At 42.3% G+C, this 72,089-nt stretch overlaps 1 protein-coding gene across 1 annotated transcript; it reads left to right on the top strand.

Moving 5' to 3' along the window:
• The first annotated feature begins 13,805 nt into the window (after window positions 1–13,805).
• Window positions 13,806–68,715, top strand: LOC110489235 (uncharacterized). Its single transcript, XM_036943548.2, has 11 exons — window positions 13,806–14,112; window positions 15,741–16,019; window positions 20,055–20,241; window positions 20,759–20,971; window positions 24,261–24,864; window positions 34,235–34,424; window positions 48,006–48,242; window positions 48,710–48,955; window positions 66,123–67,695; window positions 67,980–68,055; window positions 68,248–68,715. The coding sequence occupies exons 1-11, from the start codon at window positions 13,966–13,968 to the stop codon at window positions 68,342–68,344; spliced, it is 3,849 nt and encodes a 1,282-aa protein (XP_036799443.2). The 5' UTR covers window positions 13,806–13,965; the 3' UTR covers window positions 68,345–68,715.
• The last annotated feature ends 3,374 nt before the right edge of the window (window positions 68,716–72,089 follow it).

Raw genomic sequence — 72,089 nt, 5'->3', positions numbered from 1 at the left:
CATAGAGACCATAGAGAATATAGAGACCATAGAGATTATTGAGACCATAGAGAATATAGAGAATATAGACACCATAGAGAATATAGACACCATAGAGAATATAGACACCATAGAGAATATAGAGACCATAGAGACCATAGAGAATATAGAGACCATAGAGAATATAGAGACCATAGAGAATATAGAGACCATAGAGAATATAGAGACCATAGAGAACATAGACACCATAGAGAATATAGACACCATAGAGAATATAGAGACCATAGAGAATATGGAGAATATAGAGACCATAGAGAATATAGAGACCATAGAGAATATAGAGACCATAGAGACCATAGAGAATATAGAGACCATATAGAATATAGAGACCATGAACTATAGGGACTATGGATGAAATAACTATAGGGACCATAGATGATATAACTACAGGGGACTATAGATGTTTTAGGGACTATAGATGATATAACTACAGGGGACTATAGAAGCTGTAGGGAGGGACTATAGATGATATAACTACAGGGACTATATATGTTTTAGGGACAATAGATGATATGACTATAGGGACTATAGATGATATAACTACAGGGACTATAGATGATATAACTATAGGGACTATAGATGCTGTAGGGGACTATAGATGATATAACTACAGGGACTATAGATGATATAACTACAGGGGACTATAGATGACATAGCTACAGGGAATGTAGATGTTTTAGGGACCATAGATTATATAACTATAGGGACTATAGATGATATAACTATAGGGACTATAGATGCTGTAGGGACTATAGATGATATAACTACAGGAACTATAGATGATATAACTATAGGGACTATAGATGACAACTATAGGGACTATAGATGATATAACTATAGGGACTATAGATGATATAACTACAGGGACTATAGATGATATAACTATAGGGACTATAGATGATATAACTATAGGGACTATAGATGATATAACTACAGGGACTATAGATGATATAACTACAGGGACTATAGATGACATAGCTACAGGGAATGTAGATGTTTTAGGGACCATAGATGATATGACTATAGGGACTATAGATGATATAACTATAGGGACTATAGATGATATAACTACAGGGACTATAGATGACAACTATAGGGACTATAGATGATATAACTACAGGGACTATAGATGCTTTAGGGACTATAGATGATAAAACTACAGGGACTATAGATGATATAACTATAGGGACTATAGATGATATAACTATAGGGACTATAGATTATATATCTATAGGGACTATAGATGATATAACTATAGGGACTATAGATGATATAACTATAGGGACTATAGATTATATAACTATAGGGACTATAGATGCTGTAGGGACTATAGATTATATAACTGTAGGGACTATAGATGATATAACTATAGGGACTATAGATGATATAACTATAGGGACTATAGATGATATAACTATAGGGACTATAGATGATATAACTATAGGGACTATAGATGATATAACTACAGGGACTATAGATGATATATCTATAGGGACTATAGATGCTGTAGGGACTATAGATTATATAACTGTAGGGACTATAGATGATATAACTAAAGGGACTACAGATGCTATAGATTATATAACAATAGGGACTATAGATGATAAAACTACAGGGACTACAGATGATACAACTATAGGGACTATAGATTATATAACTGTAGGGACTATAGATGATATAACTATAGGGACTATAGATGCTGTAGGGACTATAGATGATATAACTATAGGGACTATAGATGATATAACTATAGGGACTATAGATGATATAACTACAGGGACTATAGATGCTTTAGGGACTATAGATGATAAAACTACAGGGACTATAGATGATATAACTATAGGGACTATAGATGATATAACTATAGGGACTATAGATGTTATAACTATACGGACTATAGATGATATAACTGTAGGGACTATAGATGATATAACTATAGGGACTATAGATGATATAACTATGGGGACTATAGATGATATAACTATAGGGACTATAGATGCTTTAGGGACTATAGATGATAAAACTACAGGGACTATAGATGTTATAACTATACGGACTATAGATGATATAACTACAGGGACTATAGATGCTTTAGGGACTATAGATGATAAAACTACAGGGACTATAGATGTTATAACTATACGGACTATAGATGATATAACTGTAGGGACTATAGATGATATAACTATAGGGACTATAGATGATATAACTATGGGGACTATAGATGATATAACTATAGGGACTATAGATGATATAACTACAGGGACTATAGATGATATAACTACAGGGACTATAGATGCTTTAGGGACTATAGATGATAAAACTACAGGGACTATAGATGATATAACTACAGGGACTATAGATGATATAACTACAGGGACTATAGATGCTTTAGGGACTATAGATGATAAAACTACAGGGACTATAGATGTTATAACTATACGGACTATAGATGATATAACTACAGGGACTATAGATGCTGTAGGGACTATAGATTATATAACTACAGGGACTATAGATGATATGACTGTAGGGACTATAGATGATATAACTATAGGGACTATAGATGCTGTAGGGACTATAGATGATATAACTACAGGGACTATAGATTATATAACTATAGGGACTATAGATGATATAACTATAGGGACTATAGATGATATAACTACAGGGACTATAGATGATATAACTACAGGGACTATAGATGCTTTAGGGACTATAGATGATAAAACTACAGGGACTATAGATGATATAACTATAGGGACTATAGATGATATAACTACAGGGACTATAGATGCTGTAGGGACTATAGATTATATAACTACAGGGACTATAGATGATATGACTGTAGGGACTATAGATGATATAACTATAGGGACTATAGATGCTGTAGGGACTATAGATGATATAACTACAGGGACTATAGATGATATAACTATAGGGACTATAGATGATATAACTATAGGGACTATAGATGATATAACTACAGGGACTATAGATGATATAACTACAGGGACTATAGATGCTTTAGGGACTATAGATGATAAAACTACAGGGACTATAGATGATATAACTGTAGGGACTATAGATGATATAACTATAGGGACTATAGATGATATAACTATAGGGACTATAGATGATATAACTATAGGGACTATAGATGATATAACTATAGGGACTATAGATGATATAACTACAGGGACTATAGATGATATAACTACAGGGACTATAGATGCTTTAGGGACTATAGATGATAAAACTACAGGGACTATAGATGATATAACTATAGGGACTATAGATGATATAACTATAGGGACTATAGATGATATAACTGTAGGGACTATAGATGATATAACTATAGGGACTATAGATGATATAACTATAGGGACTATAGATGCTGTAGGGACTATAGATGATATAACTACAGGGACTATAGATGATATAACTATAGGGACTATAGATGATATAACTACAGGGACTATAGATGATATAACTATAGGGACTATAGATGCTGTAGGGACAATAGATGATATAACTATAGGGACCATAGATGATATAACTATAGGGACTATAGATGATATAACTATAGGGACTATAGATGATATAACTACAGGGACTATAGATGCTGTAGGGACTATAGATGATATAACTACAGGGACTATAGATGTTTTAGGGACTATAGATGATATAACTATAGGGACTATAGATGATATAACTATAGGGACTATAGATGCTGTAGGGGACTATAGATGATATAACTACAGGGACTATAGATGATATAACTACAGGGACTATAGATGACATAGCTACAGGGAATGTAGATGTTTTAGGGACCATAGATGATATAACTATAGGGACTATAGATGATATAACTACAGGGACTATAGATGACAACTATAGGGACTATAGATGCTTTAGGGACTATAGATGATAAAACTACAGGGACTATAGATGATATAACTATAGGGACTATAGATGATATAACTATAGGGACTATAGATGATATAACTACAGGGACTATAGATGATATAACTACAGGGACTATAGATGATATAACTATAGGGACTATAGATGATATAACTATAGGGACTATAGATGATATAACTACAGGAACTATAGATGATATAACTGTAGGGACTATAGATGACAACTATAGGGACTATAGATGATATAACTATAGGGACTATAGATGCTGTAGGGGACTATAGATGATATAACTACAGGGACTATAGATGATATAACTACAGGGACTATAGATGACATAGCTACAGGGAATGTAGATGTTTTAGGGACCATAGATGATATGACTATAGGGACTATAGATGATATAACTATAGGGACTATAGATGATATAACTACAGGGACTATAGATGACAACTATAGGGACTATAGATGCTTTAGGGACTATAGATGATAAAACTACAGGGACTATAGATGATATAACTATAGGGACTATAGATGATATAACTATAGGGACTATAGATTATATAACTATAGGGACTATAGATGCTGTAGGGACTATAGATTATATAACTGTAGGGACTATAGATGATATAACTATAGGGACTATAGATGATATAACTATAGGGACTATAGATGATATAACTACAGGGACTATAGATGATATATCTATAGGGACTATAGATGCTGTAGGGACTATAGATTATATAACTGTAGGGACTATAGATGATATAACTAAAGGGACTACAGATGCTATAGATTATATAACAATAGGGACTATAGATGATAAAACTACAGGGACTACAGATGATACAACTATAGGGACTATAGATTATATAACTGTAGGGACTATAGATGATATAACTATAGGGACCATAGATGATATAACTATAGGGACTATAGATGATATAACTATAGGGACTATAGATGATATAACTATAGGGACTATAGATGATATAACTACAGGGACTATAGATGATATAACTACAGGGACTATAGATGATATAACTACAGGGACTATAGATGATATAACTATAGGGACTATAGATGATATAACTATAGGGACTATAGATGATATAACTACAGGGACTATAGATGATATATCTATAGGGACTATAGATGCTGTAGGGACTATAGATTATATAACTGTAGGGACTATAGATGATATAACTAAAGGGACTACAGATGCTATAGATTATATAACAATAGGGACTATAGATGATAAAACTACAGGGACTACAGATGATACAACTATAGGGACTATAGATTATATAACTGTAGGGACTATAGATGATATAACTATAGGGACTATAGATGCTGTAGGGACAATAGATGATATAACTATAGGGACTATAGATGATATAACTATAGGGACTATAGATGATATAACTATAGGGACTATAGATGATATAACTATAGGGACTATAGATGATATAACTATAGGGACTATAGATGATATAACTACAGGGACTATAGATGCTGTAGGGACTATAGATGATATAACTATAGGGACTATAGATGATATAACTATAGGGACTTTATATGCTTTAGGGACTATAGATGATATAGCTACAGGGACTAAAGATAATATAACTATAGGGACTATTGCTGATGTTGGTAATGGATGGTAGTTTCCCTCACCTCGAGGTATATATAAAGAGATGTTGGTAATGGATGGTAGTTTCCCTCACCTCGAGTGATATACAGTATAAAGAGATGTTGGTAATGAATGGTAGTTATAAACTGCATCCAGTTTGCTGAGTAGAGTATTGGAAGCTATTTTGTAGATGACATCGCCGAAGTCGAAGGATCGGTAGGATAGTCAGTTTTACTAGGGTAAGTTTGGCGGCGTGAGTGAAGGAGGCTTTGTTGCGGAATAGAAAGCCGACTCTAGATTTGATTTTAGATTGGAGATGTTTGATATGAGTCGGGAAGGAGAGTTTACAGTCTAGCCAGACACCTAGGTACTTATAGATGTCCACATATTCTAGGTCGGAACCATCCAGGGTGGTGATGCTAGTCGGGCGTGCGGGTGCGGGCAGCGAACGGTTGAAAAGCATGCATTTGGTTTTACTAGCGTTTAAGAGCAGTTGGAGGCCACGGATGGAGTGTTGTATGGCATTGAAGCTCGTTTGGAGGTTAGATAGCACAGTGTCCAAGGAAGGGCCGGAAGTATATAGAATGGTGTCGTCTGCGTAGAGATGGATCAGGGAATCGCCCGCAGCAAGAGCAACATCATTGATATATACAGAGAAAAGAGTCGGCCCGAGAATTTAACCCTGTGCCACCCCCATAGAGACTGCATGCCCTCCGATTTGACACACTGAACTCTGTCTGCAAAGTAGTTGGTGAACCAGGCAAGGCAGTCATTAGAAAAACCGAGGCTACTGAGTCTGCCGATAAGAATATGGTGATTGACAGAGTCGAAAGCCTTGGCCAGGTCGATGAAGACGGCTACACAGTACTGTCTTTTATCGATGGCGGTTATGATATCGTTTAGTACCTTGAGCGTGGTACAACAAGTGTGGTACAACAATACAATACAACAACACAACAACACAATACAATACAACAACACAACACAACAACACAATACAATACAACCACACAACACAACAACACAACACAACAATACAATACAATACAACAACACAACACAACAACACAATACAATACAACAACACAACACAACAACACAATACAATACAACCACACAACACAACAACACAACAATACAATACAACAACAACATACAATACAACACAACAACACAATACAATACAACACAACAACACAATACAATACAACCACACAACACAAAAACACAACAATACAATACAACAACAACATACAATACAACACAACAACACAATACAATACAACAACACAACAACACAATACAATACAACCACACAACAATACAACAACACAACAATACAATACAACCACACAACACAAAAACACAACAATACAACACAACAACACAATAAAATACAACAACACAATACAACAACACAACAACACAATACAATCACACAACACAACAACACAATACAATACAACACAACAACACAATACAATACAATACAACCACACAACAATACAATACAACCACACAACACAACAACACAATACAATACAACCACACAACAATACAATACAACAACACAACAACACAACACAATACAACAACACAACAACACAATACAATACAACCACACAACACAACAACACAATACAATACAACAACACAACAACACAATACAATACAACAACACAACACAACAACACAATACAATACAATACAACAACACAATACAATACAACACAACAACACAATACAATACAACACAACAACACAATACAATACAATACAACCACACAACACAACAACACAACACAATACAACAACACAACAACACAATACAATACAACCACACAACAATACAATACAACAACACAACAATACAATACAACCACACAACACAACAACACAATACAATACAACAAAACAACAACACAATACAATACAACCACACAACAATACAATACAACAACACAACAATACAATACAACCACACAACACAACAACACAATACAATACAACCACACAACAATACAATACAACCACACAATACAATACAACACAACAACACAATACAATACAATACAACAACACAATACAATACAATACAACCACACAACACAACAACACAATACAATCACACAACACAACAACACAATACAATACAACACAACAACACAATACAATACAATACAACCACACAACAACACAATACAATACAACCACACAACAATACAATACAACAACACAACAACACAACACAATACAACAACACAACAACACAATACAATACAACCACACAACACAATACAATACAACAACACAACAACACAACACAATACAACCACACAACACAATACAATACAACAACACAATACAATACAATACAACAACACAACATAACAACACAATACAATACAACCACACAACACAATACAATACAACCACACAACAATACAATACAACAATACAACCACACAACACAATACAATACAACCACACAACACAAAAACACAATACAACACAACAACACAACACAATACAATACAACCACACAACATAACAACACAATACAATACAACCACACAACAACACAATACAATACAATACAACAACACAACAATACAATACAACAACACAACACAACAACACAATACAATACAACAACACAACACAACAACACAATACAATACAACCACACAACACAACAACACAATACAATACAACCACACAACAACACAATACAATCCAACAACACAACACAACAACACAATACAATACAACCACACAACAATACAATACAACACAATACAACAACACAATACAACAACACCACAACACAACACAATACAATACAACAACACAACACAACAACACAATACAACAACACCACAACACAACAACACAATACAACAATGTCTCAACTGAGCACGTCTGTTACAACACAACACAACAATGTCTCAACTGAGCATGTCTGTTACAACACAACACAAAAACAAAATACAACACAATACAATACAACAACACAATACAACACAATAACACTGAGCACGTTTGTTACAATAATACAACTATTTGTAAACTAGAACCTGCCATAGACGAGTGTCTTATCCAGGAGGTGTACTGTACATTAAGCTGCCTCACACCATAGAAACAGGAGATGGACTGCTGCCCTACGGGCCGTTCTGGTTCACTCTACAGAAACAGGAGATGGACTCCTGCCCTACGGGCCGTTCTGGTTCACTCTATAGAAACAGAAGATGGACTCCTGCCCTACGGGCCGTTCTGGTTCACTCTATAGAAACAGAAGATGGACTCCTGCCCTACGGGCCGTTCTGGTTCACTCTACAGAAACAGGAGATGGACTCCTGCCCTATGGGCCGTTCTGGTTCACTCTATAGAAACAGAAGATGGACGCCTGCCCTACGGGCCGTTCTGGTTCACTCTACAGAAACAGGAGATGGACTCCTGCCCTACGGGCCGTTCTGGTTCACTCTATAGAAACAGAAGATGGACTCCTGCCCTACGGGCCGTTCTGACTCACACAAGGCTTTTTTTTTAAGGCTACTTACTTTACTAAATAAAATAAAAGTCCAGTTGCAATAATCTCTATTAAATGAATTAAGACCTTAAAAAGCGACTGCCTTTAAAAAGCAACAAATCCCTTTGACAACAGGCTGTGGCATCGATATGATTCACAAACAATTGTTTTAGGGTCAACCTTGACTACAAAGTGTAAATAGGATCAAGTCAGTCTGTCTAAAACAGAGTTTGGAAGAGCCGTGAGTCACAACGAGTAAATGACAGTTGGGTTTTGATTTTGACGATGTCCATTTGCTCACTAACATAAGGTGAACAGCTGCAGTGACTGCTCTCTATCCACTAGCACAGACAGTGAGACAGACCTGTCCAGCAGCTCTGACTTTGTTTACAGAAGACACTTTGCACATTATTTTTAACTAGAGAAATACTGCACCAAAACAACTTAGTTAGATGTAAAATTGCACAAATAAAACATCCTTGGCAAAAAAAAATCTAAAAATGTATAGATTTCTTGAATCATCTTAGATTGTGAAATAGGCTATCACGTGTACAGTGGCTCATGGGGGATAATCATCAATAACCAAATCTGCCAGGGATCACACCTCCAGGACTGAAATCTGGGCTGCGTTTCAAAGTCGTAAAACCCCCTCCTCTACTTAACCTCGCCTTGTGCCCTTCGGGGAATCCCCGCTACCATATTTACCGTTGGTCCAAATGATTAGTCAAGCAAGGGAAGTTGGCAACGTAAGCCTCTCAGCCTTCGTTATGATTGGGGTTCATATTTAGGTAGCTATTTCCCCACCTGTGTTTTGTGGGATATTGATTGTTTGTTAGTGTGTTTGGGCACTACGTCCTCACGATCTTTGTTATTTTGGTGTTGTTAGTTTCACTTAAATAAATATGTGGAACTATACTCACACTGCGCCTTGGTCCGCTCCTTTCCAAGACCGTGACATAAACGTATGTTTTCATAGACTATTGCCTTGGGAAATCAATGACAGGCCAAATGAGCAAATCAACGTGATTGTAAACACAAAGTTTAATTTTAGGCGTTTGACTGACGCATAGCCATGTTCTGCCTCTGGATAGAAAAGAGCGAAAGGACTCGTTTTAATTGACACTCACAGAGCCTTCAGAAAGTATTGATACCCTAGACTTTGTCCACATCTTGTTGTGTTACAGCCTGAACTTAAAATGTATTAAATGTAGATGTTTGGGTCACTGACGTAAACACAATATGCCATAATGTCAAAGCGGATTTATGTTTTTGGTCTCTAAATAATAACATTAAACCATTCTACTATTTATTTTACAATGCAGTGGCACATATGTTTTATGTAACTATGAAACTAACACACTCACCTCTCTGTCATGGTTTAGCCAGGCATTTAACCCCAATTGCTCCTATAAATCACGTTGGAAAATGGCTAAATGACTAAAATGTAAACGTTTAAATCATTTATTTCTATGGGGCTGCACAAACCGTCTCCTTGACTACGAACAGTAGTGCTGAATTTGGGCCAATGCTGAGATCCTTTACAATACTATATGGCAGTTTGAAATTCCTCATTTTCGCCATTTGTTTGCCATGCGTCCTTGATAAAAAAAATAGCCTCTGCCTTTATTCCAATGCATTAGATGTATCTGTTGAGGTATCCATGGTTTGCTTTTGTCAGTCAGCTGTTTCAGAGCGCTCATTGTTTTTTCAGGTGCATCGTGGGTACTGGTCTGCTCCGTGCCATCCGTGACCAGAAGTAGTAGACCTTTTATTTAGCTGATTATTTTATATCAATAGTTGTTATATTTCCTGAATCAGCTGAAGATGGACAACAATATCACTAGACACCAATATCACTAGACACCAATATCACTAGACACCAATATCAATAGACAAATAGTCTACAGCTAGACACCAATATCACTAGACACCAATATGACTAGACACCAATATCACTAGACAACTAGCCGACAGCTAGACACCAATATCACTAGACACCAATATCACTAGACAACTAGCCGACAGCTAGACACCAATATCACTAGACAACTAGCCGACAGCTAGACACCAATATCACTAGACAACTAGCCTACAGCTAGACACCAATATCACTAGACAACTAGCCAACAGCTCAGTCTTCTGTCACTCATGGGGACTTTATGTCACAGCCAAGTAGATTAGACATTCATCGAACATTCAAGCCCTTTGGCTCCTGCCATAGAATTACATTAGTAGTGCCCTTCAAAGAAGGCTCAAGGTCATTGGCTAACGGATAAAATTATGTCAAATCACGTTAAACGTACAGTAGCTTTGATTGGACGGATCAGGTCAACATCTTACTTTCAAAATCTTAGCTAGCAGTCATCATCATACGTTTTGAACAGTCATTCAAATCCAACTTGGAATTGTAAATCCGGCCTCAATGTCTTTCTTTGATGATACAATTTGCCCACGAAGGACCGCCGTGCCTCCTTCCTGTTCAAGTAAGCACATCGCAACAAGGTGAGTCCAAAAATGTATTGTATGCTGCTGCATAAATGATGTAATATGCCAGGGAGATATGTAGACTGTAGCTAAGAAAATAATACTAAGTGTATGTTGTGTAGTAAGCTGTTAGTAGCCCATGTGCCTCACCCTAATAACTTGGTCTATTTTCACCTCTTAATTTCACCTGACGTTACTGTTCTGACTCGGTGGTGCACATGTAGCCTATAATCTGTTTTGAGAAATGTAATCATTGAATATTGTAAGAGTTTTGATGTCTGCTTATATACCCCCTTTATTTATCCTACGGTTCTGACTTGGTGTACGGGGAAAACACTGTAAGAACAGCCCATGTTCTGAATTCTGTCGCTGTACATTTCAAAAGTGCTGAACAAATAGTTATATGAACTATGTCAATCCTGGCTCACTCATTAATGTCTTAATCAAAATTACGGATGGCCTCTTATACCTTACGCCATAGTTTGTACATCTCAATGGTCAGTAGAAACCACATTTATTTAAGCAAGTCAGACATATCAGCTATGTTTTTTTTAAAGGCAGTAAATGAGGCTCAATGAACTGTTTCGCTGCCAGTCAAGCCTCTGCTGATAGCCAGGTGTAGGGGGTGTTGTGACTCCGCTGTTGGGATAGCGTTATGTACTGTAGGCCCTAACAGTTTGTGGGCATCGTTTGTCACCGTTATAGTGCAATTAATGTATTGTTTAGTGTTCTTTTGTGTAGTGACTTTGCTGGCATGCATCCCACTTTCCTTTTTATTTGCCCCACCAAGACTTACATGCTATAATCGCCACTGGTTGAACTATAGGTAAATATACCAAGCAAGATGTATCTCAACGACAGAGTGCTGCAAGACGATGTGCTACGTCTTCTGCACTTCAGCAAAGAAATCACCTTCTTCCGCTACGTAATGACGTCATCCGCTACCGTACTCCTCGACAAGCGCTCTCTTGTTTTCCATCGGCCTCAGTCGGAGCGGGCGTGATTTTGACTTTGAATTATGAGCAGCCTATTAATAGAACAGAACTGATCGACTGATATTCTCGAAATACGACCTTGAACGATAACGTGGTTGTATTGACATCCAAAACGTTTTGTTCTTTATAATGAGACGTACCTACAGTTTTTATGCATATTGAAACTGAAAACATTTCAAGAGAGAAATTGTTATGCCCAGTCAGTCGTTTGGTCTTCTGATTTGAATTGTGTTTTCATATCAATAATTGTTCCACAAGTCTAGGGCAGGGATCATCAACTAGTTTCAGCTGCTGGACGATTTGTTTCTTGAGCAGGTCGGGGGCCAGAAAATAATTACAAATCATTTCTACACTGCAAATTGACCACAAGAAACACATATAATGTTTGACTAAAACATAATCATTTCAAACCTTGCTTACATTTGTATGCATCCCGTGTCTATTATGCGTGGGAATACTTGGGAAAGGATTTCTTAAATGAAAATCACTTGGAGATTTTTTTTATATTTTTGTTACAGTCTTTTATGTCCAACAATGAAAATATTTTTTTTTCTCCAAACACTTTGGGGTCCAAATAAAACCACGAGTTGGGGGAACCCTCATCTCTGGCTGCCATCGTCATCCAAAGGACCGAACCAATCTGAGCATTATTGCGAAGAAGATAGAAAGTATTTAATTGTACACTGACATCAATAGCTTGCTACAAAATGTTCTCCTAATGCAAAATTGAATGACCTTTAGGTACGGTACACCCCTATGTTCCCTCAGCCACCGGGAACATATAAGGCCCAGGGAACATAGACATGACATGGCCCCAACTCTATGGTTTGAACACTTGAGCAACATTTTACAAGATTACACTGGCATATTGAAACACATACGCAAATGTATGGCTGCATAAAATCTGAATAGTTATTTTCTAGTTTACATTTAGATCTTAGACAACATTTAGATATCTTAGACATATAATGCAATTCATATAATACGTGTGTAATAACATGACGTTGAATGATGTGGTAGCCAATCGTTGATAGATTCATTATGCCAATAAATGCACTAATTTGTGGCCTGTAACCAGAGATTTTGTACAACATGCTATATACTGTGTGAGACTAACCTGGAACGGTTGCCCTCATTCAACATGGCGACTGCTTTTAGCGTCATCACGGTGAAGCCATTTTGCCAGCACTATCTTTGACCTATGAACCCCCAGAGTGTGGCAGCGCTCCGCCATATTGACTGTTGTCTTGACTGGAGAAGATAGGGAAACATTTGTGATCCTAGAACAAATAGAAACCGTGCTTTTAAACATCTCTAAACTAGTGCAACCGTGACCAAAGGCTATATCCGATATCTGCGTGATGGCGAGGAAGAAAAGCAAACAACAAGGAGTCGCGAGCAAGGAGTTAGTGTCCGGACAACAGAGCATATCGAAGAGCCCCGTCTCTCCCGGAGATGCAGCTGGCGGTGATGCAGGGCTGGATAGACTGGCGGCCAGGGCGAATCAGGTAACTAGCCTAGCAAGCAGAGAAAACTACTAGCGGGCTAGTTAAAAGGTTAGCTAACCTACCGATCAGTTAGAGCCATCCTGTAGTTCTGCTTATTTCTTTAGAGAGGGGGTTTGGATGGTTGATTCTAGCTCAGTTGTATAACTAGCTTGTGCTCCAGGTTTTGTATTTTCGTTCATTTACTATTTGTGATCGGGGCGGAATTATAGCTAGCTCCACTAGCATAATACATCATTAAAACTTAGCCAGCAAGTCGACAATACAGACCCATTCGCATCAGTTTTAACCAACTAGTCTAGCTACAGTAACCAACTACATCCAGTCTGCATTTAGCCAACTAGTCTAGCTACAGAAACTAACTACATCCAGTCTGCATTTAGCCAACTAGTCTAGCTACAGTAACTAACTACATCCAGTCTGCATTTAGCCAAATAGACTAGCTACAGTAACCAACTACATCCAGTCTGCATTTAGCCAACTGGTCTAGCTACAGTAACTAACTACATCCAGTCTGCATTTAGCCAACTAGTCTAGCTACAGAAACTAACTACATCCAGTCTGCATTTAGCCAAATAGACTAGCTACAGTAACTAACTACATCCAGTCTGCATTTAGCCAACTAGTCTAGCTACAGTAACTAGCTACATCCAGTCTGCATTTAGCCAACTAGTCTAGCTACAGTAACTAGCTACATCCAGTCTGCATTTGCTGGTAGTAGTTCGTGTCATCCACAAGATTGACATTGTTGCAATCGCCTGCCACGGATAAGTTGTAAAATGTTGCCATCTAATTTGTATCTAGCTTGTTAGCTCCTAGCTCGCCGTGGTATTGCAAGTTTGCTTACATTTTAACCGCACTTGGCAGTTGGTACACCATATACTGAGCATCGGTGCTGTTACTACATGTTGTAGCTAGTTGGCCAACACACTACATCCCGGGGGTATTCATCTGGCCAGCTGTAAATGGTTTTAACGTTTGGCTAGCACCATGCATGGCTTGCGTTGTTATGTTTGCACTTTGCATGCGAGATCAGCGTCTGTAGTATTTTCATACAGTTTCTCTGCGCGCATTTATTTCTACTCTGAAGTGTCATATGCATGAGTCGAAGTTGTTACCTAAACATTACATGGACGCCCTTGTAGGTGTATGGGGTTTTGTGGTCAACAAAGCTTACTTTACCAGCAGACCACTAGCTAGTGTGGACCTGGGCCACATTAAATCACTACAAACTTGCCTCTGTGCATGTGCCAAGCCTTCTCCATGGCCAACCTTTACTTCCTCTTTGCTATATAGATGTTGTGATCGTGGTCAACATAGTCAGATCTTACTCGTGAAATTCTTGTCTGTTAAAAACCTGACCTCAGATCAGTGTCCAGAGGGCAACTTCATCATGCTCCATGTCTATCTCACTGACATCCACCTCTCCTCAGATCCCATCCTTTCCCCCCCACACCTAATCTTATTGACCAAATCCATTCTCCTCTCCCCCGTCCTCCTCTCCAACCCTCTCTTCTCCTCCCCTTCTCTCTTCCTCTCCTGCCCTTCACCTAGATGATTGACCTTTCTCTCTCCTCCTCTCCACTGCATTCCTAATGTCACTGGCTCACCTCTCTGTCGCTCTCCCCCAGCCGAGGCACACCTGCTGCCTCCTGTGTCACCGTGAGTTTAAGGACTGGGGGGCGAGCTCTGCCAACGGTCTCCCTGGGGGTCACGGGGCGAAGCTAGCTGACACTGTCCCAGCCCTGTCCCAGGCCCTGCTCCGAGAGGTGCCGGGCCAGAAGCTGTCCGACACCGTGCCTTCGCTGAGCCAGTCTCTACTGGGAGAGGTTCCGCTCTGGATCTGCCAGAGCTGCCGGAAGAGTGTTGAGGAAGAGGAGAGACAGAGCACCCAGGAAACGCCTGCACCGGTAAGAAGGGGAGGGGGGAGGGAGGGAGGAGGTAGAGAGGGGAGAGTGTGGAAGATGAGGAGAGACAGAGCGCCCAGGAAACGCCTGCACCGGTAAGAAGAGGAGGGAGGGAGGAGGTAGAGAGGGGAGAGTGTGGAAGATGAGGAGAGACAGAGCGCCCAGGAAACGGCTGCACCGGTAAGAAGGGGAGGGAGGGAGGAGGTAGAGAGGGGAGAGTGTGGAAGATGAGGAGAGACAGAGCGCCCAGGAAACGCCTGCACCGGTAAGAAGGGGAGGGAGGGAGGAGGGGGAAGGGGATAGAAGGTGGTATGCGGAGAGGAAGAGGAGGAAGATGAGAAGAGACTGAGCACCCAGGAAACGCCTGCACCGGTAAGAAGGGGAGGGGGGGGAGGGGAGAGGAGGAGGAGGAGGAGGAGGTAGGGAGGGGAGAGGTGGTATGGGGAGAGACTGAGCGCCCAGGAAACGCCTGCACCAGTAAGAAGGGAAGTAGGGAGGAGGAGGAGGTAGGGAGGAGGAGAGACAGAGCACCCAGGAAACGCCTGCACCAGTAAGAAGGGAGGTAGGGAGGAGGAGGTAGGGAGGGGAGGTAGGGAGAGGAGAGGAGGAGGAGGGGGGGGAGAGGTGGTATGGGGAGAGACTGAGCGCCCAGGAAACACCTGCACCAGTAAGAAGGGGAGGGAGGGAGGAGGTAGGGAGGGGTGGAAGATGAGGAGAGACAGAGCACCCAGGAAACGCCTGCACCAGTAAGGGAGGTAGGGAGGAGGAGTTAGGGAGGGGAGGTAGGTAGGTAGGGAGAGGAGAGGAGGAGGTAGGGAGGGGTGGAAGATGAGGAGAGACTGAGCGCCCAGGAGACACCTGCACAGGTAAGGGGGGGGGGGGGGGGGGGGTGAGGAGGTAGGAAGGAAAGGAGGAGGTGGGGAGGGGAGAGGGTGGAAGATGAGGAGAGACAGAGTGCCCAGGAGACACCTGCGCCGTAAGGAGAAGAATGAGTGAGGCGGGGGAGAGACTGAGCTGGTAAGAGGTGGGGAACGTAGGGGAGTAGAAGAGTTAGGCGAGTGAGAGGAGAGAAGGGAGGTGAGGAGACGTCTGCACTGCTGCATATGACAAGACCATGCATGCACCTCAAGCCTAGTATTAGTACTATCTACAGTTATGTTCCACAACACCCATGTTCCAGCCTGCTAGCTATGGGTTGTGTTTATGGAAATGGCTGTTTTCTGAAGGTCTTTAAATTAAAAAAAAAAATGTTTTTACAATAGTGTGTGTGTGTTTGGTCAGCTTATACGCCAACAAGCTGAAAGGCACTGGATTTGGTGGTGATGGAGACAGGCAGCTTTGGGACTGTTATGCCGTGACTCTTTATGGTGTTACAGTGCTTCATTCTGCACGGCTAAATGAATACCACATCTAAACATCCTGACATAAGATTAGTCTCTTCTAAAGCTGTTTGTTCTCTGTCAGACTGGGCCTTCTCTCGTCACAAGCAGAGGTAGTCTTATTCATGTGGATTCTGGAGAAAATATACTTTTCGTCTTAAGAGGCGTTTTTATATTTAAAAAAAAATATCTGTATTTAAATGCAATACAAATCTAAGAGATTGCTCTGTGCTCAAGGTAAGGTAAATAACTAGTGTTGTCAGAGACAGAACGTCCCATAATGTTATGAACTGTGGGGCTCATTAATGTTATGAACTGTGGGGCTCATTAATGTTATGAACTGTGGGGCTCATTAATGTTATGAACTGTGGGGCTCATTAATGTTATGAACTGTGGGGCTCATTAATGTTATGAACTGTGGGGCTCATTAATGTTATGAACTGTGGGTCTCGTTAATGTTAACCTGTGGGGCTCATTACTGTTATGAACTGTGGGGCTCATTACTGTTATGAACTGTGGGGCTCATTAATGTTATGAACTGTGGGGCTCATTAATGTTATGAACTGTGGGGCTCGTTAATGTTATAAACTGTGGGGCTCATTAATGTTATGAACTGTGGGGCTCATTAATGTTAACCTGTGGGGCTTATTAATGTTATGAACTGTGGGGCTCATTAATGTTATGAACTGTGGGGCTCATTAATGTTATGAACTGTGGGGCTCATTAATGTTATGAACTGTGGGGCTCATTAATGTTATGAACTGTGGGGCTCGTTAATGTTATAAACTGTGGGGCTCATTAATGTTATGAACTGTGGGGCTCATTAATGTTAACCTGTGGGGCTTATTAATGTTAACCTGTGGGGCTTATTAATGTTATGAACTGTGGGGCTCATTAATGTTATGAACTGTGGGGCTCATTAATGTTATGAACTGTGGGGCTCATTAATGTTATGAACTGTGGGGCTCATTAATGTTATGAACTGTGGGGCTCGTTAATGTTATAAACTGTGGGGCTCATTAATGTTATGAACTGTGGGGCTCATTAATGTTAACCTGTGGGGCTTATTAATGTTATGAACTGTGGGGCTCATTAATGTTATGAACTGTGGGGCTCATTAATGTTAACCTGTGGGGCTCATTAATATTATGAACTGTGGGGCTCATTAATGTTATGAACTGTGGGGCTCATTAATGTTATGAACTGTGGGGCTCATTAATGTTATGAACTGTGGGGCTCGTTAATGTTATGAACTGTGGGGCTTATTAATGTTATGAACTGTGGGGCTCATTAATGTTATGAACTGTGGGGCTCATTAATGTTATGAACTGTGGGGCTCATTAATGTTATGAACTGTGGGGCTCGTTAATGTTATGAACTGTGGGGCTCATTAATGTTATGAACTGTGGGGCTCATTAATGTTATGAACTGTGGGGCTCGTTAATGTTATGAACTGTGGGGCTCGTTAATGTTATGAACTGTAGGGCTCATTAATGTTATGAACTGTGGGGCTCATTAATGTTATGAACTGTGGTGCAGCTTCATTAAATAGTACCCACAAAACACCAGTCTCAACTTCAACAGTGAAGAGGCGACTCCGCGATGCTGGCCTTCTAGGCAGAGATCCTCTGTCCAGTGTCTGTGTTCTTTTGCCCAGTTTAATCTTTTCTTTTTATTGGCCAGTCTGAGATGTGGCTTTTTCTTTGCAACTCTGCCTAGAAAACCAGCATCCCGGAGTCACCTCTCCACTGTTGACTTTGAGACTGGTGTTTTGAGCATACTATTTAATGAAGCTGCCAGTTGAGGACTTGGAAGGTGTCTGTCAAACTAAACACACTGATGTACTTGTCCTCTTGCTCAGTTGTGCACTGGGGCCTCCCACTCCTCTTTCTATTCTGGTTAGAGCCAGTTTGTGCTGTTCTGTGAAGGGAGTAGTTCACAGCGTTGTACGAGATCTTCAGTTTCTTGGCAATTTCTCACATGGAATAGCCTTCATTTCTCAGAACAAGAATAGACTGACGAGTTTCAGAAGAAAGTTCTTCTGACCAGTTTGAGCCTGTAATCGAACGCACAAATGCTGATGCTCCAGATACTCAATGAGTCTAAAGAAGGTCAGTTTTATTGCTTCTTTAATCAGGACAACAGTTTTCAACTGTGCTAACATAATTACAAAAGGGTTTTCTAATGATCAGTTAGCCTTTTAAAATGATAAACTTGGATTAGCTAACACAATGTGCCATTGGAACACAGGAGTGATGGTTGCTGATAATGGGACTCTGTACACCTATGTAGATATTCCATAAAAAATCTGCCATTTCCAGCTACAATAGTCATTTACAACATTAACAATGTCTACACTGTATTTCTGATCAATTTGATGTTATTTTAATGGACCAAAAAATGTTTTTCTTCAAAATAAAAAAAGGACATTCCTGAGTGTGAACACAGACATAAATAATGCAATTGAACTAACATATCTTGTTTCTCCTGCTTCCTCCGCTCCCAGGTACCAGTCAGAGAGCTCCAATTAATAGCATTGTATCTTCCTCCATTTCTGCTCTGTCTACAGCATCAAATGTTAGTGGGGGGGGGGGGAGGCTATACCTAATCAACCATGTCCTGAACTAGCATCTTCTCTCTTCCCCCCCCCTCCCCCCAGGTTCCGTTGTCCCACTCATCGTTGTGTAAGGCTCAGAGTTGTGGGAATGGTTACCCAGAGCAGAGCTCGGTAGACTGGGACCCATCCTCCTTCCTCTCAGCCCACAAGCTTTCTGGTCTCTGGAACTCGGCTCACAGCAACGGAGGGATCCACTGCAACCACAGCACTGCCTCGCACCCACAGCAAGGTAAAACGCACCTTGACCCCACACCTCTCTGCTCGGGTCTCTCAAGGTTAAGTCCTACACGGATGCAAACTACTGTAGATATTTCATTATTTGCAGAATTGTAACATTTGCAGCCATTTCCACTGACAGAATGGAGGGAGCTGTACTCCAGTGTGTGTCTACTGAAACAGAACCTGTTGCTCCTCTGAGTAAAACTTTCTTCAATCAAATCAAATTTATTTTATATAGCCCTTCTTACATCAGCCGATGTCTCAAAGTGCTGTACAGAAAACCCAGCCTAAAACCCCCAAACAGTAAGCAATGCAGGTGTAGAAGCACGGTGGCTAGGAAAAACTCCCTAGAAAGGCCAAAACCTAGGAAGAAACCTAGAGAGGAACCAGGCTCTGAGGGGTGGCCAGTCCTCTTCTGGCTGTGCCGGGTGGAGATTATAACAGAACATGGCCAAGATGTTCAAACGTTCATCTTCCTCCTCTTCATTATCCCCCCCCCCCCCCCCCCCCCCCCCCCGGTCCAATAGGAACAGGGGGACCAGCGTGTCACGAGAAGCGAGGCTCTCATGAGGCTCCTGGGAAATCTGCTAAAACGCCTGGGGCCAAAGTGTGCCCCTACAGTCACCCTTCCCAGAATTCCAGTGGTTCTTCCCCCGGGAACCCGCTCTCTACCTCCGGGGACCTCTGTAAGACCACCCCAAAGCACTTCAAGACCATGTGCCGACGACCAACACCGCCTGGTGAGATCTCTCTCTTTCTCTCCACCCTTTTTAGGACACTGAGAATTCAAGACATACCGGCATCTAACCTGAATTACAGTTCACGTGTCCTGTTGACAATAGCGCATTATTAATGCATACACACACAGATCTCAGGGAAGGATTGTGCCCATAGATTACACCTCTAGAGAGAAGCAGAGATATGGCCCATGGATTACACTTCTAGAGAGAAGCAGAGATATGGCCCATGGATTACACTTCTAGAGAGAAGCAGAGATATGGCCCATAGATTATTCATCTAGAGAGAAGCAGTGATATGGCCCATAGATTACAACTCTAGAGAGAAGCAGAGATATGGCCCATGGATTACACCTCTACAGAGAAGCAGAGATATGGCCCATAGATTATTCATCTAGAGAGAAGCAGTGATATGGCCCATAGATTACAACTCTAGAGAGAAGCAGAGATATGGCCCATAGAGTATTAATCTAGAGAGAAGCAGAGATATGGCCCATAGATTATTAATCTAGGGAGAACCAGAAATATGACCCATATATTATTAATCTAGAGAGAGGCAGAGATATGGCCCGTGGATTATTAATCTAGAGAGAAGCAGAGATATGGCCCGTGGATTATTAATCTAGAGAGAAGCAGAGATATGGCCCACAGATTATTAATCTAGAGAGAAGCAGAGATATGGCCCATAGATTATTAATCTAGAGAGCAGCAGATATATGGCCCATAGCTTGTTAATCTAGAGAGAAGCAGAGATATGGCCTATAGATTACACCTCTAGAGAGAAGCAGAGATATGGCCCATAGATTACACCTCTAGAGAGAAGCAGAGAGATGGTCCATAGATTACAGCTCTAGAGAGAAGCAGAGATATGGCCCATAGATTATTAATCTAGAGAGAAGCAGTGATATGGGCCATAGATTACACCTCTAGAGAGAAGCAGAGATATAGCCCATGGATTATTAATCTAGAGAGAAGCAGATATATGGCCCATCGATTTTTAATCTAGAGAGAAGCAGAGATATGGCCCATAGATTACACCTCTAGAGAGAAGCAGAGATGTGGCCCATAGAGTATTAATCTAGAGAGAAGCAGATATATGGCCCATAGATTATACCTCTAGAGAGAAGCAGAGATATGGCCCATAGATTACACCTCTAGAGAGAAGCAGAGATATGGCCCATAGATTATTAATCTAGAGAGAAGCAGTGATATGGGCCATAGATTACACCTCTAGAGAGAAGCAGAGATATGGCCCATAGATTATTAATCTAGAGAGAAGCAGAGATATGGCCCATGGGTTACACCTCTAGAGAGAAGCAGAGATATGGCCCATAGGTTACACCTCTAGAGAGAAGCAGAGATATGGCCCATAGATTATTAATCTAGAGAGAAGCAGAGATATGGCCCATAGATTATTAATATAGAGAGAAGCAGAGATAAGGCCCATGGATTACACCTCTAGAGAGAAGCAGAGATATGGCCCATAGATTATTAATCTAGAGAGAAGCAGAGATATGGCCCATAGAGTATTAATCTAGAGACAAGCAGAGATATGGCCCATAGATTATTAATCTAGAGAGAAGCAGAGATATGGCCCATAGAGTATTAATCTAGAGACAAGCAGAGATATGGCCCATAGATTATTAATATAGAGAGAAGCAGAGATAAGGCCCATGGATCACACCTCTAGAGACAAGCAGAGATATGGCCCATAGATTACACCTCTAGAGAGAAGCAGAGATATGGCCCATAGATTACACCTCTAGAGAGAAGCAGAGATATGGCCCATAGATGATTAATATAGAGAGAAGCAGAGATAAGGCCCATGGATCACACCTCTAGAGACAAGCAGAGATATGGCCCATAGATTACACCTCTAGAGAGAAGCAGAGATATGGCCCATAGATGATTAATATAGAGAGAAGCAGAGATAAGGCCCATGGATTACACCTCTAGAGAGAAGCAGAGATATGGCCCATAGATTATTAATCTAGAGAGAAGCAGAGATATGGCCCATGGATTACACCTCTAGAGAGAAGCAGAGATATGGCCCATAGAGTATTAATCTAGAGAGAAGCAGATATATGGCCCATAGATTATTAATATAGAGAGAAGCAGAGAAATGGCCCATGGATTACACCTCTAGAGAGAAGCAGAGATATGGCCCATAGATTACACCTCTAGAGAAAAGCAGATATATGGCCCATAGATTATTAATATAGAGAGAAGCAGTGATATGGCCCATGGATTACACCTCTAGAGAGAAGCAGAGATATGTCCCATAGAGTATTAATCTAGAGAGAAGCAGATATATGGCCCATAGATTATTAATATAGAGAGAAGCAGAGATATGGCCCATGGATTACACCTCTAGAGAGGAGCAGAGATATGGCCCATAGATTATTAATCTAGAGAGAAGCAGAGATATGGCCCATAGATTACACCTCTAGAGAGAAGCAGATATATGGCCCATAGATTATTCATCTAGAGAGAAGCAGAGATATGGCCCATGGATTACACCTCTAGAGAGAAGCAGAGATATGGCCCATAGATTACACCTCTAGAGAGAAGCAGAGATATGGCCCATAGATTATTCATCTAGAGAGAAGCAGAGATATGGCCCATGGATTACACCTCTAGAGAGAAGCAGAGATATGGCCCATAGATTATTCATCTAGAGAGAAGCAGAGATATGGCCCATGGATTACACCTCTAGAGAGAAGCAGAGATATGGCCCATAGATTACACCTCTAGAGAGAAGCAGAGATATGGCCCATAGATTTTTCATCTAGAGAGAAGCAGAGATATGGCCCATGGATTACACCTCTAGAGAGAAGCAGAGATATGGCCCATAGATTACACCTCTAGAGAGAAGCAGAGATATGGCCCATAGATTACACCTCTAGAGAGAAGCAGAGATATGGCCCATAGAGTATTAATCTAGAGAGAAGCAGAGATATGGCCCATAGATTACACCTCTAGAGAGAAGCAGATATATGGTCCATAGATTATTAATATATAGAGAAGCAGTGATATGGCCCATGGATTACACCTCTAGAGAGAAGCAGAGATATGGCCCATAGAGTATTAATCTAGAGAGAAGCAGAGATATGGCCCATGGATTACACCTCTAGAGAGAAGCAGAGATATGGCCCATAGATTACACCTCTAGAGAGAAGCAGAGATATGGCCCATAGATTATTCATCTAGAGAGAAGCAGACATCTGTATCCACCGGGAATCACAAATATGTTTGTCCAATATTCCACTCAACACTTTTGTCTCTCCTCCAGGCGAAGCATTCCACCCCAGCGACCACCACCAACACTCAGACCTGTCTGTCCCCCCCAACAGTCCCACTGGCCTCTCCTCCTCCTCTCAGCATTCCTCTCTCCTGCCCCTCAAGCAGAGCTCCGGAGGGCAGCAGCACGGCCATGTCACATCCTCCTCCTCTCCCGGTCTAGCTGCTCACGCCCCCTTCTCCCCGCTGGTACCAAACCTCCATGTCCCCGCGGCAGGGGCCAAGCTGGGGGCCCTGGGTGGCCCTGACTGCCCAACAGGGGCCAAGCTGGGGACCCTGAGTGGCCCTGACTGCTCAGCAGCGGTCCTCCATAAGCCCTTGGCATGTAAGAACTCACACATTCCTCCTGTGAACGGCCAGCACAGCAAACTGGGCCCCTCCCTGATGGGCTGTAACCACCCCTGTAATGGCCACAGTGGGGGGGCGCTGCCCTCTTCCAACGTGGGACACCTGACCGCTGGGCAACACCTGACCGCTGGGCAACACCTGACCGCTGGGCAACACCTGACCGCTGGGCAACACCTGACCGCTGGGCAACACCTGACCGCTGGGCAACACCTGACCGCTGGGCAACACCTGACTGCTGGCGCCTGCAGGTTGGTAGTTTGATAGATTGCTCTTCTCCCTCCAGATTCCTGTGAAACTATGTAGGTTCATAAAATGTAGTGATAGTATCTATCTAGTGATAAGACAGCTCTTAGTGGTGTTCCTGTTGATAGGTTGATGTTTCTACGGTAATGGTGTTCTGTTGATAGGTTGATGTTTCTACGGTAATGGTGTTCCTGTTGATAGGTTGATGTTTCTACGGTAATGGTGTTCCATTGATGTTTCTACGGTAATGGTGTTCTGTTGATAGGTTGATGTTTCTACGGTAATGGTGTTCTGTTGATAGGTTGATGTTTCTACGGTAATGGTGTTCCGTTGATAGGTTGATGTTTCTACGGTAATGGTGTTCCATTGATGTTTCTACGGTAATGGTGTTCTGTTGATAGGTTGATGTTTCTACGGTAATGGTGTTCCTGTTGATAGGTTGATGTTTCTACGGTAATGGTGTTCCGTTGATAGGTTGATGTTTCTACGGTAATGGTGTTCCTGTTGATAGGTTGATGTTTCTACGGTAATGGTGTTCCTGTTGATAGGTTGATGTTTCTACGGTAATGGTGTTCTGTTGATAGGTTGATGTTTCTACGGTAATGGTGTTCCTGTTGATAGGTTGGTGTTTCTACGGTAATGGTGTTCCGTTGATAGGTTGGTGTTTCTACGGTAATGGTGTTCCGTTGATAGGTTGATGTTTCTACGGTAATGGTGTTCTGTTGATAGGTTGATGTTTCTACGGTAATGGTGTTCCTGTTGATAGGTTGATGTTTCTACGGTAATGGTGTTCTGTTGATAGGTTAATGTTTCTACTGTAATGGTGTTCCGTTGATAGGTTGATGTTTCTACGGTAATGGTGTTCTGTTGATAGGTTGATGTTTCTACGGTAATGGTGTTCCTGTTGATAGGTTGATGTTTCTACGGTAATGGTGTTCTGTTGATAGGTTGATGTTTCTACGGTAATGGTGTTCTGTTGATAGGTTGATGTTTCTACGGTAATGGTGTTCCTGTTGATAGGTTGATGTTTCTACGGTAATGGTGTTCCTGTTGATAGGTTGATGTTTCTACGGTAATGGTGTTCCTGTTGATAGGTTGGTGTTTCTACGGTAATGGTGTTCCTGTTGATAGGTTGATGTTTCTACGGTAATGGTGTTCCTGTTGATAGGTTGATGTTTCTACGGTAATGGTGTTCCTGTTGATAGGTTGATGTTTCTACGGTAATGGTGTTCCGTTGATGTTTCTACGGTAATGGTGTTCCTGTTGATAGGTTGATGTTTCTACGGTAATGGTGTTCCGTTGATAGGTTGATGTTTCTACGGTAATGGTGTTCTGTTGATAGGTTGATGTTTCTACGGTAATGGTGTTCCGTTGATAGGTTGATGTTTCTACGGTAATGGTGTTCTGTTGATAGGTTGGTGTTTCTACGGTAATGGTGTTCCGTTGATAGGTTGATGTTTCTACGGTAATGGTGTTCCTGTTGATAGGTTGATGTTTCTACGGTAATGGTGTTCCTGTTGATAGGTTGATGTTTCTACGGTAATGGTGTTCCGTTGATAGGTTGATGTTTCTACGGTAATGGTGTTCTGTTGATAGGTTGATGTTTCTACGGTAATGGTGTTCCTGTTGATAGGTTGATGTTTCTACGGTAATGGTGTTCTGTTGATAGGTTGATGTTTCTACGGTAATGGTGTTCCTGTTGATAGGTTGATGTTTCTACGGTAATGGTGTTCCGTTGATAGGTTGATGTTTCTACGGTAATGGTGTTCCGTTGATAGGTTGATGTTTCTACGGTAATGGTGTTCCGTTGATAGGTTGATGTTTCTACGGTAATGGTGTTCTGTTGATAGGTTGATGTTTCTACGGTAATGGTGTTCCTGTTGATAGGTTAATGTTTCTACGGTAATGGTGTTCTGTTGATAGGTTGATGTTTCTACGGTAATGGTGTTCCTGTTGATAGGTTGGTGTTTCTACGGTAATGGTGTTCTGTTGATAGGTTGATGTTTCTACGGTAATGGTGTTCCTGTTGATAGGTTGATGTTTCTACGGTAATGGTGTTCCTGTTGATAGGTTGATGTTTCTACGGTAATGGTGTTCCTGTTGATAGGTTGATGTTTCTACGGTAATGGTGTTCCGTTGATAGGTTGATGTTTCTACGGTAATGGTGTTCCTGTTGATAGGTTGATGTTTCTACGGTAATGGTGTTCCTGTTGATAGGTTGATGTTTCTACGGTAATGGTGTTCTGTTGATAGGTTGATGTTTCTACGGTAATGGTGTTCCTGTTGATAGGTTAATGTTTCTACGGTAATGGTGTTCTGTTGATAGGTTGATGTTTCTACGGTAATGGTGTTCCTGTTGATAGGTTGGTGTTTCTACGGTAATGGTGTTCTGTTGATAGGTTGATGTTTCTACGGTAATTGTGTTCCTGTTGATAGGTTGATGTTTCTACGGTAATGGTGTTCCTGTTGATAGGTTGATGTTTCTACGGTAATGGTGTTCCTGTTGATAGGTTGATGTTTCTACGGTAATGGTGTTTCGTTGATAGGTTGATGTTTCTACGGTAATGGTGTTCCTGTTGATAGGTTGATGTTTCTACGGTAATGGTGTTCCTGTTGATAGGTTGATGTTTCTACGGTAATGGTGTTCTGTTGATAGGTTGATGTTTCTACGGTAATGGTGTTCTGTTGATAGGTTGGTGTTTCTACGGTAATGGTGTTCTGTTGATAGGTTGGTGTTTCTACGGTAATGGTGTTCCTGTTGATAGGTTAATGTTTCTACGGTAATGGTGTTCCTGTTGATAGGTTAATGTTTCTACGGTAATGGTGTTCTGTTGATAGGTTGATGTTTCTACGGTAATGGTGTTCCATTGATAGGTTAATGTTTCTACGGTAATGGTGTTCCGTTGATAGGTTGATGTTTCTACGGTAATGGTGTTCCTGTTGATAGGTTGATGTTTCTACGGTAATGGTGTTCCGTTGATAGGTTGATGTTTCTACGGTAATGGTGTTCCTGTTGATAGGTTGATGTTTCTACGGTAATGGTGTTCCTGTTGATAGGTTGATGTTTCTACGGTAATGGTGTTCTGTTGATAGGTTGATGTTTCTACGGTAATGGTGTTCCTGTTGATAGGTTGATGTTTCTACGGTAATGGTGTTCTGTTGATAGGTTGATGTTTCTACGGTAATGGTGTTCCTGTTGATAGGTTGATGTTTCTACGGTAATGGTGTTCCGTTGATAGGTTGATGTTTCTACGGTAATGGTGTTCCTGTTGATAGGTTGATGTTTCTACGGTAATGGTGTTCTGTTGATAGGTTGATGTTTCTACGGTAATGGTGTTCCTGTTGATAGGTTGATGTTTCTACGGTAATGGTGTTCCGTTGATAGGTTGATGTTTCTACGGTAATGGTGTTCCTGTTGATAGGTTGATGTTTCTACGGTAATGGTGTTCCTGTTGATAGGTTGATGTTTCTACGGTAATGGTGTTCTGTTGATAGGTTGGTGTTTCTACGGTAATGGTGTTCCTGTTGATAGGTTGATGTTTCTACGGTAATGGTGTTCCTGTTGATAGGTTGATGTTTCTACGGTAATGGTGTTCTGTTGATAGGTTGATGTTTCTATGGTAATGGTGTTCCTGTTGATAGGTTGATGTTTCTACGGTAATGGTGTTGATAGGTTGGTGTTTCTACGGTAATGGTGTTCCTGTTGATAGGTTGATGTTTCTACGGTAATGGTGTTCTGTTGATAGGTTGATGTTTCTACGGTAATGGTGTTCCTGTTGATAGGTTGATGTTTCTACGGTAATGGTGTTCTGTTGATAGGTTGATGTTTCTATGGTAATGGTGTTCCTGTTGATAGGTTGATGTTTCTACGGTAATGGTGTTCTGTTGATAGGTTGATGTTTCTACGGTAATGGTGTTCCTGTTGATAGGTTGGTGTTTCTACGGTAATGGTGTTCCTGTTGATAGGTTGATGTTTCTACGGTAATGGTGTTCCTGTTGATAGGTTGATGTTTCTACGGTAATGGTGTCCTGTTGATAGGTTGATGTTTCTACGGTAATGGTGTTCCTGTTGATAGGTTGATGTTTCTACGGTAATGGTGTTCCTGTTGATAGGTTGATGTTTCTACGGTAATGGTGTTCCTGTTGATAGGTTGATGTTTCTACGGTAATGGTGTTCCTGTTGATAGGTTGATGTTTCTACGGTAATGGTGTTCTGTTGATAGGTTGATGTTTCTACGGTAATGGTGTTCCTGTTGATAGGTTGATGTTTCTACGGTAATGGTGTTCCTGTTGATAGGTTGATGTTTCTACGGTAATGGTGTTCTGTTGATAGGTTGATGTTTCTACGGTAATGGTGTTCCGTTGATAGGTTGATGTTTCTACGGTAATGGTGTTCCATTGATGTTTCTACGGTAATGGTGTTCCTGTTGATAGGTTGATGTTTCTACGGTAATGGTGTTCCGTTGATAGGTTGATGTTTCTACGGTAATGGTGTTCCTGTTGATAGGTTGATGTTTCTACGGTAATGGTGTTCTGTTGATAGGTTGATGTTTCTACGGTAATGGTGTTCTGTTGATAGGTTGATGTTTCTACGGTAATGGTGTTCTGTTGATAGGTTGATGTTTCTACGGTAATGGTGTTCTGTTGATAGGTTGATGTTTCTACGGTAATGGTGTTCCGTTGATAGGTTGATGTTTCTACGGTAATGGTGTTCCTGTTGATAGGTTGATGTTTCTACGGTAATGGTGTTCCTGTTGATAGGTTGATGTTTCTACGGTAATGGTGTTCCGTTGATAGGTTGATGTTTCTACGGTAATGGTGTTCCTGTTGATAGGTTGATGTTTCTACGGTAATGGTGTCCTGTTGATAGGTTGATGTTTCTACGGTAATGGTGTTCCTGTTGATAGGTTGATGTTTCTACGGTAATGGTGTTCCTGTTGATAGGTTGATGTTTCTACGGTAATGGTGTTCTGTTGATAGGTTGATGTTTCTACGGTAATGGTGTTCTGTTGATAGGTTGATGTTTCTACGGTAATGGTGTTCTGTTGATAGGTTGATGTTTCTACGGTAATGGTGTTCCTGTTGATAGGTTGATGTTTCTACGGTAATGGTGTTCCTGTTGATAGGTTGATGTTTCTACGGTAATGGTGTTCCTGTTGATAGGTTGATGTTTCTACGGTAATGGTGTTCCTGTTGATAGGTTGATGTTTCTACGGTAATGGTGTTCCTGTTGATAGGTTGATGTTTCTACGGTAATGGTGTTCCTGTTGATAGGTTGATGTTTCTACGGTAATGGTGTTCCTGTTGATAGGTTGATGTTTCTACGGTAATGGTGTTCCGTTGATAGGTTGATGTTTCTACGGTAATGGTGTTCCTGTTGATAGGTTGATGTTTCTACGGTAATGGTGTTCCTGTTGATAGGTTGATGTTTCTACGGTAATGGTGTTCCTGTTGATAGGTTGATGTTTCTACGGTAATGGTGTTCTGTTGATAGGTTGATGTTTCTACGGTAATGGTGTTCCTGTTGATAGGTTGGTGTTTCTACGGTAATGGTGTTCCGTTGATAGGTTGATGTTTCTACGGTAATGGTGTTCCTGTTGATAGGTTGATGTTTCTACGGTAATGGTGTTCCTGTTGATAGGTCGATGTTTCTACGGTAATGGTGTTCCTGTTGATAGGTTGATGTTTCTACGGTAATGGTGTTCTGTTGATAGGTTGATGTTTCTACGGTAATGGTGTTCCTGTTGATAGGTTGATGTTTCTACGGTAATGGTGTTCTGTTGATAGGTTGATGTTTCTACGGTAATGGTGTTCCGTTGATAGGTTGATGTTTCTACGGTAATGGTGTTCTGTTGATAGGTTGATGTTTCTACGGTAATGGTGTTCCGTTGATAGGTTGATGTTTCTACGGTAATGGTGTTCCGTTGATAGGTTGATGTTTCTACGGTAATGGTGTTCCGTTGATAGGTGGTTTTCATGGAATGTACAGTAATAGACACCTTGTCTAGTATAATAATGGAAGTTGATATACACTAAATAAAAACGCAACATGCAACAATTTCAAAGATTTTACCAGGCCCAGCCAATCAGAATGAGTTTTTCCCCACAAAAGGGATTTATTACAGACCGAAATACTCCTCAGATGATCCCGCAGGGGAAGAAGCTGGATGTGGTGGTCCTGGGCTGGCGTGGTTACACATGGTCTGCGGTTGTGAGGCCGGTTGTACACACTGCCAAATTCTCAAAAACAACGTTTTATGGTAGAGAAATTAACATAAAATCTCTGGCAACAGCTCTGGTGGACATTCCTGCAGTCAGCATGCCAATTGCACGCTCCCTCAAAACATGAGACATCTGTGGCGTTGTGAGAACAATCTGGACATTTCAGTGTGGCCTTTTATTATCCCCAGCACAAGGTGCACCTGTGTAATGATCGTGCTGTTTTACACCCTAGAGTCGCTGATTGTCCCCCGGTACCATTTGGGAATAAAATGAATGGAAGTATACTGTATATGGAGACTGTTTTAATGACAAATAAAGAGGGAAATATCGCTGCTGCTCTAGAATCTAGTGATGAGACATGGTCGTGGTTCTACCTGTCATCACTGCTCTAGAATCTAGTGATGAGACATGGTCGTAGTTCTACCGGTCATCACTGCTCTAGAATCTAGTGATGAGACATGGTCGTGGTTCTACCTGTCATCACTGCTCTAGAATCTAGTGATGAGACATGGTCGTAGTTCTACCGGTCATCACTGCTCTAGAATCTAGTGATGAGACATGGTCGTAGTTCTACCGGTCATCACTGCTCTAGAATCTAGTGATGAGACATGGTCGTGGTTCTACCTGTCATCACTGCTCTAGAATCTAGTGATGAGACATGGTCGTAGTTCTACCGGTCATCACTGCTCTAGAATCTAGTGATGAGACATGGTCGTGGTTCTACCTGTCATCACTGCTCTAGAATCTAGTGATGAGACATGGTCGTAGTTCTACCGGTCATCACTGCTCTAGAATCTAGTGATGAGACATGGTCGTGGTTCTACCTGTCATCACTGCTCTAGAATCTAGTAATGAGACATGGTCGTGGTTCTACCTGTCATCACTGCTCTAGAATCTAGTGATGAGACATAGTCGTAGTTCTACCGGTCATCACTGCTCTAGAATCTAGTGATGAGACATGGTCGTGGTTCTACCTGTCATCACTGCTCTAGAATCTAGTGATGAGACATGGTCGTGGTTCTACCGGTCATCACTGCTCTAGAATCTAGTGATGAGACATGGTCGTGGTTCTACCTGTCATCACTGCTCTAGAATCTAGTGATGAGACATGGTCGTAGTTCTACCGGTCATCACTGCTCTAGAATCTAGTGATGAGACATAGTCGTAGTTCTACCGGTCATCACTGCTCTAGAATCTAGTGATGAGACATAGTTGTGGTTCTACCGGTCATCACTGCTCTAGAATCTAGTGATGAGACATGGTCGTAGTTCTACCGGTCATCACTGCTCTAGAATCTAGTGATGAGACATGGTCGTGGTTCTACCGGTCATCACTGCTCTAGAATCTAGTGATGAGACATGGTCGTGGTTCTACCTGTCATCACTGTCTGCTGCTCTAGAATCTAGTGATAAGACATGGTCGTGGTTCTACCTGTCATCACTGCTCTAGAATCTAGTGATGAGACATGGTCGTGGTTCTACCGGTCATCACTGCTCTAGAATCTAGTGATGAGACATGGTCGTGGTTCTACCTGTCATCACTGTCTGCTGCTCTAGAATCTAGTGATAAGACATGGTCGTGGTTCTACCGGTCATCACTGCTCTAGAATCTAGTGATGAGACATGGTTGTGGTTCTACCTGTCATCACTGCTCTAGAATCTAGTGATGAGACATGGTCGTGGTTCTACCTGTCATCACTGTCTGCTGCTCGAGAATCTAGTGATGAGACATGGTCCTGGTTCTACCTGTCATCACTGCTCTAGAATCTAGTGATGAGACATGGTCGTGGTTCTACCTGTCATCACTGCTCTAGAATCTAGTGATGAGACATGGTTGTGGTTCTACCTGTCATCACTGTCTGCTGCTCTAGAATCTTGTGATGAGACATGGTCGTGGTTCTACCGGTCATCACTGTCTGCTGCTCTAGAATCTAGTGATAAGACATGGTCGTGGTTCTACCTGTCATCACTGCTCTAGAATCTAGTGATGAGACATGGTCGTGGTTCCAGCTGTCATCACTGTCTGCTGCTCTAGAATCTAGTGATGAGACATGGTCGTGGTTCTACCGGTCATCACTGCTCTAGAATCTAGTGATGAGACATGGTCGTGGTTCTACCTGTCATCACTGTCTGCTGCTCTAGAATCTAGTAATGAGACATGGTCGTGGTTCTACCGGTCATCACTGCTCTAGAATCTAGTGATGAGACATGGTCGTGGTTCCAGCTGTCATCACTGTCTGCTGCTCTAGAATCTAGTGATGAGACATGGTCGTGGTTCTACCGGTCATCACTGCTCTAGAATCTAGTGATGAGACATGGTCGTGGTTCTACCTGTCATCACTGTCTGCTGCTCTAGAATCTAGTGATGAGACATGGTCGTGGTTCTACCGGTCATCACTGCTCTAGAATCTAGTGATGAGACATGGTCGTGGTTCTACCGGTCATCCCTGTCTGCTGCTCTAGAATCTAGTGATGAGACATGGTCGTGGTTCTACCTGTCATCACTGCTCTAGAATCTAGTGATGAGACATGGTCGTGGTTCCAGCTGTCTGCTGCTCTAGAATCTAGTGATGAGACATGGTCGTGGTTCTACCGGTCATCACTGCTCTAGAATCTAGTGATGAGACATGGTCGTGGTTCTACCTGTCATCACTGCTCTAGAATCTAGTGATGAGACATGGTCGTGGTTCTACCGGTCATCACTGTCTGCTGCTCTAGAATCTAGTGATGAGACATGGTCGTGGTTCTACCTGTCATCACTGTCTGCTGCTCTAGAATCTTGTGATGAGACATGGTCGTGGTTCTACCTGTCATCACTGCTCTAGAATCTAGTGATGAGACATGGTCGTGGTTCTACCTGTCATCACTGTCTGCTGCTCTAGAATCTTGTGATGAGACATGGTCCTGGTTCCTACCTGTCATCACTGTCTGCTGCTCTAGAATCTAGTGATGAGACATGGCCGTGGTTTCAGCTGTCTGCTGCTCTAGAATCTAGTGATGAGACATGGTCGTGGTTCTACCTGTCATCACTGCTCTAGAATCTAGTGATGAGACATGGTCGTGGTTCTACCGGTCATCACTGCTCAATTAAAAATGTCACCTCACTAAGCATGGTTTGTCTCTCTGTTCTCTGTATCCTGTGTCCATGCTCCAGGGACCAGGCGTGTAAAGGACATAAGCTGTCTAACGGTGCGGGGGGGTTGTGTCACCCCCCTTCGGAGCTGGAGGAGGGAGAGGACGAGGACTCTAGTTCTGAGAGGAGCTCCTGTGCTTCCTCCTCAAACAACCAGAAGGATGGGAAGTACTGTGACTGCTGCTACTGTGAGTTCTTCGGACACAACGCGGTATGTATAGTAGTGATGGGGAAAATACATACAGCTACATTATAGCCATATTATACAGCTACAAATCAGCCATATTATACAGCTACAAATCAGCCATATTATACAGCTACACATCAGCCATATTATACAGCTACACATCAGCCATATTATACAGCTACACATCAGCCATATTATACAGCTACAAATCAGCCATATTATACAGCTACAAATCAGCCATATTATACAGCTACACATCAGCCATATTATACAGCTACACATCAGCCATATTATACAGCTACAAATCAGCCATATTATACAGCTACACATCAGCCATATTATACAGCTACACATCAGCCATATTATACAGCTACACATCAGCCATATTATACAGCTACACATCAGCCATATTATACAGCTACAAATCAGCCATATTATACAGCTACACATCAGCCATATTACACAGCTACACAGGCTCCATATTATACAGCTACACATCAGCCATATTATACAGCTACACATCAGCCATATTATACAGCTACAAATCAGCCATATTATACAGCTACACATCAGCCATATTATACAGCTACACATCAGCCATATTATACAGCTACACATCAGCCATATTATACAGCTACACATCAGCCACATTATACAGCTACACATCAGCCATATTACACAGCTACACATCAGCCATATTATACAGCTACAAATCAGCCATATTATACAGCTACACATCAGCCATATTATACAGCTACACATCAGCCACATTATACAGCTACACATCAGCCATATTACACAGCTACACATCAGCCATATTATACAGCTACAAATCAGCCATATTATACAGCTACACATGGCTCCATATTACACAGCTACACATCAGCCATATTATACAGCTACACATCAGCCATATTATACAGCTACACATCAGCCATATTATACAGCTACACATCAGCCATATTATACAGCTACACATCAGCCATATTATACAGCTACACATCAGCCATATTATACAGCTACACATCAGCCATATTACACAGCTACAAATCAGCCATATTACACAGCTACACATCAGCCATATTATACAGCTACACATCAGCCATATTACACAGCTACAAATCAGCCATATTACACAGCTACACATCAGCCATATTACACAGCTACACATCAGCCATATTACACAGCTACACATCAGCCATATTATACAGCTACACATCAGCCATATTATACAGCTACACATCAGCCATATTATACAGCTACACATCAGCCATATTATACAGCTACACATCAGCCATATTATACAGCTACACATCAGCCATATTCTACAGCTACACATCAGCCATATTATACAGCTACACATCAGCCATATTATACAGCTACACATCAGCCATATTATACAGCTACACATCAGCCATATTATACAGCTGCACATCAGCCATATTATACAGCTACACATCAGCCATATTATACAGCTACACATCAGCCATATTATACAGCTACACATCAGCCATATTATACAGCTGCACATCAGCCATATTATACAGCTACACATCAGCCATATTATACAGCTACACATCAGCCATATTATACAGCTACACATCAGCCATATTATACAGCTACACATCAGCCATATTATACAGCTACACATCAGCCATATTATACAGCTACACATCAGCCATATTATACAGCTACACATCAGCCATATTATACAGCTACACATCAGCCATATTATACAGCTACACATCAGCCATATTATACAGCTACACATCAGCCATATTATACAGCTACACTACAGCCATATTATACAGCTACACATCAGCCATATTATACAGCTACACATCAGCAATATTACACAGCTACACATCAGCCATATTACACAGCTACACATCAGCCATATTACACAGCTACACATCAGCCATATTACACAGCTACACATCAGCCATATTACACAGCTACACATCAGCCATATTACACAGCTACACATCAGCCATATTATACAGTTACACATCAGCCATATTATACAGCTACACATCAGCCATATTATACAGCTACACATGGCTCCATATTATACAGCTACACATCAGCCATATTATACAGCTACACATCAGCCATATTATACAGCTAGACATCAGCCATATTATACAGCTACACATCAGCCATATTATACAGCTACACATCAGCCATATTAAACAGCTACACATCAGCCATATTATACAGCTACACATCAGCCATATTATACAGCTACACATCAGCCATATTATACAGCTACACATCAGCCATATTACACAGCTACACATCAGCCATATTACACAGCTACACATCAGCCATATTACACAGCTACACATCAGCCATATTACACAGCTACACATCAGCCATATTACACAGCTACACATCAGCCATATTATACAGTTACACATCAGCCATATTATACAGCTACACATCAGCCATATTATACAGCTACACATGGCTCCATATTATACAGCTACACATCAGCCATATTATACAGCTAGACATCAGCCATATTATACAGCTAGACATCAGCCATATTATACAGCTACACATCAGCCATATTATACAGCTACACATCAGCCATATTATACAGCTACACATCAGCCATATTATACAGCTACACATCAGCCATATTACACAGCTACACATCAGCCATATTACACAGCTACACATCAGCCATATTACACAGCTACACATCAGCCATATTACACAGCTACACATCAGCCATATTACACAGCTACACATCAGCCATATTACACAGCTACACATCAGCCATATTATACAGTTGCACATCAGCCATATTATACAGCTACATATCAGCCATATTATACAGCTACACATGGCTCCATATTATACAGCTACACATCAGCCATATTATACAGCTACACATCAGCCATATTATACAGCTAGACATCAGCCATATTATACAGCTACACATCAGCCATATTATACAGCTACACATCAGCCATATTACACAGCTACACATCAGCCATATTACACAGCTACACATCAGCCATATTACACAGCTACACATCAGCCATATTACACAGCTACACATCAGCCATATTACACAGCTACACATCAGCCATATTACACAGCTACACATCAGCCATATTATACAGTTGCACATCAGCCATATTATACAGCTACATATCAGCCATATTATACAGCTACACATGGCTCCATATTATACAGCTACACATCAGCCATATTATACAGCTACACATCAGCCATATTATACAGCTAGACATCAGCCATATTATACAGCTACACATCAGCCATATTATACAGCTACACATCAGCCATATTAAACAGCTACACATCAGCCATATTATACAGCTACACATCAGCCATATTATACAGCTACACATCAGCCATATTATACAGCTACACATCAGCCATATTATACAGCTACACATCAGCCATATTATACAGCTACACATCAGCCATATTATACAGCTACACATCAGCCATATTATACAGCTACACATCAGCCATATTATACAGCTACACATCAGCCATATTATACAGCTACACATCAGCCATATTATACAGCTACACATCAGCCATATTATACAGCTACACATCAGCCATATTATACAGCTACACATCAGCCATATTATACAGCTACACATCAGCCATATTATACAGCTACACATCAGCCATATTATACAGCTACACATCAGCCATATTATACAGCTACACATCAGCCATATTATACAGCTACACATCAGCCATATTATACAGCTACACATCAGCCATATTATACAGCTACACATCAGCCATATTATACAGCTACACATCAGCCATATTATACAGCTACACATCAGCCATATTATACAGCTACACATCAGCCATATTATACAGCTACACATCAGCCATATTATACAGCTACACATCAGCCATATTATACAGCTGCACATCAGCCATATTATACAGCTACACATCAGCCATATTATACAGCTACACATCAGCCATATTATACAGCTACACATCAGCCATATTATACAGCTACACATCAGCCATATTATACAGCTACACATCAGCCATATTACACAGCTACACATCAGCCATATTACACAGCTACACATCAGCCATATTACACAGCTACACATCAGCCATATTACACAGCTACACATCAGCCATATTACACAGCTACACATCAGCCATATTACACAGCTACACAGGCTCCATATTATACAGCTACACATCAGCCATATTATACAGCTACACATCAGCCATATTATACAGCTACACATCAGCCATATTATACAGCTACACATCAGCCATATTATACAGCTACACATCAGCCATATTATACAGCTACACATCAGCCATATTATACAGCTACACATCAGCCATATTATACAGCTACACATCAGCCATATTATACAGCTACACAGGCTCCATATTATACAGCTACACATCAGCCATATTATACAGCTACACATCAGCCATATTATACAGCTACACATCAGCCATATTATACAGCTACACATCAGCCATATTACACAGCTACACATCAGCCATATTACACAGCTACACATCAGCCATATTACACAGCTACACATCAGCCATATTACACAGCTACACATCAGCCATATTACACAGCTACACAGGCTCCATATTATACAGCTACACATCAGCCATATTATACAGCTACACATCAGCCATATTATACAGCTACACATCAGCCATATTATACAGCTACACATCAGCCATATTATACAGCTACACATCAGCCATATTATACAGCTACACATCAGCCATATTATACAGCTACACATCAGCCATATTATACAGCTACACATCAGCCATATTATACAGCTACACATCAGCCATATTATACAGCTACACAGGCTCCATATTATACAGCTACACATCAGCCATATTATACAGCTACACATCAGCCATATTATACAGCTACACATCAGCCATATTATACAGCTACACATCAGCCATATTATACAGCTACACATCAGCCATATTATACAGCTACACATCAGCCATATTATACAGCTACACATCAGCCATATTATACAGCTACACATCAGCCATATTATACAGCTACACAGGCTCCATATTATACAGCTACACATCAGCCATATTATACAGCTACACATCAGCCATATTATACAGCTACACATCAGCCATATTATACAGCTACACATCAGCCATATTATACAGCTACACATCAGCCATATTATACAGCTACACATCAGCCATATTACACAGCTACACATCAGCCATATTACACAGCTACACATCAGCCATATTATACAGTTACACATCAGCCATATTATACAGCTACACATCAGCCATATTATACAGCTACACATGGCTCCATATTATACAGCTACACATCAGCCATATTATACAGCTACACATCAGCCATATTATACAGCTAGACATCAGCCATATTATACAGCTACACATCAGCCATATTATACAGCTACACATCAGCCATATTATACAGCTACACATCAGCCATATTATACAGCTACACATCAGCCATATTATACAGCTACACATCAGCCATATTATACAGCTACAAATCAGCCATATTATACAGCTACACATCAGCCATATTATACAGCTACACATCAGCCATATTATACAGCTACACATCAGCCATATTATACAGCTACACATCAGCCATATTATACAGCTACACAGGCTCCATATTATACAGCTACACATCAGCCATATTATACAGCTACACATCAGCCATATTATACAGCTACACATCAGCCATATTATACAGCTACACATCAGCCATATTATACAGCTACACATCAGCCATATTATACAGCTACACATCAGCCATATTATACAGCTACACATCAGCCATATTATACAGCTACACATCAGCCATATTATACAGCTACACATCAGCCATATTATACAGCTACACATCAGCCATATTATACAGCTACACATCAGCCATATTATACAGCTACACAGGCTCCATATTATACAGCTACACATCAGCCATATTATACAGCTACACATCAGCCATATTATACAGCTACACATCAGCCATATTATACAGCTACACATCAGCCATATTATACAGCTACACATCAGCCGTATTATACAGCTACACATCAGCCGTATTATACAGCTACACATCAGCCGTATTATACAGCTACACATCAGCCGTATTATACAGCTACACATCAGCCGTATTATACAGCTACACATCAGCCGTATTATACAGCTACACATCAGCCATATTATACAGCTACACATCAGCCATATTATACAGCTACACATCAGCCATATTATACAGCTACACATCAGCCATATTATACAGCTACACATCAGCCATATTATACAGCTACACATCAGCCATATTATACAGCTACACATCAGCCATATTATACAGCTACACATCAGCCATATTATACAGCTACACATTAGCCATATTATACAGCTACACATCAGCCATATTATACAGCTACACTACAGCCATATTATACAGCTACACATCAGCCATATTACACAGCTACACATCAGCCATATTATACAACTACACATCAGCCATATTATACAGCTACACATGGCTCCATATTATACAGCTACACATGGCTCCATATTATACAGCTACACATGGCTCCATATTATACAGCTACACATCAGCCATATTACACAGCTACACATCAGCCATATTATACAGCTACACATCAGCCATATTATACAGCTACACATCAGCCATATTATACAGCTACACATCAGCCATATTATACAGCTACACATCAGCCATATTATACAGCTACACATCAGCCATATTATACAGCTACACATGGCTCCATATTATACAGCTACACATCAGCCATATTATACAGCTACACATCAGCCATATTATACAGCTACACATCAGCCATATTATACAGCTACACATCAGCCATATTATACAGCTACACATCAGCCATATTATACAGCTACACAGGCTCCATATTATACAGCTACACATCAGCCATATTATACAGCTACACATCAGCCATATTATACAGCTACACATCAGCCATATTATACAGCTACACATCAGCCATATTATACAGCTACACATCAGCCATATTATACAGCTACACATCAGCCATATTATACAGCTACACAGGCTCCATATTATACAGCTACACATCAGCCATATTATACAGCTACACATCAGCCATATTATACAGCTACACATCAGCCATATTATACAGCTACACATCAGCCATATTATACAGCTACACATCAGCCATATTATACAGCTACACATCAGCCATATTATACAGCTACACATCAGCCATATTATACAGCTACACATCAGCCATATTATACAGCTACACATCAGCCATATTATACAGCTACACATCAGCCATATTATACAGCTACACATCAGCCATATTATACAGCTACACATGGCTCCATATTATACAGCTACACATCAGCCATATTATACAGCTACACATCAGCCATATTATACAGCTACACATCAGCCATATTATACAGCTACACATGGCTCCATATTATACAGCTACACATGGCTCCATATTATACAGCTACACATCAGCCATATTATACAGCTACACATCAGCCATATTATACAGCTACACATGGCTCCATATTATACAGCTACACATCAGCCATATTATACAGCTACACATCAGCCATATTATACAGCTACACATCAGCCATATTATACAGCTACACATTAGCCATATTACACAGCTACACATCAGCCATATTATACAGCTACACATCAGCCATATTATACAGCTACACATCAGCCATATTATACAGCTACACATGGCTCCATATTATACAGCTACACATCAGCCATATTATACAGCTACACATCAGCCATATTATACAGCTACACATCAGCCATATTATACAGCTACACATCAGCCATATTATACAGCTACACATCAGCCATATTACACAGCTACACATCAGCCATATTATACAGCTACACATGGCTCCATATTATACAGCTACACATGGCTCCGTATTATACAGCTACACATCAGCCATATTATACAGCTACACATCAGCCATATTATACAGCTACACATCAGCCATATTATACAGCTACACATCAGCCATATTATACAGCTACACATCAGCCGTATTATACAGCTACACATCAGCCATATTATACAGCTACACAGGCTCCATATTATACAGCTACACATCAGCCATATTATACAGCTACACATCAGCCATATTATACAGCTACACATCAGCCATATTATACAGCTACACGTCAGCCATATTATACAGCTACACATCAGCCATATTATACAGCTACACATCAGCCATATTATACAGCTACACATCAGCCATATTATACAGCTACACATCAGCCATATTATACAGCTACACATCAGCCATATTACACAGCTACACATCAGCCATATTATACAGCTACACATCAGCCATATTATACAGCTACACATCAGCCATATTATACAGCTACACATCAGCCATATTATACAGCTACACATCAGCCATATTATACAGCTACACATCAGCCATATTATACAGCTACACATCAGCCATATTATACAGCTACAAATCAGCCATATTATACAGCTACACATCAGCCATATTATACAGCTACACATCAGCCATATTATACAGCTACACATCAGCCATATTATACAGCTACACATCAGCCATATTATACAGCTACACATGGCTCCATATTATACAGCTACACATCAGCCATATTATACAGCTACACATCAGCCATATTATACATGTCCAATCAATTGAATTTACCACAGGTGGACTCCAATCAAGTTGTAGAAACATCTCAAGGATGATCAATGGAAACAGGATGCACCTGAGCTCCATTTAGAGCCTCATAGCAAAGAGTCTGAATACTGAAGTAAATAAACAATCTGTTTTTTTCTATAATTCTAAAACCTGTTTTCACTTCATCCTTATGGGATATCGTGTGTAGGTTGGGGGGGGGGGGTTCTATTTATTTATTTTATTTCACCTTTATTTAACCAGGTAGGCCAGATCTCCTTTATTTAACCAGGTAGACCAGATCACCTTTATTTAACCAGGTAGACCAGATCACCTTTATTTAACCAGGTAGACCAGATCTCCTTTATTTAACCAGGTAGACCAGATCACCTTTATTTAACCAGGTAGACCAGATCACCTTTATTTAACCAGGTATGCCAGTTGAGAACAAGTTCTCATTTACTGAGACCAGGCCAAGATGAAGCAAAGCAGTGCGACAGAAACAACACAGATATACATGAACAAGCGTACAGTCAATAACACAATAGAAAAAACGAAGTCTATATACAGTGTGTGCAAATGGCGTGAGGAGGTAAGGCAATAAATAGGCCATAGTAGCGAAGTAATTACAGTTTAGCAGAGTAACACTGGAGTGTTAGATGAGCAGATGATGGTGTGTAAGTAGTGATACTGGTGTGCAAAAGAGCAGAAAAGTAAATAAAAACAATATGGGGATGAGGTAGGTAAGATTGGGTGGGCTATTTACAGATGGGCTATGTACAGCTATCATTCTTAAATGGATGAAGACTCTTCATAGAGATGGCCGCCCGGCCAAACAGAACAGTTAGGGGAGAAGGCCCTTGGTCAGGGAGTTGACCAGGAACACTATGGTCACTCTGACAGAGTTCCTCTGTGGAGATGGGAGAACCTTCCAGAAGGACAACCATCTCTGCAGCACTCCACCAATCAGGCCTTTATGTTAGAGTGGCCAGACGGAAGCCACTCCTCAGTGAAAGGCACATGACAGCCTGCTTGGAGTTTGCCATAAGACACCTAAAGGACTGTGTCCTTGAGTGGCCCGGACTTGAACCCGATCGGATCGAACATCTCTGGGGAGACCTGAAAATAGCTGTGCAGCGACACACCCCATCCAACCTGACAGAGCTCTCTTTGACAAACGAACACAGGGGATCACTAACAAACTACTAGGTCATCGCTCTTACCTAAGCTGAGGGTTCCATGGTGACGGCCATCTTGGATCCAGTGCTGGACACCAGATCTATGAGCCTGCCCTTCACCATCTAACCCTGAGGGAGAAAAACATGTTTCTGTACTTTATCAGTCTTATTTATTTGGCTCTACAATAAAGTAAATTGTCAGAGATCAAAAATGTTTTCACGCACACACAGACGGAAGGGGATTCACTTCCTCTTCGTATCTTTCTCTCTCCCTCCCTCAATGAACTTGTTAGCTAGCTCATTTTGTTTTGTGGGATACAGGGATGAAGAATACCACAGCTGGTGAAATAGGCAGTGAAACATTTAGGCTAACGTTAGCTAGAGCAGCTTGTCTTCAATAGTACTGTCATTCCAGCAACGGGGGCTATAGCCTACCTTGAACAATATCAAATCAAATGTATTTATAAATCGCTTCTTACATCAGCTGATGTCACAAAGTGCTGTACAGAAACCCAGCCTAAAACCCCAAACAGCAAGCAATGCAGGTGTAGAAGCACGGTGGCTAGGAAAAACTCCCTAGAAAGGCCAGAACCTTTGGAAGAAACCTAGAGAGGAACCAGGCTATGTGGGGTGGCCAGTCCTCTTCTGGCTGTGCCGGGTCGAGATGCCAAGATATATCTTGGCCAAGATGTTCAAATGTTCATAGATGACCAGCAGGAGATTATAACAGAACATGGCCAAGATATTCAAATGTTCATAGATGACCAGCAGGAGATTATAACAGAACATGGCCAAGATATTCAAATGTTCATAGATGACCAGCAGGAGATTATAACAGAACATGGCCAAGATATTCAAATGTTCATAGATGACCAGCATGGTCCAATAATAATAAACTGGAGCAGCAGCACGGCCAGGTGGACTGGGGACAGCAAGGAGTCCTCAGACCAGGTAGACCTGAGGCATGGTCCTAGGGCCAGGTGGACTGGGGACAGCAAGGAGTCATCAGACCAGGTAGACCTGAGGCATGGTCCTAGGGCCAGGTGGACTGGGGACAGCAAGGTGTCATCAGACCAGGTAGACCTGAGGCATGGTCCTAGGGCCAGGTGGACTGGGGACAGCAAGGAGTCAGCAGACCAGGTAGTCCTGAGGCATGGTCCTAGGGCCAGGTGGACTGGGGACAGCAAGGAGTCATCAGACCAGGTAGACCTGAGGCATGGTCCTAGGGCCAGGTGGACTGGGGACAGCAAGGAGTCATCAGACCAGGTAGTCCTGAGGCATGGTCCTAGGGCCAGGTGGACTGGGGACAGCAAGGAGTCATCAGACCAGGTAGACCTGAGGCATGGTCCTAGGGCCAGGTGGACTGGGGACAGCAAGGAGTCATCAGACCAGGTAGACCTGAGGCATGGTCCTAGGGCCAGGTGGACTGGGGACAGCAAGGAGTCATCAGACCAGGTAGACCTGAGGCATGGTCCTAGGGCCAGGTGGACTGGGGACAGCAAGGAGTCATCAGACCAGGTAGACCTGGGGCATGGTCCTAGGGCTCAGGTCCTCAGAGAGAGAGAAAGAAAGAGAGAATTAGAGAGAGCATACTTAAATTCAAACAGGACACTGGATAAGACAGGAGAAATTCTCCAGATATAACAGACAGGCCCTAGCCCCCCCCCCCCCACACACACACTCACAAACTACTGCAGCATAAATACTGGAGACTGAGACAGGAGGGGTCAGGAAACAACAAAACAAAAATACAGGCAGGTAGTGAAGGCCTGATTTTAGTTGTATTAATGCATTGCGTGACGGGCTTACCAAGGAAAAGCTTCCAAAAGGACTAATTCGAGGTAGAAATGAGTTGGAGCACTCGCCAACAAAAAGAAAGCAGAGCTAGATTCCCTCTGTTTTAGTGTACTACAATGTCTCCTCTACTTGGTCAAATGTGGACATCCTTCTGTGGTTACGAAGCGCAGGGAGGAAGGTGAGACATGGTTGGCGTCTACAGTGGTGCGCAGTAGCGTCGTCTGTGGTTTTGATGTCTACTGCGATGCAACGTTTCAATGCTCCTTTAGTTTGGCCATTATACACACGCATTTGAGCATGTATATGTGGTGCACTTAGCTAGCTAACTAGCGTAACATACTTTGCTTGTTCCTCGTTGAAGATGCTCTCATCATGGATGGAGAGATGAGGTGATTTGATTAGCAGTAATCCAGAGCATACCGACGGCTCAAAGTAATGACAACTAGCTAGCTAAATCAAACAACAAGCAACATGGCTATTTATCTGAGACGTCAACTAACTGAGGATAAATCAGTCCCTTCTCATCCGTGCACTCGTTTTACAACCCCGTCGGAGACTAAACGCAGTAGATTGGTGTTGCTTTTTTCAATCTAGGGGGAAAGGCAAGTGGCCTGCAAGAAATGGGACGCGTCTCAGAATGACCGATAATGACAGGAAGTTGTAGAATAGGATATTGATTACTTTGCTACCTGAAATCCAAAAATCATTCAGAACTATTGCAATACTGTTAATGTATTTGGGATCACTTTTCATTTTGGCCAGCAAATGGTCCTACCAACTGATCAAGCAATATCGGAAGAAAGCGTGAACCTGTTTTTATGAGCACCATACTTCCCCGATTATGGCCACTTGTCGCCCAAAATGAAAATCCCACCCTCTTGTACATTGTTGATTGTCAATGACAACTTTTATACTACAACATTGCTCGCTAATTTCCCCACAAAAACAGATTTTCGTTTACATTTAGGCTTTTTCCCCAATAATTTGTCACCCAGGGGGTTCTCGTAGGCCCGTTTGGAACATCGATTCGCAATAAAACAAATCGCATTATCGAATCGCAATACATATGCCATCAGGATATCGTGAGGTCCCTGGCAATTCTCAGCCCTAATGTATAGTGTGGCACACTTAGTCATTGATTGAAATAGCATTAAAAGAACAATATAAGCATTGATTGACAAAAGTAATTTGACTGCTGCTACTGTGAGTTCTGACACCGTGTTGTATGTCTTTTAGTAATGAATTCTAATAGCATTTATGGAGAACTTTTCCTTTGCCACATTGTTCACGCTGGGGCTAAATGTAAACCCATTTGGTCGGGGCGGCAGGTAGCCTAGTGGTTTGTGAGTTTGACCAGTAACTGAAAGGTTGCTGGATCGAATCCTTGAGCTGACAAGGTAAAAATCTGTCGTTCTTTCCCTGAACAATGCCGTTATAACCCGCCGTGATTGTAGATAATAATTTGTTTTTAACTTGCCTGGTTAAAGGATAGTGAAATCCGGTGACCTGGGGTGGTCTAGCAGTCTAAGCTGCTGCCCGTGGAGGACATGAACGATATACCACTGCCAGCATGGGTCGGAATCCAACACACTGCTCTTTCAGCACTCTCTGTCCTACCTTTCATCTTGGTCTCTCTCTCTCCAGCCAATAAACATACAAAAAGCTAAATCAGATGGTGGCTCGGTTTCAATCCATAAAGATGCTCTCCTCCCTTCTGCCATCCTTCCCCTAAATCTGAGGTGGCTTGTTTCTGTTTCTGTCACCTAAGGGGAGTGACCAAAGGACAGAGGAAGGCAGCAAGTCATTGAAATGAAACGCATCCTATTAAATAAGGGTTATCTCTCCTCTGATCATATCCTGTCCATCCCTTTAGCCCCCGGCGGCTCCGACCAGCCGTAACTACACAGAGATCCGAGAGAAGCTCCGGTCCCGGCTGACGCGTCGTAAGGAGGAGTGTCTTCCCCAGAGACGGGACTCTGACCCGGCCGTGTCCACCTCCATCGACCACCGAGACGTGGACGAGCTGCTGGACTTCATCAACTCCTCAGAGCACAAACCAGCCAACAGCGCTAAGGCTGCCAAGCGGGCACGCCATAAACAGAAGAAGAAGGTGATGTCACATGACGTGGTGGGAATAGTCACCAATACAGACCAGTTAATACATATTAAAGTATTGGTTCAGAACATCTAAATATGTATTTGTGTAAGTAGGATGTAATATTGGTAGTAATCGCCTGTTTGTGTAGTGTGAGGCAGCTTGATGTACAGGACACCCCCTGGACAGGACACTAGTCTATATCCTGTTTCTGTAGTGAGACAGCTTGATGTACAGGACACCCCCTGGACAGGACAGGACACTAGTCTATCTCCTGTTTCTGTAGTGAGGCAGCTTGATGTACCAGTACACCCCCTGGACAGGACACTAGTCTGTCTCCTGTTTCTGTAGTGAGACTGTCTGTCCTGTCTAATTTTATTTTTGTTTAACCTTGATTTAACTAGGCAAGTCAGTTATGAACAAATTCTTATTTACAATGACGGCCTCCTGTCGAACCATCTGTCTGTCTCTCCCCATCTCAGGAGAAGCAGACCCAGGCCGGTAGTGGTGATGGTGAGGGAGCTGGTAGCGACCCCCCCTCCACCCCTCCAGAGCCCAGTGAGGACCCAGACCACCTCAGCCTGGAGGAGGAGGAGGAGGAGGAGGAGGATGTGGAGTACGGTGAGGACCCGGAGGCTAGTCGGCTGCTGGAGTGGCCCCAGCTGGAACTAGAGAGGGTCAACTCCTTCCTGACCTCTCGGCTAGAGGAGATCAAAAACACCATCAAGGTAAGGATAACTGCGTCCCAAATTACTCCCTATTCCCTAAATAGTGCGCTACTTTTAACCAGGGCCCATGGGCAAAACTAATGTACTATATAGGGAATAGGGAGCCATCTGGGACTCATATGATCATTGTCCGGGAGCCATCTGGGACTCAAATGATTATTGTCCGGGAGCCATCTGGGACTCATATGATCATTGTCCATATGTAGGGCACTATAAAATCCGGAAGGCGGAAGGAATTCAACAAAACATTTTTGATCGAATTTAGTAGGAAATCAACTATACTGAACAGAAATATAAACACAACATGTAAAGTGTTGGTCCCATGTTTCATGAGCTGAAATAAAAGGTTCTAGAAATGTTCCACATGCAGATGAAGCTTAATTTTCTGCACAAATTTGTTAACATCCACCTGACAGGTGTGGCATATCAAAGAAGCTGATTGAACATCATGATCGTCACACAGGTGCACCTTGTGCTGGGGACAGTAAAAGGCCACTTTAAAATGTGCAGTTTTGTCACACAGCAGAATGCTGCTGATGGCTCAAGTTTTGACAGATTGTGCAATTGGCATGATGACTGCAGGAATGTCAGCAAGAGCTGTTGCCAGAGAATTTGATGTTAATTTATCAACCATATGCCGCCTACAACATCGTTTTAGGGAATTTGTCAGCACGTCCAACCGGCCTCATAACCGCAGACCACGTTGTAACCAGACCAGTCCAGGACCTTCACAGTCGGCTTCTTCACGTGCAGGGTCATCTGAGGTCCACGACCTGCGGAATCGTCTGAGACCAGCCATCAGGACAGCTGAGGAGCATTTATGTCTGTAATAAAGCCTTTTTTGTGGGGAAAAACATATTCTGATTAGCTGGGCCTGGCCCCTCAATGGTTTGGCCTGGCTCCTCAATGGTTTGGCCTGGCTCCTCAATGGTTTGGCCTGGCTCCTCAATGGTTTGGCCTGGCTCCTCAATGGTTTGGCCTGGCTCCTCAATGGTTTGGCCTGGCTCCTCAATGGTTTGGCCTGGCTCCTCAATGGTCTGGCATGGCTCCTCAATGGTTTGGCCCACCCACTCCCACCCATGCCTGCGACACTGCCCAGTCAATTGAAATCCAGGGTTTAATGATTTTATTTCAATTGACTGATTTCATAATATGAAATGTAAACTCTGTAAAATCTTTTGAAATTGTTGCAAGTTGAGTTTTTATATTTTCATTCAGTATAAATGTATTGAATTTATTCGAAAATCTATTAACTTTGTATAGCCGTTAGCGATGATGCTAACACAAGAATGCCCCTGTCTGTTTTCCTACCACTTTGTGTAGCCGTTAGCGATGATGCTAACACAAGAATGCCCCTGTCTGTTTTTCTACCACTTTGTGTAGCCGTTAGCGATGATGCTAACACAGGAATGCCCCTGTCTGTTTTCCTACCACTTTGTATAGCCGTTAGCGATGGTGCTAACACAAGAATGCCCCTGTCTGTTTTCCTACCACTTTGTGTAGCCGTTAGCGATGATGCTAACACAGGAATGCCCCTGTCTGTTTTCCTACCACTTTGTGTAGCCGTTAGCGATGATGCTAACACAGGAATTCCCCTGTCTGTTTTCCTACCACTTTGTGTAGCCGTTAGCGATGATGCTAACACAGGAATGCCCCTGTCTGTTTTCCTACCACTTTGTGTAGCCGTTAGCGATGATGCTAACACAGGAATGCCCCTGTCTGTTTTTCTGCCACTTTGTGTAGCCTTGAGCGATGATGCTAACACAGGAATTCCCCTGTCTGTTTTTCTACCACTTTGTGTAGCCGTTAGCGATGATGCTAACACAGGAATGCCCCTGTCTGTTTTTCAACCACTTTGTGTAGCCGTTAGCGATGATGCTAATGACGACCATCTTCTGGTAGATGGAAAGGCTTTCCCCCCAAAAAAAACTTCTCAATTAATGAAATGTTAACTACAGTGTAGTCTATGGCTTACCTGGCAGAATGATACCATGATTATTTGCATCAATCCAGTGGTGATTTGTTTAGTAAACTCGGCAATCACACCAAAACAAAAAATGTGGTCGATTCCTCAGTGGTCTCCTGCTGTTGTTTTTATGTATTCTTACGGATTTAGATCCAATTCGGTTGTTTTTCTCTAAACAAAGTGTGATTTATGAAGGACTAAAAAATCTGAACCTTAGAAAAACTAAACGTATAAAAGAGAATTAGGCGAAAAATGTAAAAGATTATAATGGGCCCACTGATAACATGTAGTTATCGCCTAATGGTTGTCTCTTGTTATATTGTAAAGTAAGTTTGTCTGAGCCAGAATCCTCCTATCTCCTGTGTCTGTATTGAGCCAGCTTGACAGTCAACTAGAGGGTTATCTAAACTAACATACCTCTGGACACGTCACTAGTATATTTTACCCCGCCCAGAAATCTGCCCCTTTCATTCTCTGTCCCCAACGCACTAGACGACCAGTCTTGATAGCCTTCAGCCATACCCTCGTCCTACTACTCCTCTGTTCCTCGGGTGATGTGGAGGTTAACCCAGGCCCTGTGTGTCCCCAGGCGTTCTCATTTGTTGACTTCTGTAACAGGAAAAAGCCTTGGTTTCATGCATGTTAACATCAGAAGCCTCCTCCCTAACTTTGTTTTACTCACTGCTGTTAGCACAGTCCGACAACCCTGATGTCCTTGCTGTGTCTGAATCCTGGCTTAGGAAGGCCACCGAAAATTCTGAGGTTTCCATATCCAACTACAACAATTTCCGTCAAGATAGAGCTGCCAAAAGGGGGAGAAGCTGCAATCTACTCCAGAGATAGACCTGGAAAGTATGACATTACTTTGCAGGCTATGCCCAAGCAGTTCGAGCTTCTAATTTTAAAAATGAATCTCCAGAAATAAGTCTCTCACTGTTGCTGCCTGTCATAGACCCCCTCAGCTCCCAGCCTGTGAATTGATCGCCTCCCATCTATCTTCAGAGTTCGTTCTGTTAGGTGACCTAAGCTAGATGCCCTCAATCTCACACAAATGATCAATGAACCCACCAGGCACATCCCAAATCTGTAAACACGGGCACCCTCATAGATATCATCCTGATCAACTTGCCCTCCAAATACACCAAATACATCCGCTAAGGGCCCGCAGTCAAACGACCACCCCTTATCACTGTCAAACGCTCCCTAAAACACTTCAGCGAGCAGGCCTTTCTAATCGACCTTGCCCGGGTATGCTGGAAGGACGTTGACCTCATCCCGTCAGTAGAGGATGCCTGGTCGTTCTTTAAAAGTAATTTCCTCACCATCTTAAATAAGCATGCCCCTTTCAAAAAATGTAGAACTAAAAACAGATATAGTCCTTGGTTCACTCCAGACCTCACTGCCCTCGACCAGCACAAAAACATCCTGTGGCGGACTGCAATAGTCCCCGTGATATGCAACTGTTCAGGGAAGTCAGGAACCAATACACAGGCAGTCAAAGCCAAGGTTAGATTAATTTAAAAACATTTTTTTTTTTAACTGTCATCCTGTAGCTCTAACTCCAAAAGTTTTGGGACACTAAAGTCCATGGAGAACAAGAGCACCTCCTCCCAGCTGCCCCCTGTACTGAGGCTAGGAAACACTGTCACCACCGATAAATCCACGATAATTTCAATAAGTATTTCCCTACGGATGGCCATGCTTTTTTCCTGGCTACTCCCCCTCCCCCCCCGCAGCTACTCGCCCAAGCCTCCCCAGCTTCACCTTCACCCAAATCCAGATAGCAGATGTTCTTTGCAAAACCTGGACCCGTACAAATCAGCTGGGCTAGACAATCTGAACCCTCTCTAAAATTATCCTCCACCATTGTTGCAACCCCTATTACCTGTCTGTTCAACCTCTCTTTCGTATCGTCCAAGATCCCTAAAGATTGGAAAGCTGCCGCGGTCGTCCCCCTCTTCAAAGGAGGTGACACTCTAGACCCAAACTGTTATAGACCTATATCCATCCTGCCTTCGAAAGCCAAGTTAATAAACAGACCACTGACAATTTTGAATCCCACCGTACCTTCTCCGCTATACAATCTGGTTTCCGAGCTGGTCACGGGTGCACCTCAGCCACACTCAAGGTCCTAAACTCTGCAGCCGTCTTCATCGACCTGGCCAAGGCTTTCGACTTTCGGCAGACTCAACATCCTTGGTTTCTCAAATGACTGCCTTGCCTGGTTCACCAACTACTTCTCTGATAGAGTTCAGTGTGTCAAATCGGGGGGGGGGCCTGTTGTCCGGACCTCTGGCAGTCTCTATGGGGGTGCCACAGGGTTATATTCTCGGGCCGACTCTTTTCTCTATATACATCAATGATGTTGCTCTTGCTGCTGGTGATTCTCTGATCCACCTCTACGCAGATGACACCATTCTGTATACTTCTGGCCCTTCCTTGGACACTGTGTTAACTAACCTCCAGACAAGCTTCAATGCCATACAACACCCCTTCCGTGGCCTCCAACTGCTCTTAAACGCTAGTAAAACTAAATGCATGCTTTTCAACCGTTCACTGCCCGCACCCGCCTGCCCGCCCGACTAGCATCACTACTCTGGACGGTTCTGACTACAAATACCTAGGTGTCTAACTAGACTGTAAACTCTCCTTCCAGACTCCTATTAAACATCTCCAATCCAAAATTAAATCTAGAATCGTCTTTCTATTCCGCAACAAAGCCTCCTTCACTCACGCCACCAAACACACCCTTGTAAAACTGACTATTCTACCGATGCTCAACTTCGGCGATGTCATTTGGAAAATCGCCTCCAACACTCTACTCAGCAAACTGGATGCAGTCTATCGCAGTGCCATCCGTTTTGTCACCAAAGCCCCTTACACCACCCACCACTGCGACCTGTATGCTCTAGTCGGCTGGCCCTCGCTACATATTCATCGCCCGACCCACTGACTCCAGGTCAGCAAAAGGTCTTTGCTAGGTAAAGCTCTGCCTTATCTCAGCTCACTGGTCACGATAACAACAACCGTAGCACTGCTCCAGCAGGTATATCTCACTGGTCATCCCCAAAGCCAACACGTAATTTGGCTGCCTTCCAGTTCTCTGCTGCCAACGACCGGAACGAATTGCAAAAATAGCTGAATCTGGAGACTTATAGTTCCCTCACCAACTTTAAACATCAGCTATCTGAGCAGCTAACCGATCGCTGCAGCTGTACATAGTCCATCTGTAAATAGCCCACCCAATCTACCTACCTCATCCCCATATTGTTTTTTATTTACTTTTCTGCTCTTTTGCACACCAGTGTTTCTAATTGAACATCATCATATGCTCATCTGTCACTCCAGTGTTAATCAGATAAATTGTAATTACTTCACTACTATGGCCTATATCCTCAAGCCATTTGCACACACTGTATATAGACTTTATTGTGTTATTGACTGTATATAGACTGTTTGTTTATTCCATGTGGAACTCTGTGTTGTTGTTTGTGTTGAACTGCTTTGCTCTATCTTGGCCAGGTCGCAGTTGTAAATGAGAACTTGTTCTCAACTGGCCTACCTGGTTAAATAAAGGAGATCTGGCCTACCTGATTAAATAAAGGAGACCTGGTCTACCTGGTTAAATAAAGGAGATCTGGTCTACCTGGTTAAATAGAGGTGAAATAAATATGTCCAGACCTATTGTATTGAGGCAGCGACACCCTCTGGACAGGACACTAGTCTATGGCAGGACCTATTGTATTGAGGCAGCTTGACACCCCCTGGACAGGACACTAGTCTATGGCAGGGCCTATTGTATTGAGGCAGCTTGACACCCCCTGGACAGGACACTAGTCTATGGCAGGGCATATTGTATTGAGGCAGCTTGACACCCCCTGGACAGGACACTAGTCTATGGCAGGGCATATTGTATTGAGGCAGCTTGACACCCCCTGGACAGGACACTAGTCTATGGCAGGACCTATTGTATTGAGGCAGCGACACCCTCTGGACAGGACACTAGTCTATGGCAGGACCTATTGTATTGAGGCAGCTTGACACCCCCTGGACAGGACACTAGTCTATGGCAGGACCTATTGTATTGAGGCAGCTTGACACCCCCTGGACAGGACACTAGTCTATGGCAGGACATATTGTATTGAGGCAGCTTGACACCCCCTGGACAGGACACTAGTCTATGGCAGGACCTATTGTATTGAGGCAGCGACACCCTCTGGACAGGACACTAGTCTATGGCAGGACCTATTGTATTGAGGCAGCGACACCCTCTGGACAGGACACTAGTCTATGGCAGGACCTATTGTATTGAGGCAGCTTGACACCCTCTGGACAGGACACTAGTCTATGGCAGGGCCTATTGTTTTGAGGCAGCGACACCCTCTGGACAGGACACTAGTCTATGGCAGGACCTATTGTATTGAGGCAGCTTGACACCCCCTGGACAGGACACTAGTCTATGGCAGGACCTATTGTATTGAGGCAGCTTGACACCCCCTGGACAGGACACTAGTCTATGGCAGGGCCTATTGTATTGAGGCAGCTTGACACCCCCTGGACAGGACACTAGTCTATGGCAGGGCCTATTGTATTGAGGCAGCTTGACACCCCCTGGACAGGACACTAGTCTATGGCAGGACCTATTGTATTGAGGCAGCTTGACACCCCCTGGACAGGACACTAGTCTATGGCAGGGCCTATTGTATTGAGGCAGCTTGACACCCCCTGGACAGGACACTAGTCTATGGCAGGGCCTATTGTTTTGAGGCAGCTTGACACCCCCTGGACAGGACACTAGTCTATGGCAGGACCTATTGTATTGAGGCAGCGACACCCTCTGGACAGGACACTAGTCTATGGCAGGACCTATTGTATTGAGGCAGCTTGACACCCCCTGGACAGGACACTAGTCTATGGCAGGGCCTATTGTTTTGAGGCAGCTTGACACCCTCTGGACAGGACACTAGTCTATGGCAGGACCTATTGTATTGAGGCAGCTTGACACCCCCTGGACAGGACACTAGTCTATGGCAGGACCTATTGTATTGAGGCAGCTTGACACCCCCTGGACAGGACACTAGTCTATGGCAGGACCTATTGTATTGAGGCAGCTTGACACCCCCTGGACAGGACACTAGTCTATGGCAGGACCTATTGTATTGAGGCAGCTTGACACCCCCTGGACAGGACACTAGTCTATGGCAGGGCCTATTGTTTTGAGGCAGCTTGACACCCTCTGGACAGGACACTAGTCTATGGCAGGGCCTATTGTATTGAGGCAGCTTGACACCCCCTGGACAGGACACTAGTCTATGGCAGGACCTATTGTATTGAGGCAGCTTGACACCCCCTGGACAGGACACTAGTCTATGGCAGGACCTATTGTATTGAGGCAGCTTGACACCCCCTGGACAGGACACTAGTCTATGGCAGGACCTATTGTTTTGATGTTGTTTGTCTATCTATTGATGTGTTGTTTTTATTTTACATGTTATTAGTCGCACATTGTCTCGTGAAGATAATCTGGAGTTGGAGTCTTTTAAAGGGGTGTTTCTCAGACATGAAGTCTGTGGAAAAAAATCTAGCATATACATCGGAAGCTAAATGTAGTCCAGTGCTGGGCTTAATCTGTCTATGAAACCAGTCCTTAATCTGTCCATGAAACCAGTCCTTAATCTGTCCATAAAACCAGTCCTTAATCTGTCCATGAAACCAGTCCTTAATCTGTCTATGAAACCAGTCCTTAATCTGTCTATGAAACCAGTCCTTAATCTGTCCATGAAACCAGTCCTTAATCTGTCCATAAAACCAGTCCTTAATCTGTCCATGAAACCAGTCCATAATCTGTCCATAAAACCAGTCCTTAATCTGTCCATGAAACCGGTCCTTAATCTGTCCATGAAACCAGTCCTTAATCTTTCCATAAAACCAGTCCTTAATCTGTCTATGAAACCAGTCCTTAATCTGTCCATAAAACCAGTCCTTAATCTGTCTATGAAACCAGTCCTTAATCTGTCTATGAAACCAGTCCTTAATCTGTCTATGAAACCAGTCCTTAATCTGTCTATGAAACCAGTCCTTAAAAACCAGTCCTTAATATGTCTATGAAACCAGTCCTTAATCTGTCCATAAAACCAGTCCTTAATCTGTCCATAAAACCAGTCCTTAATCTGTCTATGAAACCAGTCCTTAATCTGTCTATGAAACCAGTCCTTAATCTGACCATGAAACCAGTCCTTAATCTGTCCATGAAACCAGTCCTTAATCTGTCCATGAAACCAGTCCTTAATCTGTCTATGAAACCAGTCCTTAATCTGTCCATGAAACCAGTCCTTAATCTGTCCATGAAACCAGTCCTTAATCTGTCCATGAAACCAGTCCTTAATCTGTCCATGAAACCAGTCCTTAATCTGTCTATGAAACCAGTCCTTAATCTGACCATGAAACCAGTCCTTAATCTGTCTATGAAACCAGTCCTTAATCTGTCCATGAAACCAGTCCTTAATCTGTCCATGAAACCAGTCCTTAATCTGTCTATGAAACCAGTCCTTAATCTGTCTATGAAACCAGTCCTTAATCTGACCATGAAACTAGTCTTTACTCTGTCCATGAAACCAGTCCTTAATCTGTCCATGAAACCAGTCCTTAATCTGTCTATGAAACCAGTCCTTAATCTGTCTATGAAACCAGTCCTTAATCTGACCATGAAACCAGTCACTAGTCTATGGCAGGGCCTATTGTTTTGAGGCAGCTTGACACCCTCTGGACAGGACACTAGTCTATGGCAGGGCCTATTGTATTGAGGCAGCTTGACACCCCCTGGACAGGACACTAGTCTATGGCAGGACCTATTGTATTGAGGCAGCTTGACACCCCCTGGACAGGACACTAGTCTATGGCAGGACCTATTGTATTGAGGCAGCTTGACACCCCCTGGACAGGACACTAGTCTATGGCAGGACCTATTGTTTTGATGTTGTTTGTCTATCTATTGATGTGTTGTTTTTATTTTACATGTTATTAGTCGCACATTGTCTCGTGAAGATAATCTGGAGTTGGAGTCTTTTAAAGGGGTGTTTCTCAGACATGAAGTCTGTTGAAAAAAATCTAGCATATACATCGGAAGCTAAATGTAGTCCAGTGCTGGGCTTAATCTGTCTATGAAACCAGTCCTTAATCTGTCCATGAAACCAGTCCTTAATCTGTCCATAAAACCAGTCCTTAATCTGTCCATGAAACCAGTCCTTAATCTGTCTATGAAACCAGTCCTTAATCTGTCTATGAAACCAGTCCTTAATCTGTCCATGAAACCAGTCCTTAATCTGTCCATAAAACCAGTCCTTAATCTGTCCATGAAACCAGTCCTTAATCTGTCTATTAAACCAGTCCTTAATCTGTCCATGAAACCAGTCCTTAATCTGTCTATGAAACCAGTCCTTAATCTGTCTATGAAACCAGTCCTTAATCTGACTATGAAACCAGTCCTTAATCTGACTATGAAACCAGTCCTTAATCTGTCTATGAAACCAGTCCTTAATCTGTCTATGAAACCAGTCCTTAATCTGTCTATGAAACCAGTCCTTAATCTGTCCATGAAACCAGTCCTTAATCTGTCCATAAAACCAGTCCTTAATCTGTCCATGAAACCAGTCCTTAATCTGTCTATGAAACCAGTCCTTAATCTGTCCATGAAACCGGTCCTTAATCTGTCCATAAAACCAGTCCATAATCTGTCCATAAAACCAGTCCTTAATCTGTCCATGAAACCAGTCCATAATCTGTCCATAAAACCAGTCCTTAATCTGTCCATGAAACCGGTCCTTAATCTGTCCATGAAACCAGTCCTTAATCTGTCCATAAAACCAGTCCTTAATCTGTCTATGAAAACAGTCCTTAATCTGTCCATAAAACCAGTCCTTAATCTGTCTATGAAACCAGTCCTTAATCTGTCTATGAAACCAGTCCTTAATCTGTCTATGAAACCAGTCCTTAAAAACCAGTCCTTAATATGTCTATGAAACCAGTCCTTAATCTGTCCATAAAACCAGTCCTTAATCTGTCCATAAAACCAGTCCTTAATCTGTCTATGAAACCAGTCCTTAATCTGTCTATGAAACCAGTCCTTAATCTGTCTATGAAACCAGTCCTTAATCTGTCCATAAAACCAGACCTTAATCTGTCTATGAAACCAGTCCTTAATCTGACCATGAAACCAGTCCTTAATCTGTCCATGAAACCAGTCCTTAATCTGTCCATGAAACCAGTCCTTAATCTGTCTATGAAACCAGTCCTTAATCTGTCCATGAAACCAGTCCTTAATCTGTCTATGAAACCAGACCTTAATCTGTCTATGAAACCAGACCTTAATCTGTCTATGAAACCATACCTTAATCTGTCTATGAAACCAGTCCTTAATCTGACCATGAAACCAGTCCTTAATCTGTCCATGAAACCAGTCCTTAATCTGTCCATGAAACCAGTCCTTAATCTGTCCATGAAACCAGTCCTTAATCTGTCCATGAAACCAGTCCTTAATCTGTCCATGAAACCAGTCCTTAATCTGTCCATGAAACCAGTCCTTAATCTGTCCATGAAACCAGTCCTTAATCTGTCCATGAAACCAGTCCATAATCTGTCCATAAAACCAGTCCTTAATCTGTCCATGAAACCGGTCCTTAATCTGTCCATGAAACCAGTCCTTAATCTTTCCATAAAACCAGTCCTTAATCTGTCTATGAAACCAGTCCTTAATCTGTCCATAAAACCAGTCCTTAATCTGTCTATGAAACCAGTCCTTAATCTGTCTATGAAACCAGTCCTTAATCTGTCTATGAAACCAGTCCTTAATCTGTCTATGAAACCAGTCCTTAAAAACCAGTCCTTAATATGTCTATGAAACCAGTCCTTAATCTGTCCATAAAACCAGTCCTTAATCTGTCCATAAAACCAGTCCTTAATCTGTCTATGAAACCAGTCCTTAATCTGTCTATGAAACCAGTCCTTAATCTGACCATGAAACCAGTCCTTAATCTGTCCATGAAACCAGTCCTTAATCTGTCCATGAAACCAGTCCTTAATCTGTCTATGAAACCAGTCCTTAATCTGTCCATGAAACCAGTCCTTAATCTGTCCATGAAACCAGTCCTTAATCTGTCCATGAAACCAGTCCTTAATCTGTCCATGAAACCAGTCCTTAATCTGTCTATGAAACCAGTCCTTAATCTGACCATGAAACCAGTCCTTAATCTGTCTATGAAACCAGTCCTTAATCTGTCCATGAAACCAGTCCTTAATCTGTCCATGAAACCAGTCCTTAATCTGTCCATGAAACCAGTCCTTAATCTGTCTATGAAACCAGTCCTTAATCTGTCTATGAAACCAGTCCTTAATCTGACCATGAAACCAGTCACTAGTCTATGGCAGGGCCTATTGTTTTGAGGCAGCTTGACACCCTCTGGACAGGACACTAGTCTATGGCAGGGCCTATTGTATTGAGGCAGCTTGACACCCCCTGGACAGGACACTAGTCTATGGCAGGACCTATTGTATTGAGGCAGCTTGACACCCCCTGGACAGGACACTAGTCTATGGCAGGACCTATTGTATTGAGGCAGCTTGACACCCCCTGGACAGGACACTAGTCTATGGCAGGACCTATTGTTTTGATGTTGTTTGTCTATCTATTGATGTGTTGTTTTTATTTTACATGTTATTAGTCGCACATTGTCTCGTGAAGATAATCTGGAGTTGGAGTCTTTTAAAGGGGTGTTTCTCAGACATGAAGTCTGTTGAAAAAAATCTAGCATATACATCGGAAGCTAAATGTAGTCCAGTGCTGGGCTTAATCTGTCTATGAAACCAGTCCTTAATCTGTCCATGAAACCAGTCCTTAATCTGTCCATAAAACCAGTCCTTAATCTGTCCATGAAACCAGTCCTTAATCTGTCTATGAAACCAGTCCTTAATCTGTCTATGAAACCAGTCCTTAATCTGTCCATGAAACCAGTCCTTAATCTGTCCATAAAACCAGTCCTTAATCTGTCCATGAAACCAGTCCTTAATCTGTCTATTAAACCAGTCCTTAATCTGTCCATGAAACCAGTCCTTAATCTGTCTATGAAACCAGTCCTTAATCTGTCTATGAAACCAGTCCTTAATCTGACTATGAAACCAGTCCTTAATCTGACTATGAAACCAGTCCTTAATCTGTCTATGAAACCAGTCCTTAATCTGTCTATGAAACCAGTCCTTAATCTGTCTATGAAACCAGTCCTTAATCTGTCCATGAAACCAGTCCTTAATCTGTCCATAAAACCAGTCCTTAATCTGTCCATGAAACCAGTCCTTAATCTGTCTATGAAACCAGTCCTTAATCTGTCCATGAAACCGGTCCTTAATCTGTCCATAAAACCAGTCCATAATCTGTCCATAAAACCAGTCCTTAATCTGTCCATGAAACCAGTCCATAATCTGTCCATAAAACCAGTCCTTAATCTGTCCATGAAACCGGTCCTTAATCTGTCCATGAAACCAGTCCTTAATCTGTCCATAAAACCAGTCCTTAATCTGTCTATGAAAACAGTCCTTAATCTGTCCATAAAACCAGTCCTTAATCTGTCTATGAAACCAGTCCTTAATCTGTCTATGAAACCAGTCCTTAATCTGTCTATGAAACCAGTCCTTAAAAACCAGTCCTTAATATGTCTATGAAACCAGTCCTTAATCTGTCCATAAAACCAGTCCTTAATCTGTCCATAAAACCAGTCCTTAATCTGTCTATGAAACCAGTCCTTAATCTGTCTATGAAACCAGTCCTTAATCTGTCTATGAAACCAGTCCTTAATCTGTCCATAAAACCAGACCTTAATCTGTCTATGAAACCAGTCCTTAATCTGACCATGAAACCAGTCCTTAATCTGTCCATGAAACCAGTCCTTAATCTGTCCATGAAACCAGTCCTTAATCTGTCTATGAAACCAGTCCTTAATCTGTCCATGAAACCAGTCCTTAATCTGTCTATGAAACCAGACCTTAATCTGTCTATGAAACCAGACCTTAATCTGTCTATGAAACCATACCTTAATCTGTCTATGAAACCAGTCCTTAATCTGACCATGAAACCAGTCCTTAATCTGTCCATGAAACCAGTCCTTAATCTGTCCATGAAACCAGTCCTTAATCTGTCCATGAAACCAGTCCTTAATCTGTCCATGAAACCAGTCCTTACTCTGTCTATGAAACCAGTCCTTAATCTGACCATGAAACCAGTCCTTAATCTGTCCATGAAACCAGTCCTTAATCTGTCCATGAAACCAGTCCATAATCTGTCCATAAAACCAGTCCTTAATCTGTCTATGAAACCAGTCCTTAATCTGTCCATAAAACCAGTCCTTAATCTGTCTATGAAACCAGTCCTTAATCTGTCTATGAAACCAGTCCTTAATCTGTCTATGAAACCAGTCCTTAATCTGTCTATGAAACCAGTCCTTAAAAAACAGTCCTTAATATGTCTATGAAACCAGTCCTTAATCTGTCCATAAAACCAGTCCTTAATCTGTCCATAAAACCAGTCCTTAATCTGTCTATGAAACCAGTCCTTAATCTGTCTATGAAACCGGTCCTTAATCTGTCCATGAAACCAGTCCTTAATCTTTCCATAAAACCAGTCCTTAATCTGTCTATGAAACCAGTCCTTAATCTGTCCATAAAACCAGTCCTTAATCTGTCTATGAAACCAGTCCTTAATCTGTCTATGAAACCAGTCCTTAATCTGTCTATGAAACCAGTCCTTAATCTGTCTATGAAACCAGTCCTTAAAAACCAGTCCTTAATATGTCTATGAAACCAGTCCTTAATCTGTCCATAAAACCAGTCCTTAATCTGTCCATAAAACCAGTCCTTAATCTGTCTATGAAACCAGTCCTTAATCTGTCTATGAAACCAGTCCTTAATCTGACCATGAAACCAGTCCTTAATCTGTCCATGAAACCAGTCCTTAATCTGTCCATGAAACCAGTCCTTAATCTGTCTATGAAACCAGTCCTTAATCTGTCCATGAAACCAGTCCTTAATCTGTCCATGAAACCAGTCCTTAATCTGTCCATGAAACCAGTCCTTAATCTGTCCATGAAACCAGTCCTTAATCTGTCTATGAAACCAGTCCTTAATCTGACCATGAAACCAGTCCTTAATCTGTCTATGAAACCAGTCCTTAATCTGTCCATGAAACCAGTCCTTAATCTGTCCATGAAACCAGTCCTTAATCTGTCTATGAAACCAGTCCTTAATCTGTCTATGAAACCAGTCCTTAATCTGACCATGAAACTAGTCTTTACTCTGTCCATGAAACCAGTCCTTAATCTGTCCATGAAACCAGTCCTTAATCTGTCTATGAAACCAGTCCTTAATCTGTCTATGAAACCAGTCCTTAATCTGACCATGAAACCAGTCACTAGTCTATGGCAGGGCCTATTGTTTTGAGGCAGCTTGACACCCTCTGGACAGGACACTAGTCTATGGCAGGGCCTATTGTATTGAGGCAGCTTGACACCCCCTGGACAGGACACTAGTCTATGGCAGGACCTAATGTATTGAGGCAGCTTGACACCCCCTGGACAGGACACTAGTCTATGGCAGGACCTATTGTATTGAGGCAGCTTGACACCCCCTGGACAGGACACTAGTCTATGGCAGGACCTATTGTTTTGATGTTGTTTGTCTATCTATTGATGTGTTGTTTTTATTTTACATGTTATTAGTCGCACATTGTCTCGTGAAGATAATCTGGAGTTGGAGTCTTTTAAAGGGGTGTTTCTCAGACATGAAGTCTGTGGAAAAAAATCTAGCATATACATCGGAAGCTAAATGTAGTCCAGTGCTGGGCTTAATCTGTCTATGAAACCAGTCCTTAATCTGTCCATGAAACCAGTCCTTAATCTGTCCATAAAACCAGTCCTTAATCTGTCCATGAAACCAGTCCTTAATCTGTCTATGAAACCAGTCCTTAATCTGTCTATGAAACCAGTCCTTAATCTGTCCATGAAACCAGTCCTTAATCTGTCCATAAAACCAGTCCTTAATCTGTCCATGAAACCAGTCCTTAATCTGTCTATTAAACCAGTCCTTAATCTGTCCATGAAACCAGTCCTTAATCTGTCTATGAAACCAGTCCTTAATCTGTCTATGAAACCAGTCCTTAATCTGACTATGAAACCAGTCCTTAATCTGACTATGAAACCAGTCCTTAATCTGTCTATGAAACCAGTCCTTAATCTGTCTATGAAACCAGTCCTTAATCTGTCTATGAAACCAGTCCTTAATCTGTCCATGAAACCAGTCCTTAATCTGTCCATAAAACCAGTCCTTAATCTGTCCATGAAACCAGTCCTTAATCTGTCTATGAAACCAGTCCTTAATCTGTCCATGAAACCGGTCCTTAATCTGTCCATAAAACCAGTCCATAATCTGTCCATAAAACCAGTCCTTAATCTGTCCATGAAACCAGTCCATAATCTGTCCATAAAACCAGTCCTTAATCTGTCCATGAAACCGGTCCTTAATCTGTCCATGAAACCAGTCCTTAATCTGTCCATAAAACCAGTCCTTAATCTGTCTATGAAAACAGTCCTTAATCTGTCCATAAAACCAGTCCTTAATCTGTCTATGAAACCAGTCCTTAATCTGTCTATGAAACCAGTCCTTAATCTGTCTATGAAACCAGTCCTTAAAAACCAGTCCTTAATATGTCTATGAAACCAGTCCTTAATCTGTCCATAAAACCAGTCCTTAATCTGTCCATAAAACCAGTCCTTAATCTGTCTATGAAACCAGTCCTTAATCTGTCTATGAAACCAGTCCTTAATCTGTCTATGAAACCAGTCCTTAATCTGTCCATAAAACCAGACCTTAATCTGTCTATGAAACCAGTCCTTAATCTGACCATGAAACCAGTCCTTAATCTGTCCATGAAACCAGTCCTTAATCTGTCCATGAAACCAGTCCTTAATCTGTCTATGAAACCAGTCCTTAATCTGTCCATGAAACCAGTCCTTAATCTGTCTATGAAACCAGACCTTAATCTGTCTATGAAACCAGACCTTAATCTGTCTATGAAACCAGACCTTAATCTGTCTATGAAACCAGTCCTTAATCTGACCATGAAACCAGTCCTTAATCTGTCCATGAAACCAGTCCTTAATCTGTCCATGAAACCAGTCCTTAATCTGTCCATGAAACCAGTCCTTAATCTGTCCATGAAACCAGTCCTTAATCTGTCTATGAAACCAGTCCTTAATCTGACCATGAAACCAGTCCTTAATCTGTCCATGAAACCAGTCCTTAATCTGTCCATGAAACCAGTCCTTAATCTGTCCATGAAACCAGTCCTTAATCTGTCTATGAAACCAGTCCTTAATCTGACCATGAAACCAGTCCTTAATCTGACCATGAAACTAGTCCTTACTCTGTCCATGAAACCAGTCCTTAATCTGTCCATGAAACCAGTCCTTAATCTGTCTATGAAACCAGTCCTTAATCTGACCATGAAACCAGTCCTTATCTGTCCATGAAACCAGTCCTTAATCTGTCCATGAAACCAGTCCTTAATCTGTCTATGAAACTAGTCCTTAATCTGACCATGAAACCAGTCCTTACTCTGTCCATGAAACCAGTCCTTAATCTGTCCATGAAACCAGTCCTTAATCTGACCATGAAACCAGTCCTTAATCTGTCCATGAAACCAGTCCTTAATCTGTCCATGAAACCAGTCCTTAATCTGTCCATGAAACCAGTCCTTAATCTGTCCATGAAACCAGTCCTTAATCTGTCCATGAAACCAGTCCTTAATCTGTCCATGAAACCAGTCCTTAATCTGTCCATGAAACCAGTCCTTAATCTGTCCATGAAACCAGTCTTTAATCTGTCCATGAAACCAGTCCTTAATCTGTCTATGAAACCAGTCCTTAATCTGTCTATGAAACCAGTCCTTAATCTGTCCATGAAACCAGTCCTTAATCTGTCCATGATACCGGTCCTTAATCTGTGAATTTCAGTGTTTCAGAAAGTGTATCCTCTCTGCAATCTGAGAAACAGTTGAAACCCTGATTTAAGGCATTTTTAGCTGTTTTAAATGTTGGTTTATTAAACTTATTGCCGCTTTTCTTCTCTTTTCCAAAATAAAAATGTTGACCTTTGACCTTGCAGGACTCTATCCGTGCGTCGTTCTCCATGTACGACCTCAACCTGGATGTGAATGACTTCCCGAAGAAGGCTGCTACTCTGGAGGGCAACCATCTTCTCTCCCACCTCAACGGCTCCTCCTGCTCTGACCTGCAGCAGATAGACCTCGACCTGGCCCCTCTCTCCCTGGGTACCTTCAAGAGCCATCTGGACCTGGTCAGCGGCTGGGAGGAGGCCCATCCCCGGGACAACTCCCCCATCGGCCCCATCTCACCCCCGGCTTGTGCTACTGTACCTGGGGTAGGGGGACCATGGGCTGCGGCTGGTACTGGGGCGAAGGATGTTCAGAGGCTCCACACCACCCCCAGCCTCTCCAAGCTGATCCGGGTGCGCTCCCCAGAGAGGTGCCCCTCTGCTAGGCCTGAGAATAAACACCAGGTCCCTGCTTCGATCCAGACCCAGGGCTCTATTAAGGTAGCTAAGCCTAAAGAGGAGACCCCAGCGGAGCCCAAGAACATGACTACCCCTACTCCTGGGGTTAATGTTGGGGCTGGTAGGAACATGACTACCCCTACTCCTGGGGTTAATGTTGGGGCTGGTAGGAACATGACTACCCCTACTCCTGGGGTTAATGTTGGGGCTGGTAGGAACATGACTACCCCTACTCCTGGGGTTAATGTTGGGGCTGGTAGGAACATGACTACCCCTACTCCTGGGGTTAATGTTGGGGCTGGTAGGAACATGACTACCCCTACTCCTGGGGTTAATGTTGGGGCTGGTAGGAACATGACTACCCCTACTCCTGGGGTTAATGTTGGGGCTGGTAGGAACATGACTACCCCTACTCCTGGGGTTAATGTTGGGGCTGGTAGGAACATGACTACTCCTACTCCTGGGGTTAATGCTGGGGCTGGTAGGAACATGACTACTCCTACTCCTGGGGTTAATGTTGGGGCTGGTAGGAACATGACTACTCCTACTCCTGGGGTTAATGTTGGGGCTGGTAGGAACATGACTACTCCTACTCCTGGGGTTAATGCTGGGGCTGGTAGGAACATGACTACTCCTACTCCTGGGGTTAATGCTGGGGCTGGTAGGAACATGACTACCCCTACTCCTGGGGTTAATGTTGGGGCTGGTAGGAACATGACTACTCCTACTCCTGGGGTTAATGTTGGGGCTGGTAAGCTGAAGAAGGGCAAGAAGCAGCAACGTCAGGACCAGCTGCCTCCAGAACAGAACCAGACCAGACCCGGATCCAAAGCAGCTGCGGAGTTGCAGAAAACTGTTCTCAACAGTTCTGATGCTGTGGGTTCTAAGGCTGGTTCTGGTTCCAAACCACCACCTCACTCGGCTGAGAGCCAGAGAACCGGGGCAAGGAGGGCAGAGGAGACCAGACCCACACGTCAGCAGGCCACCAACGGGACAGTGAGTAGCTCTGGTGCTCCCAGCACCCAAAGAGGGAAGGGGGAGGAGCAAGAGGCCAAAGGTCACTCTGTCACCTCAACCAATCACAACCAAGCCCAGCAGCAGCAGCAACCCAAGGGGAAGAATAAGAAGAACAAGAACAAGGGAGAGAAAACCAGCCGCAACATCGGTACGTTAGTTTAGATAACCCTCTCGTTGACTGTCTCTTATGTTGTAGGAGAGGAGACATGTCAGGTACGTTAGTTTAGACACCCCTCTAGTTGACTGTCTCTTGTGTTATTCATGTAGTAGGAGAGGAGACATGTCAGGTACGTTAGTTTAGACACCCCTCCAGTTGACTGTCTCTTGTGTTATACATGTAGGAAAGGAGACGTCAGTGTGAATGATAAAGCGATCAGACAGCGTGACCGTTCGTTGGTTGTGATGTTTCTGTCCTGTCTCCTTCTCCCCTAGACGATGTGTTTCTCCCTAAAGACGTGGACCCAAAAGAAATGGATGAGATTGATCGTGAGGTGGAATACTTCAAAAGGTAACGCTCGGCCTCGGTGACGATCCGAAACATTTAGGGGCCGCTTTACCAAACAGACAAGAGATTCTCAGTCTAAGAAGACTAAACTTGGTCTTTGTCTGGGAAACTGGCCCTTGTTTTGTTTGTTGTTTTGCCACCACCAGCCTCCTGTTCATTGAACCAGATAGTGATATATCTCTCTCCTCTCTGTAGGTTTTGCCTCGACTCTGCTAAACAGACCCGTCAGAAGGTTGCAGTAAACTGGTCCAACTTTACCCTCAAAAAGGTTCCTTCCAACGCAGCCCAGTAACTGACCCCCCCCCCCCCCCCCCCCCAACACAACTATGTCCATACAACCCCGACGGCCTGAGGCCTTCTCTCATTCCCACTCTTCGTCCTCCTCCTCTGTTTCCTCACCAAGCCAAGGGACCCTGGTGCAACACCATTTTCCAGTCGGGACTGCGATACTGCGTTGCTATTGGCTGACAGCCAGGGATCATTCACACACAGGGGCGACTGAGACTAGACTTTGCTGTTTTGCAACGAGGGAGAAGAGATCCAGGTTGAAACATGGAGAACTGGCAGCCTTCTGTTTATCAGATCTAATCTACTGTGTACTTCACTATGTAGTATGGAAAACAGTTACCTTATACAATAAAAAAAAATGTCTTTTTATTGCAATTGTGGCACATTTTAACATTGTTGAAAACCTCTTGGATTGTTATTGGTTGGTTTTATTTAGTGCTTCTGTTCTCCAAAGGTACTGACCCACGACCCACGACCCACGAGGTTTAGGGTATCTCTCCCTCAACGCACAACCCTGTGGATATCTGTCTGTGTCTGTGGATAGGCACTGACCCACAAGGTTTAGGGTATCTCTCCCTCAACACACAACCCTGTGGATATCTGTCTGTGTCTGTGGATAGGCACTGACCCACGAGGTTTAGGGTATCTCTCCCTCAACCCTGTGGATATCTGCCTGTGTCTGTGGATAGACTGTTAAGATGATGAATCGCCTCTGAATTATTTTACAATGTTTTTAACAAGGTTTCTGATTTATGGTGTGGAGGACACGGGCATTTAAAAACCTGTTAAAACACAATATATTGTCATAGACACCATGTGTGGTTTGGTTATCTATACTGTCATAGACACCACCATGTGTGGGCTGGTTATCTATACTGTCATAGACACCACCATGTGTGGGCTGGTTATCTATACTGTCATAGACACCACCATGTGTGGGCTGGTTATCTATACTGTCATAGACACCATGTGTGGGTTGGTTATCTATACTGTCATAGACACCATGTGTGGGTTGGTTATCTATACTGTCATAGACACCACCATGTGTGGGTTGGTTATCTATACTGTCATAGACACCATGTGTGGGTTGGTTATCTATACTGTCATAGACACCACCATGTGTGGGCTGGTTATCTATACTGTCATAGACACCATGTGTGGGTTGGTTATCTATACTGTCATAGACACCATGTGTGGGTTGGGTATCTATACTGTCATAGACACCACCATGTGTGGGCTGGTTATCTATACTGTCATAGACACCATGTGTGGGTTGGTTATCTATACTGTCATAGACACCATGTGTGGGCTGGTTATCTATACTGTCATAGACACCATGTGTGGGTTGGTTATCTATACTGTCATAGACACCACCATGTGTGTGGGTTGGTTATCTATACTGTCATAGACACCATGTGTGGGTTGGTTATCTATACTGTCATAGACACCATGTGTGGGTTGGTTATCTATACTGTCATAGACACCACCATGTGTGTGGGTTGGTTATCTATACTGTCATAGACACCATGTGTGGGTTGGTTATCTATACTGTCATAGACACCATGTGTGGGTTGGTTATCTATACTGTCATAGACACCATGTGTGGGTTGGTTATCTATACTGTCATAGACACCACCATGTGTGGGTTGGTTATCCATACTGTCATAGACACCACCATGTGTGGGTTGGTTATCTATACTGTCATAGACACCACCATGTGTGGGCTGGTTATCTATACTGTCATAGACACCACCATGTGTGGGTTGGTTATCTATACTGTCATAGACACCACCATGTGTGGGTTGGTTATCTATACTGTCATAGACACCACCATGTGTGGGTTGGTTATCTATACTGTCATAGACACCACCATGTGTGGGTTGGTTATCTATACTGTCATAGACACCATGTGTGGGTTGGTTATCTATACTGTCATAGACACCACCATGTGTGGGTTGGTTATCTATACTGTCATAGACACCATGTGTGGGTTGGTTATCTATACTGTCATAGACACCATGTGTGGGTTGGTTATCTATACTGTCATAGACACCACCATGTGTGGGTTGGTTATCTATACTGTCATAGACACCACCATGTGTGGGTTGGTTATCCATACTGTCATAGACACCACCATGTGTGGGTTGGTTATCTACAATTAAACTCGGAAGTCTACATACACCTTGGCCAAATACATTTAAACTCCGTTTTCCACAATTTCTGACATTTTATCCTAGTAAAAATTCCAGTCTTAGGCCAGTCTGGATCACCACTTTATTTTAAGAATGTGAAATGTCAGAATATTAGTATAGAGAATTATTTCTTTCAGCTTTTATTTCTTTCATCACATTCCCAGTGGGTCAGAAGTTCAATTAGTATTTGGTAGCATTGCCTTTAAATTGTTTAACTTGGGTCAAATGTTTCGGGTAGCCTTCCACAAGCCTCCCACAATAAGTTGGGTGAATTTTGGCCCATTCCTCTGACAGAGCTGGTGGAACTGAGTCAGGTTTGTAAGCCTCCTTGCTCGCACATGCTTTTTCAGTTCTGCCCACATATTTTCTATAGGATTGAGGTCAGGGCTTTGTGATGGCCACTCCAATACCTTGACTTTGTTGTCCTTAAGCCATTGTCCTTAAGCCACTTCTGACCCACTGGAATTGTGATACAGTGAATTATAAGTGAAATAATCTGTCTGTAAACAATTGTTGGAAAAATGACTTGTGTCATACACAAAGTAGATGTCCTAACCGACTTGCCAAAACTGTAGTTTGTTAACAAGAAATTTGTGGAGTGGTTGAAAAACAAGTTTTAATGACTCCAACCTAAGTGTATGTAAACCTCCGACTTCAACTGTATACTGTCATAGACACAACCACCACGTGTGTGTTAATTAATTAATTAGTTACATCTTATTTAACCTTTATTTAACCTTTATTTAACCTGGCAGGCTAGTTCTCATTTGCAACTGGCCAATATAAAGCAAAGCAGTGTGACACAAACAACAACAACAGAGTTACACATGGAATAAACAAACATACAATCAATAATACAGTAGAAAAAAGTCTATATACAGTGAGTGCAAATGAGGTAAGATAAGGGAGTTAAGGCAATAAATAGGCCATGGTGGCGATGTATTACAATATAGCAATTAAACACTGGAATGGTAGAATGTGCAGAAGATGAATGTGCAAGCATAGATACTAGGGTGCAGAAAAAGATAAATAAATACAATAAGGGGATGAGGTAGATAGATGGGCTATTTACAGATGGGTTGTGTACAGGTGCAGTGATCTGTGAGCTGCTCTGACAGCTGGTGCTTAAAGTTAGTGAGGGAGATATGAGTCTCCAGCTTCAGAGATTTTTGGCAGTTCGTTCCAGTCATGGGCAGCAGAGAACTGGAAGGAGAGGCGGCCAAAGGAAGAATTGGTTTTGGGGGTGACCAGTGAGATATACCTGCTGGAGTGGGTGCTGCTATGGTGACCAGTGAGCTGAGATAAGGTGGGGCTTTACCTAGCAAAGACTTATAGATGACCTGGAGCCAGTGGGTTTGGCGATGAATATGAAGCGAGGGTCAGCCAACGAGAGCATACAGGTCGCAGTGGTGTGTAGAATATGGGACTTTGGTGACAAAATGGATGGCACTGTGATAGACTGCATCCAATTTGCTGAGTAGAGTGTTGGAGGCTATTTTGTAACTGAAGTCACCGAAGTCAAGGATCGGTAGGATAGTCAGTTTTACGAGGGTATGT

The sequence above is a fragment of the Oncorhynchus mykiss genome, chromosome 14 (genome assembly GCF_057628025.1).
Source record: "Oncorhynchus mykiss isolate SJ-2025 chromosome 14, ASM5762802v1, whole genome shotgun sequence".
Classification (NCBI taxonomy): Eukaryota; Metazoa; Chordata; class Actinopteri; order Salmoniformes; family Salmonidae; genus Oncorhynchus; species Oncorhynchus mykiss.
Note: the sequence above shows the minus strand (reverse complement) of the source record. Positions and strands in the feature narration are given on the sequence as shown.

What these genes read in the sequence shown, in the direction of transcription:
- LOC110489235 (XM_036943548.2), top strand. Translation starts at nt 13,966, where the DNA reads ATGGCGAGGAAGAAAAGCAAACAACAAGGAGTCGCGAGCAAGGAGTTA. An exon ending in CTGACTGCTGGCGCCTGCAG is followed by an intron (nt 24,865 to 34,234) that starts GTTGGTAGTTTG and finishes TCCATGCTCCAG; the next exon opens with GGACCAGGCGTGTAAAGGAC. An exon ending in AGTTCTTCGGACACAACGCG is followed by an intron (nt 34,425 to 48,005) that starts GTATGTATAGTA and finishes CCATCCCTTTAG; the next exon opens with CCCCCGGCGGCTCCGACCAG.